A 70,402-nucleotide genomic window follows, 5' to 3' on the forward strand; every position below is an offset into this window, starting at 1 on the left:
AATGCCGTCTTCCATTCATCCCCCTGACGGATACGGACCAGGTTATACGCCCCACGGAGGTCCAGCTTGGTGAAGATTCTAGCCCCCCTCAGACGGTCAAATAATTCCGGAATGAGCGGAAGGGGGTATTTATTCTTCACCGTGATCTGGTTAAGGCCTCTATAGTCTATACAGGGACGGAGTGAGCCGTCCTTCTTTTTGACGAAGAAGAAGCCTGCTCCCGCCGGGGAAGTAGATTTCCGGATGAACCCCCGGGCCAGATTCTCCTCAATATATTCTGACATGGATCGGGTCTCAGCAGTGGACAAAGGGTAAATGCGCCCACGGGGAGGAGTAGCGCCGGGCATCAGGTCGATTGGGCAGTCGTATGGTCTATGAGGGGGTAATGTCTCTGCCTCCTTTTTATTAAAGACGTCCGCATACAACCAATAAGGAGCCGGAAGACCAGGTAGATTGGCTGGAGTAGGAGAAGGACGGACAGGATGGACGGGAACTAAACAAGTCTTATGGCAGTCCTGTCCCCAGCGAAGAACCTCTCCGGTCTGCCAATCAAGCACGGGTGCATGTCTCTGAAGCCAAGGTAGGCCTAGTAAGAGGGCGTGAGAGAGTCCAGGCAGAACATGAAAGAAGATGCTCTCAGAGTGCAGCATTCCCACCTGCAGGGTTATGGATTCGGTGATGAGTTGGATGGGATGTGGTAAGAGGCCCCCATCCACGGCAGCGACAGATAAGGGTACAGCTAGAGGTTTGGTGGGAATGCGGTATTTCTCTACCAGAGACTGAGAAATGAGATTTCCGGCAGCTCTAGAGTCAAGTTGGGCTAGTTCAAAATAACGGTTCTCCCCGCAGATGATAGAGACCGACAGCAACAGAGATGGAGAGGGTTTACTCTTGTCTAGGACGACCTCTCTGAGCGATCCTAGACACAGGCGTTTCCCGACCGCTCCGGGCAGGAACTTATCCGGTGCTCCTTACTGCCACAGTAGAAGCAGCTCCCCTCGGCACGGCGTAACTCTTGACGGGTTTTGACCATCTTGGTCTGGTCGACCTGCATAGGCTTGGGTGAGTGCGCCTGGGGAGTAGCGGGAGAAGTGACAGATTTCTGAAAGGTAGGGGCAACACGTGGAAACCTCCTCTCACGGGTGACCTCCTTGGCGCGTTCCTGGAACCGGATGTCAATCCGGGTGGCAAGAGTTATTAAGTCGTCGAGTGTGGTAGGTATGTCCCGACCGGCGTGTTCATCTTTAATACGGCCGGACAGACCCTCCGAAAAGACAGACACCAGGGCGTCGTTATCCCAGGCCAGCTCCGAAGCAAGGGTACGGAACCGTATGGCATATTGGCCCACGGTGAGATTTCCTTGATGGAGGCGTAGCAGAGATGATGCGGATGAGGTCTTCCGTCCGGGTTCGTCGAAGACTTTCCGGAAAGCCGTGAGAAAGGCTGGCAGGTTGGACACCAGGGGGTCTCCTCTCTCCCATAGAGGATTTAGCCAAGCCAGTGCCTCCCCCGTGAGATGGGACATGATGAAGGCTACTTTGGCCCGGTCGGAGATAAACTGGTGGGACAGGAGTTCAAAGTGCAGGGTGCACTGGTTTATGAAGCCCCGAGCTTGAGCGGGGTCGCCTCCGAAGCGAGGAGGTGCAGAAAGCCGGGGTCCGGGGCAGGATGCCATGGTATTGGTGGGCAGCGGCGCTGCCGGGCTGCGAGTCATGACACTAGCGGTGGTTGCTGGTGGAGCAGAGTGTCCAGGCGAGAGTTGACATTGCGCAGATGACTCAGGATGGACTCCTGTTGGGACCTCTGACGGGACAGTTCATGACATAGGTTCGAGAGTGAGGGAGCTTGGGTGCCACCGGGTTCCATGGCCCGAGCAAACTGTAACGGGTCTGGGAGGTGGAATCTCTGAGCAACTATACAAGGAGGCGGTCCTTGTAAGGAAGCGGGTGGCTCCCAGGGAAGACGGGCAGGTAGTCACGGCAAGTGACAGGGACAGTCTCTGGGTAGAAGGGCAGGTAGTCACGGCAAGTGACAGGGACAGTCTCTGGGTAGAAGGGCAGGTAGTCACGGCAAGTGACAGGGACAGTCTCTGGGTAGAAGGATGGGTACTCACGGCAAGTGACAGGGACAGTCTCTGGGTAGAAGGACAGCAGGCAGGTGGCTGGTGAGCGCTCCCAGGTGAGCGGGCGAGAGTCTTTGGACAGGCAGGTGGTCACGGCAAGTGACGGCAGAGCCTCCAGGTAGGCTAGCAGGCAGGTAGCAGGTGAGTGCTCCCAGGTGAGCAGGCAAGAGTCTCTGGACAGGCAGGTGGTCACGGCAAGTGATGGCGGAGCCTCCAGGTAGGCTGGCAGGCAGGTAGCAGATGAGCGCTCCCAGGTGAGCGGGCAGGCTGGTCCATAGACAGACTGACAGGTGTCGGAAGGCAGACCGTCGGACCGCAGGCTTGCAAGCAGGTAAACGGATATCAGGCAGGAATCAAGCAGGAATCTGACAGGTGACTGGCAGGTAACTGGTAACGGGACCAGAGGGCTGAAGCAGAGTGAAGGCTTTGCAACAACATTGCTCGGGCACCTCCATTTTGGAGGAGGTGCCTCATATATGGTGAGGTCCTCCGGCCATTGGCTGGGGACTCCTTAGGACGGCGCGCGCGGCCCCTTTAAGAGAGGGGGAGCGCGCGCGCGCGCGCCCTAAGCACAGTGGCCGGGAAGCAGCGCGCGCTGCCAGGAGAGCGAGAGGAGCACGTGGAGAGGTAAGGGGAACAGCGTCCCTGCCTAGCAGGAGGCAGGGACGCCGACGCTACACAACCATAGTGTCCTGCCCTATCACTCTCCATTCTGTAGTTTGCAGATCACTTTAGGCTTACAACCTTAAGAAAGGCAGAATGTCAGAGTCCCAACACTGCTGGTACAATGAAATCACCACGTAGTTCTGTTTAATGTGCCAGCAAAGTCTCTAGGATCCGGGGGTTAGATGAATATATATATTTGTGTTTATCAGACTGTACATGCAAGGGTTTGTGGGGCCATTATATTGTGTTGTGGACCATTGTGGGGCCATCATACTTTGTGGGGAGGGCTGTGGGGTCATAATACTGTAGGGAGGGTGTGGGGGCATCATTCTGTGTGGGAGATTGTGGAGGGGCTATCTGGGCCATCAGACTGTGTGGTGGGGAGCTTTGGGTGCATCATATCATGTCTAGGTGACTGTAGATGCATCATAATGTGTGGGTGGCTGTGCGGGCATAATACTGAGTGGGGGGCTTTGGGGTAAGCCTAATGTATGTGGGGCTATGGGTCCATCATGCTGTGTGTGTATGTATATTTTATTTTTTATTTAATTTCTTTTTATATTCTGACACACTATTACTAATTTTTAGAGTGGACTTGGGGTATTATTTGTTTATATGGGATTATTCAGGGGACATTATTACTATATGTGACTGAGGAGTTTTATTACTGTAGGTGTCCTGGGCAGTGGGCACAAGGGACATTTTTACGGCATGTGGGAGGACTCAGGAGGAATTATTATTTTTGTTGCAGCACTCGGGGTATTATTATTATTTGTTAAAGGGATTTCAGGACATTATTACATTTTATGGGCTCTTAGGGGACAATAATAAATGTTAAGTGGGCACTTGAGCATTATTATGTAATGCAGGTGCCGGAATGCAACGCACAGAGACACAAGGCGAGAACAGTCAGAAATGTTTGTAAACAGTTTTATACAACAGGTATACTGAAACAAGGGATTAGCAACAAGGGTAATGAACAGTGGTTTGAAATATCAGAAAAATACGAAATTTCTCAAAATAAGGCGCAGTCTCTTAAAATAAGGCGCAGTCTCTTAAAGTAAGGCGCAGTCTCTTAAAGTAAGGCGCAGTCTCTTAAAATAAGGCGCAGTCTCTTAAAGTAAGGTGATGCCCTCAAGCATGAGAAGCACCACACAAGTTCTTTAACCGTGAATTTGGCCCTAGCGGGGGTCACCGGTTATTCCCGCTAGGCCGTGAGTCTCTTTCCGGATGAATTCAATTAAATCACGTTGTGCTACTTTAGCCCCAACCGTCCCCCTCCCAACCTGAGTACTTAAACCCAATTGTCCCCGGTACCGTGGGTGAGCAGTGGAAGTGACGGCCCTGCTCACGTATGCAGCTCCTCTCTGCTTGGCTGTTGGGGGCAGTCTCTCGAGCCTTGGATAGGGGGGTCCAGGCCTCGTCTGTCGGCGGCCGACGTCGGGTTCCGCGAACTCACTCAGCACAGCGATCAGGTTCCTAGTATCCTCAGCAGGCACAGCACTCGAGTCACAACTGTGAGGGATCCGGAGCTCTTTTACCGGTGCCCGGCTGGAGCACCTCTCAGGCCTCTGGATTTGGCCTGTCACACGGGGTTTCTCAGGACGCAGGGAGCACGTCTGCTCCTCTCTGCTGCTTGGCACCAAAGACCCCTCAGGTTTGGCGCGCTGGCCTCTTATCTCTCTGAACTCCTTCCTGGAAGTCACCTGATCGGGTCCAGCCTCTGAATCTCCCCTGCCTGCAACTTCCTTTGTGTATTTTGGTTCCGCTTGACTGTCTCTGGCCAGTAGATGGCAGTCTCGCTCCATCCTTGAAACGTCATGTTGAAATTCTGTTACAAGCTTTTTAGCTCGTTCTACATTCCTCCCTCCTTTTTGCTCGCCAGTCCTCGGGCGAGTGGACTCCTCGCAGAATTGATGTCTCCTTCCAGGCAGTGCAAGCTCAGACAGGAGTTGGGCACACTCCTGCGTTTTCTGTTGGATTCGAGACCAGATAAACTCTTCCTGAGCATACCGGTTAGGAGGAATTCCGGCATTAGCCCGCTCAGTTCTGCGGGGCTCTTCTTGCGGAGGAGACTCCGGGAGATCCGAGGAATCAACTACTGGGGATTGCAAATCATTTCCTGACTCATTCTGACTCCCACTCGGGAGTGGCACCAACGGTTCTGACGGGCCCAACTGCATTGTGGCCCACCCTTCTTCATCCCCCAAGGTTCCTGTATGTGGCACTTCAGCCAACACGTCTGAGGGCCCAGCCCTGTTACAGACTTCTGCTTCAGAGGAGCAAGGTCGCAACATATTACGGTGCAACACCCTGGATGTCGCGGTGTCATCCCCTTCGGGCCTAACCTCGTAGACGGGGTTGTCTGGGTGAACCTTCTTCACCACCCGATATGGTATTGCCTCCCAACGATGGTCCAGCTTACTCCCAAATCGTTTAGCCCTCACCAGCACTCGGTCTCCTGGCTGAAGCGATCCACCTGTGGTCGGGGGCCGAACTGCATGCTCTACTTCCTGAAACTTCTGAGCAACCAGTCTTCTCACGGTATGGAGTCGACGCTGGTGTTCTCGAATCCAGGTACTTGGGCTACTGCCCGGACCGGGGTCTTCTGAGTCTAGCTCCAGTTCGGTGATTTCTCGGCCACTTCTTCCAAACAGCAACATGTAGGGGGTGTAGCCGGTGGTTGCATGAACTCGATTATTATACACCCACACCAGCTCGGACACGAATTCGGGCCACTTCATCTTTTTGTCCGCATCCAGTGTTCGCAACATTTGCAACAGGGTTCGGTTAAAGCGCTCGCAAGCCCCGTTCCCTTGCGGGTGGTAGGGCGTTGTCCGGGAACGGTCGATCCCATAGATGCGGTATAGCTCATCCATCACTCGTCCTTGGAAGCAGGCCCCCTGGTCAGAATGTATTCGCTTCGGGCACCCATAAATCCGGATGAAATCTTGACAGATGGCCTTGGCTGCGGCTTCTGCCGTCTGATCTTTAGTGGGCGTCACTACTGCAAACTTGGTGAAGTGATCAGTCATGACTAAACAGTGTCCATAACCGTTGTATGAAGTTCCTACCATCAAGTAGTCAATCATCAAGACTTCCAAGGGGGCAGAAGTTCGGATGGTCTGAATGGGAGCTCTTTGCTCCGGGGGCTTGTTCAACTCACACTGGCGACATGTTCGGCAGACCCCCTCGACTTCTTGTCGCAGTTGAGGCCAATACACCAGCCGTTGCAACCACCGGAAGGTCTTTTCTACTCCGAAGTGAGCACCTCTTCTATGAGCTTCTTGGGCTAGCTGTGTTACTAGTGCTCCTGGAACTACCACTTGCCAGGTAACATCAAACTCTCGAGGCAGCTGGATTCTTCGGCATAGCAAGCCATCCTTTAGGAGGAGCCTCTCCCACTGGCCTAGGATTTGTAGGGTAGTTGGAAGTGAAGCGGCTCTGGTTTCCTGGTCGGGTCTCTGATTAAGGGCGACCCATTCTCTCAACTTTGCTAGCTCCGGGTCGGATTGCTGCAGATGTATCCATTCGTCTCTTGAACGTCCCAGAATCTGAGTGGGCCTCGGCTCCCCTCTGGTCTCTTGGGCGTCGACCACAGCAGCGGCGAACTGGCTGAAATCCGGGATCTCGTCGCCTTCGAGCTCCTCATCTCTGTCCTTCTTCGGCCCCGCCTGAGTGACCCGGGACAGGGCATCTGCATGTGTGTTCAGGGCCTTGGACCGATAGGCGATTTTATACTGGAATTTGGACATCCTTGCGACCCACCGCTGTTCTAACGTGCCCAGTTTGGCATTCTCCAAGTGGGCCAAAGGGTTGTTATCTGTCCGCACTTGCACTTCTGACCCTGACAGGTACTCAGCAAACTTCTTGGTCATGGCCCACACCAGTGCTAGTAGCTCCAGCTTAAACGAACTGTAGTTGTCCGGATTCTTCTCCGTATCTCAGAGTGACCTGCTGGCATATGCGATCACTCGCTCTTTCCCTCCTTGTACTTGAGCCAGCACTGCTCCCAGCCCATGCAAGCTTCCATCAGTGTACAACATGAACGGCTGCGAAAAGTCAGCGTAGGCCAGAATCGGGGCATCTGTTAGCGCCATTTTCAATGCTCGGAATGCCTCTTCTTGTCGTGGGCCCCACTGAATGGGCTGCCGCTTGGCTCCCCCGGCTGTTCCTCTCAGCAATTCATTGAGCGGGTTCGCAATCTTAGCGAAGTCTTTAATGAATCTGCGGGAGTATCCAGCGAGCCCCAGGAATGCCCTTAGTTCCCTTAGATTGGCGGGCGTGGGCCACTTCTGCACGGCAGCTACTTTCTCCGCAGTGGGGTGCACCCCTGCACTGGACACAGTGTGCCCCAGATATTCAATTTCTCGTTTGAAGAGACGACACTTAAGAGGCTTAATTTTCAGGCCGTGCCTTTGTAGCCGTTCTAACACTTGTTCCAATCGGCGGAGATGATCCTCAAACGTTGCGGAATAGATAATTATATCGTCCAGATATATTAAAGTGGCTTCAAAGTTGAGGTCCCCCAAGCATCTCTCCATCAGCCGTTGGAAGGTTCCTGGCGCATTTGTTAGTCCGAACGGCATTCGATTGAACTCAAACAGGCCCATAGGGAGAACAAAAGCTGTCTTCGGAAGATCCTTCTCAGCTACTGGGACCTGCCAATAGCCACTGGCCAGGTCGAGGGAAGAGAAGAATTTGGCGCTCCCTAGTGCAGATAGAGACTCTTCGATTCGGGGGAGTAGATAGGAGTCCCGTACTGTACAGGCATTCAGCTTCCGATAGTCTACGCAGAATCTCAGGGTACCGTCCTTCTTTCGGACCAGCACGATCGGAGCCGCCCAGGGGCTCTGGCTTTCACGGATCACACCGTTCCGCAACATGTGGGCCAATAGCTCTTTCACCTCCTGGTACATTTGAGGCGGGATCTGCCGATATCTCTCTCGGATGGGAGCAGTATTTCCGGTGGGTATTTCGTGCTGAATGTCCCGAGTGCACCCGAAATCATCTTCATGCTGTGCAAACACTCCCTGATATCGCTGTAGAAGTTGTCCGATCTGCCTCACTTGTCCAGCAGAAAACTCAGTCAGGTTAGCTTCCATTTCTTCCAGGAGGTGGCGTCCAGCCAACGGTTCTCTTCCATGTTCCTGGCTATTGAGGGACACCTCTAGGGTCCATGGTTTTCCTTCCACAGGTGCCAGCCCTATAGCGTCAGCTCTAGTAAGGGCCTCCGGCATTACGCACACTCGCGCCACCTCTTGTCGGGGCAACAACTGTAAACTGGTGCCACTTAAATTGATGCAGCGCACGGGTACTCGACCGTGCCGCACGGTGGCCAGAGTTCGAGCAATCAGGAGTCCAGAGGGCGCTTCTTCTCCCTCCATTGGTTCAACTTGAATGTCCACGCCCTCTAAGGACACATGTGCCAGCACCGGCAAAGTGAGTACAGTCTGTCCCACCGGCAGTGTTATTGTGGCTTCGGGCGGTATCGATACCTTACCAAGGTACTGGGAGGTAGTGGGCAACTTTTGAATCTGACTGACCCGCACGAGGTGCTGGAACACTCTCTTGTTAGCTGGGTCTCGAGTGGCGCGGGTCCAGTTGTTTTTGCTACAGCCCTCAGCCAGGAACTGTCCGACTTCTTTCAGCACATTCATGCCCAGGGTTACAATGGGCCCATCGCCTCCGGGCCCGGTGGTCAGTACAATCCCTTTTCGACCGAGGTCCTTTCCACATGCCCGCACAGACATCCATACTACTCCCGCTACTGGGATAGGTAGTTGATTAGCCGCCACCAGTTTGACAGTGGGTTCCCGGCAGGAACGAGCGACTTCAGGAAAGTGACTTTGGAAGTACGTCTCAGGCATAGTGGTCACTTGAGACCCGGTGTCCATCAAACAACGGATCCGCTGCCCATTGAATTCAGCCCAGATAATGGGCCTCTCGGAGACAATGTCTTCAGAGCTCCCTCTTCTACTCTCTGAAGCTCGAGACCCCACGGTATGCTCCACAACCGTGGAGCATTTTAGTTTAACGGCTGTCCCCTCCTCCTCCTTTCTCGGTTGGGACAGTCTTTGGAGATATGCCCCCTACCTCCGCAGGTCCAGCACTCCGGTCCTCGTTCTGCCGATAGGTCGGGTACATGTCGTGCTGGGGCCGGATAGGAACGTCTTTCTCGTTCTGGTCTCCGTCCGCGTTGAGCAGTACGGTCCGTCGGCAAGGGGGCAGTAGGAGTCTTCCTAATAGAATTCAGCTCACCCCGAATGTCTCGAATTTCCTGACGTATTTCCCGTACCCAATCAGGCTCTTGGTTGGTGAATCCAGGAGCAATTGCCTCATGACTTCTAACTGTGGCTTTGAGAACAGGAACTTCTCTCTCCAGGACTCTAGCTTCAGCCCCTACCTCCAGGAAGCCCATATCAGGGCTCAGTCGCAGCCGCTCCTTCAGGATCTGCCTCAGGGAAGGGTCTTTCAAGCCAGCAATCAGTTGGTCACGCAACACCTCATCCAATGGTCCCAGTGCTCGGTTCCCATCTCGAGTTTTCTTAGTGATATGGGTCGTCACTTCCTGTAATGCATTAACATACTGATTTACTGTCTCATTTTCCCCTTGGACCCGCTGAAACAACCGTAAGCGCAAGTGTCCCAAATCTGTAGTGTCACCGTGCATGTCCTCTAGAATTTTTATCACTTTATCCACGGTGTCACGGTCCCCAGGTGGGCGGTACATCACAGTCTGTCGGGCCTCTCCTTCAAGGGTTAGGAGGGCCAACTCCGCCTGGGCTAGAGGGTCAAGGGGATACATACGTAGCATACTTCTCAGTCTTTCTGCCCAGTCCCAAAGTGACATGCCATCCCCTGCCCTGTAAACTTGGTAAGATGGCTGAGCATAGCCCCCAGGGGTATATGGCTCCGGCCAGACCCAGCCATAGACTGATCCGCCATCTCTGTGTCTGAATGTTGCATCCTGCCGACTACGCCAAATGTAATGCAGGTGCCGGAATGCAACGCACAGAGACACAAGGCGAGAACAGTCAGAAATGTTTGTAAACAGTTTTATACAACAGGTATACTGAAACAAGGGATTAGCAACAAGGGTAATGAACAGTGGTTTGAAATATCAGAAAAATACGAAATTTCTCAAAATAAGGTGCAGTCTCTTAAAATAAGGCGCAGTCTCTTAAAGTAAGGCGCAGTCTCTTAAAGTAAGGCGCAGTCTCTTAAAATAAGGCGCAGTCTCTTAAAGTAAGGTGATGCCCTCAAGCATGAGAAGCACCACACAAGTTCTTTAACCGTGAATTTGGCCCTAGCGGGGGTCACCGGTTATTCCCGCTAGGCCGTGAGTCTCTTTCCGGATGAATTCAATTAAATCACGTTGTGCTACTTTAGCCCCAACCGTCCCCCTCCCAACCTGAGTACTTAAACCCAATTGTCCCCGGTACCGTGGGTGAGCAGTGGAAGTGACGGCCCTGCTCACGTATGCAGCTCCTCTCTGCTTGGCTGTTGGGGGCAGTCTCTCGAGCCTTGGATAGGGGGGTCCAGGCCTCGTCTGTCGGCGGCCGACGTCGGGTTCCGCGAACTCACTCAGCACAGCGATCAGGTTCCTAGTATCCTCAGCAGGCACAGCACTCGAGTCACAACTGTGAGGGATCTGGAGCTCTTTTACCGGTGCCCGGCTGGAGCACCTCTCAGGCCTCTGGATTTGGCCTGTCACACGGGGTTTCTCAGGACGCAGGGAGCACGTCTGCTCCTCTCTGCTGCTTGGCGCCAAAGACCCCTCAGGTTTGGCGCGCTGGCCTCTTATCTCTCTGAACTCCTTCCTGGAAGTCACCTGATCGGGTCCAGCCTCTGAATCTCCCCTGCCTGCAACTTCCTTTGTGTATTTTGGTTCCGCTTGACTGTCTCTGGCCAGTAGATGGCAGTCTCGCTCCATCCTTGAAACGTCATGTTGAAGTTCTGTTACAAGCTTTTTAGCTCGTTCTACAATTACATTATAGGGAATTGTAAATGTCAAAGGGGCACACAGGAAATATTATTTCTTTCCAGCGGACACAATGTGAGTACTTTTATGATTCTGGCAGAAATTGTGAGGTCTACACCGTGAGTTTCAATATGGCTTGATGGCCCATATTATTCTATGGGCTAATGGTCACATATTTGTCATATAAGACAGGAAACAGGGTTGACCACATGTAATGTCAACAGCTCAAGGCAGTTCAAAGGGTGACATTAAAATCACCCTGATAGCCTATCCAAACACATTGCTTAGATCTTGTCTATAAAATTATTATAGTAATTCATTCCTTGAATTAGTTTATATTTCTACGTCATTACTTTCTTCAGCATTATAACATATCAGAAATCAGATTTTCAAAGAATTATGCTAAAAACAGAAAGATATGAAAACCAAAAATAGCAAACAGCCGAATGACAGCAATTGAGCAAAAATTCCCGTTAGGATTATAAATCCTGCTGAGATAAGTAGAACTGTTTCAATAGCCAAAGGCTGTGAAATTCTGATAAAGGAGCAATTAGATGGAAAAGAGAAGGCCTGTATCATTTCATCACATTCAAAGAGGTTTTCCATTCTAAGAAAAAAGTCTGCAGTCAATGTCAAGAGTTACACATGACTGCAGACTTTTTTCTCTTAGACTGGATAAACCCTTCAAATCACACAAACATATGCAGTTTGTATAATCTTCACATCACTATATAAAAGAAATTATCATTTTGTGCAAAAGGGGTTTTCCATGCATACAGATTATTAAAGCATTGTAAAACCTATAAAAAATGAAGAAACTTCATCATTTATTATTAAAATTTTGCATTTTTCCTTTGCTATCACATGTGCTGATGTGATCTCCATCTTCCTAACGATGATAGTGAACAAGCCATAACCCTAATGGGCTAATTACGGTCTGAAAACTTTGTCAAAGTTATTTGAGCACACAAATCTCCAATGGTGTCCAAACTTTTGAATCGGCCCATTTTCCTTTTTGTAATTTTTCAAATGTAAAAAATGATTGACAAGATATATTTTTTTTGCCTAAAATACAAAGAAAATGTGTCATCTTTAACTTTAGGCCTTTTAGAGATCATTTCATCTTCAACTTGCTTAACTGCTTACAATAACAGAAATTTTGACCAGCGGTGCCCCAACTTTTAAATGCGAAACTATATCCCATTTAGAAAACGTACCATTTAACTATTTATGACGACTCTTTGTTTCCTATCATTTAGCCAATTCCTTACCCATCTGCATATAGTTCCCCCCAGTCTCTGCTCCTGGAGCTTCAGTATAAGGCTGTTATTTGGTACAGTATCAGATGCCAAAGTCCAGATAAATTACATCAGCTGCATCCACCATCCAGATCTGCACTTACCTCCTCATAGAACACGACTTATCCTTCATGAATCCGGGCTGATTATCATTTATTATATTATTCTGTGATATAACTCCACAGGTCACCTCTTATGATGCCCTCATATATGTCACACACCACTGATGTCAGACTTACCGGATGGTAGTTACCTGGATCCACCATCTTACCTTTCTTGAATATCGGTACCAGGTCAGCCTCCTCCAATTCTGCAACTAACAAATAAAGTAGCACTCTGCTAAGTATGCAAACATGAAATATATGAAATGTGAATAGTGTGGTAATCTCATGTGGTGTATGGCAGGGTGCTGTACTCCTGGCAGTGTACAATGTGCCTCTCTGTGGCCAGTTTTCTGTCAGGAGATGAGTCCTCTCTTCTCAAATTACACACCCACATGAAACTCCACAATATAATGTTTTTCCACTAAATGCCTCCAGGTAGAGAGTGATGATGGTGGTAGTAGTCTGTGCACCCGAGCCCCAGTCATAAAGAATTCTCTCTTTACTGAGGATAATGGGGCAAATTCTTATTCAGAAATGGTAGGGAACTGAGGTACTGGATGACCCTCACGGCTGCAGACGGGCAGATCCTGGTAACCTCTGCTTTCATCTAGTCTGAATATTTCTTCCTCAGCGCTGTGCTCTGTTTCTGCCCTGAGGTAATTCTTCCTAATATGAAGACTATCAGTTCCCTTTATTGTGTCTGTCCCTTTGTAAGCGCAACAGTCAGAGAGACGGTAGGTAACTCCTTCACCTACAAAATGGCTTCCTCTTCTCAAAATGTCTGGCCACCAACTGCCACTTCAATCCTTAGCTACCTCACAGGATTTAGCTCCTCCCACTCTCATGTGACTGTTAGAGCTGCAGTCATCAGCTGACTGCCCAGAGGCGTTTTTCCAGAAGCTTCTGCATATTAAACAGAGCTGGGTCACATGATCAAGCCTGTGAGATGAAGATTAACCCTTTCTGTGCTGCCTGTCAGCAGGTCTCACAATGTATGCACAATGCACAGTTCACACAAAAATTCACAGCATTTATATGAAAACGCACTATATATCTGGTATCCTATAGAAATGGCTACTTTGTGGGATACCGCAATAGCATTACTGCTCTAGAAAATAGAAATAAATCAGAAATCTTAGCGCATAAATTTGCCAATTCATGTGAACCTGACAGCCACGGTAAGGCTGTTTTCTGTTTTGGAAATGACGGTCAGTCTTTTTCTGTTATATGTATATATATATAGGCTTTCTGACTGAGCAATCCGCCTCTAAGCCACAGGGGGTTTTAATTACAGCAGGTTCTTACCTTCCCATACACGTGCAGACTTTACTCTGAGAGGATTCACATTGTTAGGTCCTGGTATCGAGAAATGCCTTACCGCGGCTGCAAGGTTCACATGAATTGGCCAATTTATGCGCTAAGATTTCTCATTTATTTCTATTTTCTAGAGCAGTAATGCTATTCACATTTCATATTTTTCATGTTATCATACAGAGTGCTACCTTATTTGTTATATATATATATATATTATAGATCGCTAGTCTTAGTAGGCACTTGTACACAGCAGTTTCCTGTTTTGGAAGTGACGGTAAGTCTTTTGATATTCCTCCAATCCTGTGCCACTACCCTTGTTACAAGGGAGTCTAAGAAAATGTCAATTGTAATTGTCAATTACTGAGATCAATTCCCTCAGTATCCATGGATGAATACCATCTGGGCCAGGGGATTTGTCAATGTTTAATTTGCTCAGACGCCGGTGTACTTCTTCTTGTGTTATACTAGTTTTATCAGATGGTGATGATTTTTGCCTTGCTGAATAATCCCTGGATCAGTCAGTTCATTGGTGAACACGAATGAGACGTGCCTGTTTAATATCTCAGCCTTTTCTTTGTCCTCTATGATTATCTTGATATTATCTTTTAAGGGGCCGATACCTTCTGTTTTTTTCTTTTTATTCATATTATATAACTCATTGGTCATTGCAACACACTGAGCCTTTATAGTGCCAGTGTCAGCACCTGTAAAATTACTGACTGCAGGAGAGTTTCAAGGTGAATTGGGATGAATGTTAGGAAGGAGAAAATGTATGTGCAGCAATTTATCCATCTTGAGAATATATGGAAGTCTCAGGATGATGCTTTGCAGGTGGAGTGGGCAGGCACTGAAAGAAGGAATGTGTGAACTGTGGAACAATTACAGGTTTGCCTTCTGGTATGGAAATATAGCCTAGAGGCACAGAGAGAGAGGGAGAGAGAAAGCTGGCAGAAAAATCAGGATGTAACGAATAACAAACCATAAAGATGAGGGCTGAAGTGGATCTAAAAAAATTGAAATAAAAGATAACAGGCAGGAAGAGAGAAAGGTTGGGGACTCATCATAGGGACAGACAGATTGTTTGTTTTTATGTTTGTAGTGCCTTAGAAAGTTCTTTAAGTACGGTATCATTTGCAAACCTCCCCCTGCAATTTAGAGCTAACTAAAGATTTCTATTGTTAGTTTAAGATCGAAGGATCAAAATCACATAATAAATGAAGAATTAGAGCAGGGATTGGCAGGCCTTAGTATTTAATAAATTAAAGGGCAGTACTTAGAAATGATTAGAGTTTTGATTTTCAAATAGTTTTCACCACAGTGATATATTATTTATAATGTACTAAATAGCACAAACCTCATGCACAGCTCATAAAAATTATGATGCAAAAAAAGACTCGAAGCAGGTCACCATGGATTTGAAACTTTGCAATATGTATAAAAATGTGTCCTGTAGTACATGCAAAATATTGACGAAGTGAGCATAATTCAGGGTTGAGGGGGATGCATGTAAATGTTGCATCTGGTAGGGAAGGCAGAACCTAAATCTTTCTAACTGTTGAAAGTACTGAGTTTGCTCCTGATTTAAGACTCATTAAGATGTCTGTGAAACATATCTGAGTACATATTGTGATGAAGTCCATAAGGACCATGTTTCACGGATATCTGAATGAGGCTTTAGTCACATCTAATCTAGAGCAAAATGCATCTGCCACACGTGGATGTTGTGGCATAAGCTTTTGATCAGAATTGCTGCAAAATTTACCCCGTAGGGTTTATTCATCAAGCAGTTTTCTTCATTTTTCTGGATGTAAAACTGCTTGAGATGTTACAAATGTCACAAAGGTCACTATTTTGTTGTTATGCGCAGTACAGTGCCAAGATTTTTCGGCGGTTGGTTTATTGTCTGATGTGTGTCAGACTTTACTATACCATTGTTTTATTTGTGCAATATTTGCCTTGAGAATATTTGCTGTATGTGTGCAGAATTTTTGGCCAATTATCATGCAACTAAATGAAAAGCGTACATTTTCCATCTCAATTGTTTATTTTCATCTGTTCAATAGGGTTTAGGTCTGGCAAGAAAGAGCCATGTCATTATTCTTTAGATTTTAAAGCCTTTAGAGTATGTGCTCATGATCAGGAGCCGCTGGGGCCCCGACGCTGCAGAACAGCCGCACCGCTTCCGCCTTCATTATGTAAATGAGCGCCCGCAATTTTTTTTTCACACGCGGACTTTCCTCATTGATGCAAGTCTATGGGGAAAGTCCACATGCGGACCCGCAAGAGAAATTGACATGCTGCTGTCCTGAAAGACGGCTGCATGTCAGTGTCCGCGGGTGATCGTGCAGAGATGCATAGTGGACATGGGATCTCTAGAAATCCCATCCACCATGCTGTTACATCTGGACGCTGCTAGTTTGATGCTGCATAAATAATCAGCTTCAAACCCGCAGCATTTCCTGATCATGGGTGTGGCGCCCCTGCGGGTTCAGTTGCCACAGAGGTACTGCATCTCACCCTCAGGTAAGGACGTAAGGTAAGGTAAGAAGTACTACCCGGGACCCACACACCCACATCCAACACTACACCACTCCAGACCAGCAGGAGGGGCAAGATACACTTATCCACTGATGAGCCCTGTCCCTGGTTGGAAGAGGGGGAACCAAAAAAGGGGGAACCATGTAGTGGGTGTGGGTGGAGTAAGTAAATCAGGGGAACACCGACAGTAGGAGTAGGAGCATTTTCCCGCTGGGCCGCGATGTGGCCATGCATAGTGGGCCGAGGCGCCCGCTCATCCGGCCGTCAGCTTGCTCATCCGGCCACCGGCCCGTTTCTCCGGCTGCTGTCCCCTTTAAATCTGAAGGCACAGCCGGGATTAGGGGCGCCTTTGTAATGTTGGTGGCTGCAGCTGTTGCTCCAGCGGCCTAACGAATCAGGGAGCGGAGATCTCTGCTCCTACCTGCGTACCAGGCCCAGTGAGTGCTGTGTGCTGTTCTATCTGATGTAAAAAACATGTTTGATTTTAAATATTTAATGATTCCCTAAGCTTTCCCTGGTGCAGAACTGGCTGGGGCTGGGGGCTGACTCCTGGGACTGGGGGCTGACTTCTGGGGCTGGGGGCTGACTCCTGGGGCTGGGGGCTGACTCCTGGGGCTGAGGGCTGATTGCTGACTTCTGGAGCTGGGGGCTTACTGCTGACTTCTGGGGCTGGAGGCTTACTGCTGACTTCTGAGGATGGGGGCTGACATCTGGGGCTGGGGGCTGACTCCTGGGGCTGAGGGCTGATTGCTGACTTCTGGGGCTGGGGGCTTACAGCTGGCTTCTGGGGCTGGGGGCTTACTGCTGACTTCTGTGGCTGGGGGCTGACTGCTGACTTCTGGGGCTGGGGGCTGACTCCTGGGGCTGAGGGCTGATTGCTGACTTCTGGGGCTGGGGGCTTACTGCTGACTTCTGGGGCTGGAGGCTTACTGCTGACTTCTGAGGATGGGGGCTGACATCTGGGGCTGGGGGCTGACTCCTGGGGCTGAGGGCTGATTGCTGACTTCTGGGGCTGGGGGCTTACAGCTGACTTCTGGGGCTGGAGGCTTACTGCTGACTTCTGAGGATGGGGGCTGACTTCTGTGGCTGGGGGCTGACTCCTGGGGCTGAGGGCTGATTGCTGACTTCTGGGGCTGGGGGCTTACAGCTGACTTCTGGGGCTGGAGGCTTACTGCTGACTTCTGAGGATGGGGGCTGACTTCTGGGGCTGGGTGCTGACTCCTGGGGCTGAGGGCAGAAGGCTGATTGCTGAATTCTGGGTCAGGGGGCTTACTGCTGACTTCTGGGGCTGGGGGCTGACTGCTGACTTCTGGGGCTGGGGGCTGACCACTGACTTCTGCGGCTGGAGGCTGACTTCTGGGGCTGGGGGCTGAATGCTGACTTCAGAGGCTGGGGGCTGACTTCTGGGGCTGGGTGCTGACTCCTGGGGCTGAGGGCTGACTGCTGACTTCTGGGGCTGGCTTACTGCTGACTTCTGGGGCCTGGGGCCTTACTGCTGACTTCTGGGGCTGGGGGCTTACTACTGACTTCTGGGGCTGGGGACTGACTTCTGGGGCTGGGGGCTGACTGCTGACTTCTGGGGATGGGGGCTGACCACTGACTTCTGGGGCTGGAGGCTTACTTCTGGGGCTTGAGGCTGACTTCTGGGGCTGGGAGCTTACTGCTGACTTCTGAGGCAGGGGGTTGACTTCTGGGGCTGGGTGCTGACTCCTGGGGCTGACGGCTGAAGGCTGATTGCTGAATTCTGGGTCTGGGGGCTTACTGCTGACTTCTGGGGCTGGGGGCTGACTGCTCACTTCTGGGACTGGGGGCTTACAGCTGACTTCTGCCGCTGGGGGCTGACTTCTGGGGCTTGGGGCTGACTTCTGGGGCTGGGGGCTGACTGCTAACTTACATAGTTACATACATAGTTACATAGTTTATAAGGCCAAAAAAAGACAAGCGTCCATCCAGTTCAGCCTATTTCTTGTGCACTGCAGCTATTCCGCAGCGTTGATCCAGGGGAAGGCAAAAAAAAAACCATATGGTATAGGCCAATTTACATCACTGAGGAAAAATTCACTTCCCGACTCCAATCTGGCAGTCAGATTAAATCCCTGGATTAATTAACTATCACTAAGCATAAGATGTAATTTTATTGTTCTCAAGAAAGGCATCCAGGCCTCTCTTGAACTCATTAAGTGAGTTGGACATCACCACTTCCTCTCCCAGAGAGTTTCAGAGTCTCACGGCTCTGACCGTAAAGAATCCCCTTCTATGCTGGTGCAGGAACCTCCTTTCCTCCAGACGCATAGTGTGCCCCCTCGTCTTTGTCACCATCCTTGGTATAAACAGGTCATGGGAGAGATCTCTGTACTGCCCCCTGATGTATTTATACGTGTTTATGAGGTCTCCCCTAAGCCTTCTCTTTTCCAACGTAAATAGGCCTAATTTTGACAACCTCTCTGGGTATTCTAGTCCCTCCATTCCCTTTATTACCTTAGTCGCCCTCCTTTGTACCCTCTCTAGCTCCAATATGTCTTTCCTGAGCACCGGAGCCCAGAACTGTGCACAATGTTCTAAGTGCGGCCTTACCAGCGCTTTATACAGAGGAAGAACAATGTTCTCATCATATGCCCCTATTCCTCTTCTGATGCATGCCATGACTCTATTTGCCTTCGCAGCTGCTGCCTGACACTGGGCACTCCAATTTAATTTGCTGTTAACCAAGACGCCAAGGTCCTTCTCTATGTCAGATTTCCCCAACGGTTTCCCATTTAATATGTATGGGTGACTGCTGTTTTTCTTTCCCATGTGCATGACCTTACATTTATCGTCATTGAACCCCATTTGCCATTTTTTGGCCCAACTCCCCAATTTATCTAAATGCTCCTGTAGCTGTGCCCTATCCTCATCTGTATTAACTACTTTACAAAGTTTAGTATCATCTGCAAATATTGCTATTTTACTATGCAACCCTTCCACTAGATCATTAATAAATATATTAAATAATATAGGGCCCAAAGACAGACCCTTGAGGCACCCCACTAGTAACCCTGACACACCCTGAGCTTACTCCATTGATAACCACCCTCTGCTTTCTATCACTCAGCCAGCTATTTACCCACTTGCACACATTATCCCCCAGACCAAGAATTCTCATTTTATATACCAACCTTTTGTGTGGCACGGTATCAAACGCTTTGGAGAAGTCAAGGTATGCAACATCCACTGACTCTCCCCGGTCCAGCTGTGAGCTCACCTCCTCGTAGAAGGCTATCAGGTTTGTTTGGCAGGAGCGGTCCCTCATGAATCCATGTTGATATGGAGTTAGACAGTTATTATCATTAAGATATTCTACAATAGCATCTCTAAGAAATCCTTCAAACAATTTACCCACAACAGACGTTAAGCTTACTGGTCTATAGTTCCCAGGGTCACTTTTAGACCCCTTTTTGAATATTGGTGCCACATTTGCTTGGCGCCAGTCTAGTGGGACAGTCCCTGTCCATAAAGAGTGCTTGAATATAAGATAAAACGGTCTGTCTATCACATTACTTGATTCTTTTAGTACCCGGGGGTGTATGCCATCTGGGCCTGGTGACTTGTCTATTTTGATATTATTTAGGCGTTTCTGAACTTCCTCCTGGGTTAGGTGGGTGATATTTAGCGGAGGGTTTACTTTATCACTCTGCATTTCCTCCGATAAATTGTTTTCTTTTGTGAAAACAGTGGAGAAGAAGCTATTGAGTAGGTTTGCTTTACCCTCATCGCCCTCTATGATTTTACCCAGGTTATTTTTCAATGGGCCAACTCCATCAGTTTTAATCCTTTTACTGTTTATATAGTTAAAGAACAGTTTGGGATTTGTTTTACTTTCCTTGGCAATTAGTCTCTCTGTCTCCTCTTTTGCTATTCTTATTTGTTTCTTACAGATTTTGTTTTTTTCCTATAAGATATTAGCGCTTCCTCGCTGCCTTTTTCTTTAAGTTTACCGAAAGCCCTTTTTTTGTTTTTCATTGCCCTCTTGACTTCCTTATTTAGCCACATTGGCTTCCTCCTATTCCTAGCCCTTTTATTCCCATAAGGTATGTACCTTCTACAGTGACTATGTAGGACTGTTTTGAAAATTTCCCATTTTCTATCCGTGTTCCTATTACTGAAGATACTATCCCAGTCTATAAGGTGAAGGGCATCTCTTAGCTGATCAAACTTTGCCCTCCTGAAGTTCAGTGTTTTTGTGACTCCCTTGCTGGGCACCCTACTGAAGCACATGTGGAATTGTATAATGTTGTGGTCACTATTTCCCAGGTGCCCCCCGACCTGCACCTCAGTTATTCTGTCTGGCCTGTTAGTTAATATTAAGTCTAAAAGGGCCGTCCCTCTAGTTGGTTCCTGCACAAGTTGTGACAAATAATTGTCTTTGATAATTGACAGAAACCTGTTTCCTTTCTGAGATCTACAGCTTTCGGTTTCCCAGTCTATATCGGGGTAGTTGAAGTCCCCCATAATAATCACCTCGTTATTTTTTGCTACTTCGTCTATTTGTCTCATTAATAGACTTTCCGTGGCTTCTGCTATATTTGGTGGTTTATAACAGACTCCTATGATAATTTTATTATTGTTTTTTGCCCCATGTATCTCCACCCATAAGGACTCGACCTCCTCATTTCCCTCCCATACATCCTCCCGTATTGTAGGCTTTAGACACGTCTTTACATATAGACAGACTTCACCCCCTTTACGATTTCTACGATCCCTTCTAAACAGACTGTAACCCTGTAAGTTAACTGCCCAGTCGTAGCTTTCATCTAACCATGTCTCGGTTATTCCCACTATGTCATAGTTACCTGTAGATATTTCTGCTTCCAGTTCATCCATCTTGTTTGTCAGGCTTCTGGCATTTGCTGGCACGCAGTTTACACAATTTTGTTTTGTTCCAATCTTCTCCCTGTGGATTGTATTAGAAATTTTCTTACCTCCCTTCCAAGTATCTTGTCTTGGACCTTCTTTGTCGCACTTCATATCTTTTATTAGTATGTTCTCTGGTTTCATGTTCGTGTCCTGCGTTTTTCTTCCCAACTTCTGGGGCTGGGGGCTTACAGCTGAGTTCTGGGGCTGGGGGCTGACTTCTGGGGCTGGGGACTGACTTCTGGGTCTGGGGGCAGACTGCTGACCTCTGGGGCTGGGGGCTTACTGCTGATTTCTGGGGCTGGGGGCTTACTGCTGACTTCTGGGGCTGGGGGCTGACTGTTAACTTCTGGGGCTGGGGACTGACTTCTGGGGCTGGGGGCTGACTGCTGACCTCTGGGGCTGGGACTAACTTCTGGGGCTGGGGGCTTACTGCTGACTTCTGGGTCTGGGGGCTTACTGCTGACTTCTGGGGCTGGGGACTGACTTCTGGGGCTGGGGGCTGACTGCTGACGTCTGGGGCTGGGGGCTTACTGCTGACTTCTGGGGCTGGGGGCTTACTGCTAACTTCTGGGGCTGGGGGCTCACTGCTAACTTCTGGGGCTGGGGACTGACTTCTGGGGCTGGGGGCTGACTGCTGACCTCTGGGGCTGGGGAATGACTTCTGGGGCTGGGGGCTTACTGCTGACTTCTGGGGCTGGGGGCTTACTGCTGACTTCTGGGGCTGGGGGCTGACTGCTAACTTCTGAGGCTGGGGACTGACTTCTGGGGCTGGGAGCTGACTGCTGACCTCTGGGACTGGGGGCTTACTGCTGACTTCTGGGGCTGGGAGCTGACTTCTGGGGCTCGGGGCTGACTGCTAACTTCTGGGGCTGGGGACTGACTTCTGGGGCTGGGAGCTGACTGCTGACCTCTGGGACTGGGGGCTTACTGCTGACTTCTGGGGCTGGGAGCTTACTGCTGACTTCTGGGGCTGGGGGCTGACTGCTAAGTTCTGGGACTGGGGGCTTACAGCTGGCGTCTGGGGCTGGGGGCTTACTGCTGACTTCTGGGGCTGGGGGCTGACAGCTGACTTCTGGGGCTGGGGGCTGACATCTGGGGCTAAGGGCTGACTCCTGGGGCTGAGGGCTGATTGCTGACTTCTGGGGCTGGGGGCTTACAGCTGACTTCTGGGGCTGGAAGCTTACTGCTGACTTCTGATGATGGGGGCTGACTTCTGGGGCTGGGTGCTGACTCCTGTGGCTGAGGGCTGATTTCTGAATTCTGGGTCTGGGGGCTTACTGCTGACTTCTGGGGCTGGAGGCTGACTGCTGACTTCTGGGGCTGGGGGCAGACCACTGACTTCTGGGGCTGGGGGCTTACTTCTGGGGCTTGAGGCTGACTTCTGGGGCTGGGGGCTTACTGCTGACTTCTGAGGCTGGGGGCTGACTTCTGGGGCTGGGTGCTGATTCCTGGGGCTGAGGGTTGACGGCTGATTGCTAAATTCTGGGGCTGGGGGCTTACTGCTGACTTCTGGGGCTGGGGGTTGACTGCAGACTTCTGGGACTGGGGGCTTACAGCTGACTTCTGCCGCTGGGGGCTGACTTCTAGGGCTTGGGGCTGACTTCTGGGGCTGGGGGCTGACTGCTAACTTCTGGGGCTGGGGGCTTACAGCTGAGTTCTGGGGCTGGGGGCTGACTTCTGGGGCTTGGGGCTGACTTCTGGGGCTGGGGACTGACTTCTGGGGCTGGAGGCTGACTGCTGACCTCTGGGGCTGGGGGCTCAATGCTGACTTCTGGGGCTGGGGGCTGACTTCTTGGGCTTGGAGCTGACTTCTGGGGCTGGGAGCAGACTCCTGGGGCTGAGGGCTGATTGCTGACTACGGGGGCTGGGGGATGACTGCTGACTTCTGGGACTGGGGGCTTACTGCTGACTTCTGGGGCTGGGGGCTTACTTCTGACTTCTGGGGTTGGGGGCTGACTTCTGGTCCTGGGGGCTGAATTCTGGGGCTTGGGGCTGACTTCTGGGGCTGGGGGCTTACAGCTGAGTTCTGGGGCTGGGGGCTGATTTCTGGGGCTTGGGGCTGACTTCTGGGGCTGGGGACTGACTTCTGGGGCTGGGGACTGACTTCTGGGGCTGGGGGCTGACTGCTAACTTCGGGGGCTGGGGGCTGACTGCTGACCTCTGGAGCTGGGGGCTTACTGCTGACTTCTGGGGCTGGGGGCTTACTACTGACTTCTGGGGCTGGGGGCTTACAGCTGACTTCTGGGGCTGGAGGCTTACTGCTGACTTCTAAGGCTGGGGGCTGACTTCTGGGGCTGGGTGCTGACTCGTGGGGCTGAGGGCTGATTGCTGAATTCTGGGGCTGGGGGCTTACAGCTGACTTCTGGGGCTAGGGGATGACTGCTGACTTCTGGGGTTGGGGGCTTACTGCTGACTTCTGGGACTGGGGGCTGACTTCTGACTTCTGGGGTTGGGGGCTGACTGCTGACTTCTGGGACTGTGGGCTTACAGCTGACTTCTGGGGCTTGGTGCTGACTTCTGGGGCTGGGGGCTGACTGCTAACTTCGGGTGCTGGGGGCTTACAGCTGAGTTCTGGGGCTGGGGGCTGACTGCTGGGGCTTGGGACTGACTTCTGGGGCTGGGGACTGACTTCTAGGGCTGGGGGCTTACTGCTGACTTCTGGGGCTGGGGGCTGACTTCTGGGGCTGGGGGCAGACTCCTGGGGTAGAGGGCTGATTGCTGACTTCTGGGGCTGGGGGCTTACAGCTGACTTCTGGGGCTGGAAGCTTACTGCTAATTTCTGAGGATGGGGGCTGACTTCTGGGGCTGGGTGCTGACTTCTGTGGCTGAGGGCTGATTGCTGAATTCTGGTTCTGGGGGCTTACTGCTGACTTCTGGGGCTGGGGGCTGACTGCTGACTTCTGGGGCTGGGGGCAGACCACTGACTTCTGGGGCTGGGGGCTTACTTCTGGGGCTTGAGGCTGACTTCTGGGGCTGGGGGCTTACTGCTGACTTCTGAGGCTGGGGGCTGACTTCTGGGGCTGGGTGCTGACTCCTGGGGCTGAGGGTTGACAGCTGGTTGCTGAATTCTGGGGCTGGGGGCTTACTGCTGACTTCTGGGGCTGGGGGCTGACTGCAGACTTCTGGGAATGGGAGCTTACAGCTGACTTCTGCCACTGGGGGCTGACTTCTGGGGCTTGGGGCTGACTTCTGGGGCTGGGGGCTGACTGCTAACTTCTGGGGCTGGGGGCTTACAGCTGAGTTCTGGGGCTGGGGGCTGACTTCTGGGGCTTGGGGCTGACTTCTGGGGCTGGGGACTGACTTCTGGGGCTGGGGGCTGACTGCTGACCTCTGGGGCTGGGGGCTCAATGCTGACTTCTGGGGCTGGGGGCTGACTTCTGGGGCTAGGGGCTGACTTCTGGGGCTGGGAGCTGACTCCTGGGGCTGAGGGCTGATTGCTGACTTCTGGGGCTGGGGGATGACTGCTGACTTCTGGGGCTGGGGGCTTACTGCTGACTTCTGGGGCTGGGGGTTACTTCTGACTTCTGGGGTTGGGGGCTGACTGCTGACTTCTGGGGCTGGGGGCTGACTTCTGGGGCTTGGGGCTGACTGCTAACTTCGGGGGTGGGGGGCTTACAGCTGAGTTCTGGGGCTGGGGGCTGACTTCTGGGGCTTGGGGCTGACTTCTGGGGCTGGGGACTGACTTCTGGCGCTGGGGGCTGACTGCTAACTTCGAGGGCTGGGGGCTGACTGCTGACCTCTGGGGCTGGGGGCTGACTGCTGACTTCTGGGGCTGGGGGCTTACTGCTGACTTCTGGGGCTGGGGGCTTACTGCTGACTTCTGGGGCTGGCTTACTGCTGACTTCTGGGGCCTGGGGGCTTACTGCTGCCTTCTGGGGCTGGGGGTTTACTACTGACTTCTGGGGCTGGGGACTTACTGCTGAGTGCTGGGGCTGGAGGCTTACTGCTGACTTCTGAGGATGGGGGCTGACTTCTGGGGCTGGGTGCTGACCCCTGGGGCTGAGGGCTGATTGCTGAATTCTGGGTCTGGGGGCTTACTGCTGACTTCTGGGGCTGGGGGCTGACTGCTGACTTCTGGGGCTGGGGGCTGACCACTGACTTCTGGGGCTGGGGGCTTACTTCTGGGGCTTGAGGCTGACTTCTGGGGCTGGGGGCTTACTGCTGACTTCTGAGGCTGGGGGCTGACTGCAGACTTCTGGGACTGGGGGCTTACAGCTGACTTCTGCCGCTGGGGGCTGACTTCTGGGGCTTGGGGCTGACTTCTGGGGCTGGGGGCTGACTGCTAACTTCTGGGGCTGGGGGCTTACAGTGAGTTCTGGGGCTGGGGGCTGACTTCTGGGGCTGGGGCTGACTTCTGGGGCTGGGGACTGACTTCTGGGGCTGGAGGCTGACTGCTGACCTCTGGGGCTGGGGGCTCAATGCTGACTTCTGGGGCTGGGGGCTGACTTCTTGGGCTTGGAGCTGACTTCTGGGGCTGGGAGCAGACTGCTGGGGCTGAGGGCTGATTGCTGACTTCTGGGGCTGGGGGATGACTGCTGACTTCTGGGGCTGGGGGCTTACTGCTGACTTCTGGGGCTGGGGGCTTACTTCTGACTTCTGGGGTTGGGGGCTGACTGCTGACTTCTGGGGCTGGGGGCTGACTGCTAACTACGGGGGCTGGGGGCTGACTGCTGACCTCTGGGGCTGGGGGCTGACTGCTGACTGCTGGGGCTGGGGGCTTACTGCTGACTTCTGGGGCTGGGGTCTTACTACTGACTTCTGGGGCTGGGGGCTGACTGCTGACTTCTGGGGCTGGGGGCTTACTGCTGACTTCTGGGGCTGGGGGCTGACTTCTGGGGCTTGGGACTGACATCTCGGGCTGGGGGCTGACTGCTAACTTCGGGGGCTGAGGCGTACAGCTGAGTTCTGGGGCTGGGGGCTGACTTCTGGGGATTGGGGCTGACTTCTGGGGCTGGGGACTGACTTCAAGGGCTGGGGGCTGACTGCTGACTTCTGGGGCTGGGGGCTGACTGCTGACTTCTGGGGCTGGGGGCTTACAGCTGACTTCTGGGGCTGGAGGCTTACTGCTGACTTCTGAGGCTGGGGGCTGACTTCTGGGGCTGGGTGCTGACTCCTGGGGCTCAGGGCTGATTGCTTAATTCTGGGGCTGGGGGCTTACAGCTGACTTCTGGGGCTAGGGGATTACTGCTGACTTCTGGGGCTGGGGGCTTACTGCTGACTTCTGGGACTGGGGGCTGACTTCTGACTTCTGGGGTTGGGGGCTGACTGCTGACTTCAGGGACTGCGGGCTTACAGCTGACTTCTGGGGCTGGGGGCTGACTTGTGGGGATTGGGGCTGACTTCTGGGGCTGGGCGCTGACTGCTAACTTCGGGTGCTGGGGGCTTACAGCTGAGTTCTGGGGCTGGGGGCTGACTTCTGGGGCTTGGGGCTGACTTCTGGGGCTGGGGACTGACTTCTAGGGCTGGGGGCTGACTGCTGACTTCTGGGGCTGGGGGCTGACTGCTGACTTCTGGGGCTGGGGGCTTACTGCTGACTTCTGGGGCTGTGGGCTGACTTCTGGGGCTTGGGGCTGACATCTCGGGCTGGGGGCTGACTGCTAACTTCGGGGGTTGAGGGGTACAGCTGAGTTCTGGGGCTTGGGGCTGACTTCTGGGGCTTGGGGCTGACTTCTGGGGCTGGGGACTGACTTCTAGGGCTGGGGGCTGACTGCTGACTTCTGGGGCTGGGGGCTGACTGCTGACTTCTGGGACTGGGGGCTTACTTCTGACTTCTGGGGCTGGGGGCTAACTGCTGACTTCTGGGGCTGGATTACTGCTGACTTCTGGGGCCGGGAGGCTTACTGCTGACTTCTGTGGCTGGGGGCTTACTACTTACTTCTGGGGCTGGGGGTTTACAGCTGACTTCTGGGGCTGGAGGCTTACTGCTGACTTCTGAGGCTGGGGGCTGACTTCTGGGGCTGGGTCCTAACTCCTGGGGCTGAGGGCTGATTGCTGAATTCTGGAACTGGGGGCTTACAGCTGACTTCTGGGGCTGGAGGCTTACTGCTGACTTCTGAGGCTGGGGGCTGACTTCTGGGGCTGGGTGCTGACTCCTGGGGCTGAGGGCTGATTGCTGAATTCTGGAAATGGGGGCTTACAGCTGACTTCTGGGGCTGGAGGCTTACTGCTGACTTCTGAGGATGGGGGCTGACTTCTGGGGATGGGTGCTGACTCCTGGGGCTCAGGGCTGATTGCTGAGTTCTGGGTCTGGGGGCTTATTGCTGACTTCTGTGGCTGGGGGCTGACTGCTGACTTCTGGGGCTGGGGTCTGGGTGCTGACTCCTACAGCTCAGGGCTGATTGCTGAATTCTGGGGCTGGGGGCTTACAGCTGACTTCTGGGGCTGGAGGCTTACTGCTGACTTCAGAGGAAGGGGGCTGACTTCTGGGGCTGGGTGCTGACTCCGGGGGCTGAGGGCTGATTGCTGAATTCTGGGTCTGGGGGCTCACTGCTGACTTCTGGGGCTGGGGGCTGACTGCTGACTTCTGGGGCTGGGGGCTGACCACTGACTTCTGGGGCTGGGGGTTTACTTCTGGGGCTTGAGGCTGACTTCTGGGGCTGGGGGCTTACTGCTGACTTCTGAGGCTGGGGGCTGACTGCAGACTTCTGGGACTGGGAGCTTACAGCTGACTTCTGACGCTGGGGGCTGACTTCTGTGGCTTGGGGCTGACTTCTGGGGCTGGGGGCTGACTGCTAACTTCTGGGGCTGGGGTCTTACAGTGAGTTCTGGGGCTGGGGGCTGACTTCTGGGGCTGGGGACTGACTTCTGGGGCTGAAGGCTGACTGCTGACCTCTGGGGCTGGGGGCTCAATGCTGACTTCTGGGGCTGGGGGCTGACTTCTTGGGCGTGGAGCTGACTTCTGGTGCTGGGAGCAGACTCCTGGGGCTGAGGGCTGATTGCTGACTTCTGGGGCTGGGGGATGAGTGCTGACTTCTGGGGCTGGGGGCTTACTGCTGACTTCTGGGGCTGGGGGCTTAATTCTGACTTCTGGAGTTGGGGGCTGACTGCTGACTTCTGGGGCTGGGGGCTGACTTCTAGGGCTTGGGGCTGACTTCTGGGGCTGGGGGCTGACTGCTAACTTCGGGGGCTGGGGGCTTACAGCTGAATTCTGGGGCTGGGGGCTGACTTCTGGGGTTTGGGGCTGACTTCTGGGGCTGGGGACTGACTTCTGGGGCTGGGGGCTGACTGCTAACTTCGGGGGCTGGGGGCTGACAGCTGACCTCTGGGGCTGGGGGCTGAATGCTGACTGCTGGGGCTGGGGGCTTACTGCTGACTTCTGGAGCTGGGGGCTTACTACTAACTTCTGGGGCTGGGGGCTTACAGCTGACTTCTGGGGCTGGAGGCTTACTGCTGACTTCTGAGGATGGGGGCTGACTTCTGGGGCTGGGTGCTGACTCCTGGGGCTGAGGGCTGATTGCTGAATTCTGGGGCTGGGGGCTTACAGCTGACTTCTGGGGCTAGGGGATGACTGCTGACCTCTGGGGCTGAGGGCTTACTGCTGACTTCTGGGACTGGGGGCTGACTTCTGGGGTTGGGGGCTGACTGCTGACTTCTGGGACTGGGGGCTTTCAGCTGACTTCTGGGGCTGGGGGCTGACTTCTGGGGATTGGGGCTGACTTCTGGGGCTGGGGGCTGACTGCTAACTTCGGGTGCTGGGGGCTGACTTCTGGGGCCGGGGACTGACTTCTAAGGCTGGGGGCTGACTGCTGACTTCTGGGGCTGGGAGCTGACTGCTGACTTCTGGGGCTGGGGGCTGACTGCTGACTTCTGGGGCTGGGGGCTTACTGCTGACTTCTGGGGCTGGGGGCTGACTTCTGGGGCTTGGTGGTGACATCTCGGGCTGGGGGCTGACTGCTAACTTCGGGGGCTGAGGCGTACAGCTGAGTTCTGGGGCTGGGGGCTGACTTCTGGGGCTTGGGGCTGACTTCTGGGGCTGGGGACTGACTTCTAGGGCTGGGGCGGACTGCTGACTTCTGGGGCTGGGGGCTGACTGCTGACTTTTGGGACTGGGGGCTTACTTCTGACTTCTGGGGTTGGGGCCTTACTGCTGACTTCTGGGGCTGGCTTACTGCTGACTTCTGCGGCCGGGGGGCTTACTGCTGACTTCTAGGGCTGGGGGCTTACTACTTACTTCTGGGGCTGGGGGCTTACAGCTGACTTCTGGGGCTGGGGGCTTACTGCTGACTTCTGAGGCTGGGGGCTGACTTCTGGGGCTGGCTGCTGACTCCTGGGGCTGAGGGCTGATTGCTGAATTCTGGGGCTGGGGGCTTACAGGTGACTTCTGGGGCTGGAGGCTTACTGCTGACTTCTGAGGATGGGGGTTGACTTCTGGGGCTGGGTGCTGACTCCTGGGGCTGAGGGCTGATTGCTGAATTCTGGATCTGGGGGCTTACTGCTGACTTCTGGGGCTGGGGGCTGACTGCTGACCTCTGGGGCTAGGGGCTGAATGCTGACTTCTGGGGCTGGGGGCTGACTTCTGGGGCTTGGGGCTGACTTCTGGGGCTGGGAGCTGACTCCCTGGTCTGAGGGCTAATTGTTGACTTCTGGGGCTAGGGGATGACGGCTGACTTCTGGGGCTGGGGGCTTACTGCTGACTTCTGGGACTGGGGACTTTTTTGTGACTTCTGGGGTTAGGGGCTGACTGCTGACTTCTGGGACTGTGGGCTGACAGCTGACTTCTGTGGCTGGGGGCTGACTTCTGGGGCTTGGTGCTGACTTCTGGGGCTGGGGGCTGACTGCTAACTTCGGGTGCTGGGGGCTTACAGCTGAGTTCTGGGGCTGGGGGCTGACTTCTGGGGCTTGGGGCTGACTTCTGGGGCTGGGGACTGACTTCTAGGGCTGGGGGCTGACTGCTGACTTCTGGGGCTGGGGGCTGACTGCTGACTTCTGGGGCTGGGGTCTTACTGCTGACTTCTGGGGCTGGGGTCTTGCTGCTGACTTCTGGGGCTGGCTTACTGCTGACTTCTGGAGCCTGGGGGCTTACTGCTGACTTCTGGGCCTTGGGGCTTACTACTGACTTCTGGGGCTGGGGACTGACTTCTGGGGCTGGGGGCAGACTGCTGACTTCTGGGGCTGGGGGCTTACTTCTGGGGCTTGAGGCTGACTTCTGGGGCTGGGGGCTTACTGCTGACTTCTGGGGCTGGGTGCTGACTCCTGTGGCTGAGGGCTGATTGCTGAATTCTGGGTCTGGGGGCTTACTGCTGACTTCTGGGGCTGGGGGCTGACTGCTGACTTCTGGGGCTGGGGGCAGACCACTGACTTCTGGGGCTGGGGGCTTACTTCTGGGGCTTGAGGCTGACTTCTGGGGCTGGGGGCTAACTGCTGACTTCTGGGGCTGGCTTACTGCTGACTTCTGGGGCCGGGGGGCTTACTGCTGACTTCTGTGGCTGGGGGCTTACTACTTACTTCTGGGGCTGGGGGTATACAGCTGACTTCTGGGGCTGGAGGCTTACTGCTGACTTCTGAGGCTGGGGGCTGACTTCTGGGGCTGGGTGCTAACTCCTGGGGCTGAGGGCTGATTGCTGAATTCTGGAACTGGGGGCTTACAGCTGACTTCTGGGGCTGGAGGCTTACTGCTGACTTCTGAGGCTGGGGGCTGACTTCTGGGGCTGGGTGCCGACTCCTGGGGCTGAGGGCTGATTGCTGAATTCTGGAACTGGGGGCTTACAGCTGACTTCTGGGGCTGGAGGCTTACTGCTGACTTCTGAGGATGGGGGCTGACTTCTGGGGATGGGTGCTGACTCCTGGGGCTGAGGGCTGATTGCTGAGTTCTGGATCTGGGGGCTTACTGCTGACTTCTGTGGCTGGGGGCTGACTGCTGACTTCTGGGGCTGGGGTCTGGGTGCTGACTCCTAGGGCTGAGGGCTGATTGCTGAATTCTGGGGCTGGGGGCTTACAGCTGACTTCTGGGGCTGGAGGCTTACTGCTGACTTCAGAGGAAGGGGGCTGACTTCTGGGGCTGGGTGCTGACTCCGGGGGCTGAGGGCTGATTGCTGAATTCTGGGTCTGGGGGCTCACTGCTGACTTCTGGGGCTGGGGGCTGACTGCTGACTTCTGGGGCTGGGGGCTGACCACTGACTTCTGGGGCTGGGGGCTTACTTCTGGGGCTTGAGGCTGACTTCTGGGGCTGGGGGCTTACTGCTGACTTCTGAGGCTGGGGGCTGACTGCAGACTTCTGGGACTGGGAGCTTACAGCTGACTTCTGACGCTGGGGGCTGACTTCTGTGGCTTGGGGCTGACTTCTGGGGCTGGGGGCTGACTGCTAACTTCTGGGGCTGGGGTCTTACAGTGAGTTCTGGGGCTGGGGGCTGACTTCTGGGGCTGGGGACTGACTTCTGGGGCTGGAGGCTGACTGCTGACCTCTGGGGCTGGGGGCTCAATGCTGACTTCTGGGGCTGGGGGCTGACTTCTTGGGCGTGGAGCTGACTTCTGGTGCTGGGAGCAGACTCCTGGGGCTGAGGGCTGATTGCTGACTTCTGGGGCTGGGGGATGAGTGCTGACTTCTGGGGCTGGGGGCTTACTGCTGACTTCTGGGGCTGCGGGCTTAATTCTGACTTCTGGAGTTGGGGGCTGACTGCTGACTTCTGGGGCTGGGGGCTGACTTCTAGGGCTTGGGGCTGACTTCTGGGGCTGGGGGCTGACTGCTAACTTCGGGGGCTGGGGGCTTACAGCTGAATTCTGGGGCTGGGGGCTGACTTCTGGGGTTTGGGGCTGACTTCTGGGGCTGGGGACTGACTTCTGGGGCTGGGGGCTGACTGCTAACTTCGGGGGCTGGGGGCTGACAGCTGACCTCTGGGGCTGGGGGCTGAATGCTGACTGCTGGGGCTGGGGGCTTACTGCTGACTTCTGGAGCTGGGGGCTTACTACTAACTTCTGGGGCTGGGGGCTTACAGCTGACTTCTGGGGCTGGAGGCTTACTGCTGACTTCTGAGGCTGGGTGCTGACTTCTGGGGCTGGGTGCTGACTCCTGGGGCTGAGGGCTGATTGCTGAATTCTGGGGCTGGGGGCTTACAGCTGACTTCTGGGGCTAGGGGATGACTGCTGACTTCTGGGGCTGAGGGCTTACTGCTGACTTCTGGGACTGGGGGCTGACTTCTGACTTCTGGGGTTGGGGGCTGACTGCTGACTTCTGGGACTGGGGGCTTTCAGCTGACTTCTGGGGCTGGGGGCTGACTTCTGGGGATTGGGGCTGACTTCTGGGGCTGGGGGCTGACTGCTAACTTCGGGTGCTGGGGGCTGACTTCTGGGGCCGGGGACTGACTTCTAGGGCTGGGGGCTGACTGCTGACTTCTGGGGCTGGGAGCTGACTGCTGACTTCTGGGGCTGGGGGCTGACTGCTGACTTCTGGGGCTGGGGGCTTACTGCTGACTTCTGGGGCTGGGGGCTGACTTCTGGGGCTTGGTGGTGACATCTCGGGCTGGGGGCTGACTGCTAACTTCGGGGGCTGAGGCGTACAGCTGAGTTCTGGGGCTGGGGGCTGACTTCTGGGGCTTGGGGCTGACTTCTGGGGCTGGGGACTGACTTCTAGGGCTGGGGCGGACTGCTGACTTCTGGGGCTGGGGGCTGACTGCTGACTTTTGGGACTGGGGGCTTACTTCTGACTTCTGGGGCTGGGGCCTTACTGCTGACTTCTGGGGCTGGCTTACTGCTGACTTCTGCGGCCGGGGGGCTTACTGCTGACTTCTAGGGCTGGGGGCTTACTACTTACTTCTGGGGCTGGGGGCTTACAGCTGACTTCTGGGGCTGGGGGCTTACTGCTGACTTCTGAGGCTCGGGGCTGACTTCTGGGGCTGGCTGCTGACTCCTGGGGCTGAGGGCTGATTGCTGAATTCTGGGGCTGGGGGCTTACAGCTGACTTCTGGGGCTGGAGGCTTACTGCTGACTTCTGAGGATGGGGGTTGACTTCTGGGGCTGGGTGCTGACTCCTGGGGCTGAGGGCTGATTGCTGAATTCTGGATCTGGGGGCTTACTGCTGACTTCTGGGGCTGGGGGCTGACTGCTGACCTCTGGGGCTAGGGGCTGAATGCTGACTTCTGGGGCTGGGGGCTGACTTCTGGGGCTTGGGGCTGACTTCTGGGGCTGGGAGCTGACTCCCTGGTCTGAGGGCTAATTGTTGATTTCTGGGGCTAGGGGATGACGGCTGACTTCTGGGGCTGGGGGCTTACTGCTGACTTCTGGGACTGGGAACTTTTTTGTGACTTCTGGGGTTAGGGGCTGACTGCTGACTTCTGGGACTGTGGGCTGACAGCTGACTTCTGTGGCTGGGGGCTGACTTCTGGGGCTTGGGGCTGACTTCTGGGGCTGGGGGCTGACTGCTAACTTCGGGTGCTGGGGGCTTACAGCCGAGTTCTGGGGCTGGGGGCTGACTTCTGGGGCTTGGGGCTGACTTCTGGGGCTGGGGACTGACTTCTAGGGCTGGGGGCTGACTGCTGACTTCTGGGGCTGGGGGCTGACTGCTGACTTCTGGGGCTGGGGTCTTACTGCTGACTTCTGGGGCTGGGGTCTTGCTGCTGACTTCTGGGGCTGGCTTACTGCTGACTTCTGGAGCCTGGGGGCTTACTGCTGACTTCTGGGCCTTGGGGCTTACTACTGACTTCTGGGGCTGGGGACTGACTTCTGGGGCTGGGGGCAGACTGCTGACTTCTGGGGCTGGGGGCTTACTTCTGGGGCTTGAGGCTGACTTCTGGGGCTGGGGGCTTACTGCTGACTTCTGGGGCTGGGTGCTGACTCCTGTGGCTGATGGCTGATTGCTGAATTCTGGGTCTGGGGGCTTACTGCTGACTTCTGGGGCTGGGGGCTTACTGCTGACTTCTGGGGCTGGGTGCTGACTCCTGTGGCTGAGGGCTGATTGCTGAATTCTGGGTCTGGGGGCAGACTGCTGACTTCTGGGGCTGGGGGCTTACTTCTGGGGCTTGAGGCTGACTTCTGGAGCTGTGGACTTACTGCTGACTTCTGAGGCTGGGGGCTGGGTGCTGATTCCTGGGGCTGAGGGTTGACGGCTGATTGCTGAATTCTGGGGCTGGGGGCTTACTGCTGACTTCTGGGGCTGGGGGCTGACTGCAGACTTCTGGGACTGGGGGCTTACAGCTGACTTCTGCCGCTGGGGGCTGACTTCTGGGGCTTGGGGCTGACTTCTGGGGCTGGGGGCTGAGTGCTAACTTCTGGGGCTGGTGGCTTACAGCTGAGTTCTGGGGCTGGGGGCTGACTTCTGGGGATTGGGGCTGACTTCTGGGGCTGGGGCCTGACTTCTGGGGCTGGAGGCTGACTGCTGACCTCTGGGGCTGGGGGCTCAATGCTGACTTCTGGGGCTGGGGGCTGACTTCTTGGGCTTGGAGCTGACTACTGGGGCTGGGAGCAGACTCCTGGGGCTGAGGGCTGATTGCTGACTACAGGGGCTGGGGCATGACTGCTGACTTCTGGGGCTGGGGGCTTACTGCTGACTTCTGGGGCTGGGGGCTTACTTCTGACTTCTGGTCTTGGGGGCTGACTTCTGGGGCTTGGGGCTGACTTTTGGGGCTGGGGGCTGCCTGCTAACTTTGGGGCTGGGGGCTTACAGCTGAGTTCTGGGGCTGGGGGCTGACTTCTGGGGCTTGGGGCTGACTTCTGGGGCCGGGGACTGACTTCTGGGGCTGGGGGCTGACTGCTAACTTCGGGGGCTGGGGGCTGACTGCTGACCTCTGGAGCTGGGGGCTTACTGCTGACTTCTGGGGCTGGGGGCTTACTACTGACTTCTGGGGCTGAGGGCTGATTGCTGAATTCTGGGGCTGGGGGCTTACAGCTGACTTCTGGGGCTAGGGGATGACTGCTGACTTCTGGGGTTGGGAGCTTACTGCTGACTTCTGGGACTGGGGGCTGACTTCTGACTTCTGGGGTTGGGGGCTGACTGCTGACTTCTGGGACTGGGGGCTTACAGCTGACTTCTGGGGATTGGGGCTGACTTCTGGGGCTGGGGGCTGACTGCTAACTTCGGGTGCTGGGGGCTTACAGCTGAGTTCTGGGGCTGGGGGCTGACTGCTGGGGCTTGGGGCTGACTTCTGGGGCTGGGGACTGACTTCTAGGGCTGGGGGCTTACTGCTGACTTCTGGGGCTGGGGGCTGACTTCTGGGGCTGGGGGCTGACTCCTGGGGTAGAGGGCTGATTGCTGACTTCTGGGGCTGGGGGCTTACAGCTGACTTCTGGGGCTGGAAGCTTACTGCTGATTTCTGAGGATGGGGGCTGACTTCTGTGGCTGAGGGCTTATTGCTGAATTCTGGGTCTGGGGGCTTACTGCTGACTTCTGGGGCTGGGGGCTGACTGCTGACTTCTGGGGCTGGGGGCTGACCACTGACTTCTGGGGCTGGGGGCTTACTTCTGGGGCTTGAGGCTGACTTCTGGGGCTGGGGGCTGACTGCTAACTTCTGGCGCTGGGGGCTTACAGTGAGTTCTGGGGCTGGGGGCTGACTTCTGGGGCTTGGGGCTGACTTCTGGGGCTGGGGACTGACTTCTGGGGCTGGAGGCTGACTGTTGACCTCTGGGGCTGGGGGCTCAATGCTGACTACTGGGGCTGGGGGCTGACTTCTTGGGCTTGGAGCTGACTTCTGGGGCTGGGAGCAGACTCCTGGGGCTGAGGGCTGATTGCTGACTTCTGGGGCTGGGGGATGACTGCTGACTTCTGGGGCTGGGGGCTTACTGCTGACTTATGGGGCTGGGGGCTTACTTCTGACTTCTGGGGTTGGGGGCTGACTGCTGACTTCTGGGGCTGGGGGCTGACTTCTGGGGCTTGGGGCTGACTTCTGGGGCTGGGGGCTGACTGCTAACTTCGGGGGCTGGGGGCTTACAGCTGAGTTCTGGGGCTGGGGGCTGACTTCTGGGGTTTGGGGCTGACTTCTGGGGCTGGGGACTGACTTCTGTGGCTGGGGGCTGACTGCTAACTTCGGGGGCTGGGGGCTGACTGCTGACCTCTGGGGCTGGGGGCTGACTGCTGACTGCTGGGGCTGGGGGCTTACTGCTGACTTCTGGGGCTGGGGTCTTACTACTGACTTCTGGGGCTGGGGGCTTACAGCTGATTTCTGGGGCTGGAGGCTTACTGCTGACTTCTGAGGCTGGGGGCTGACTTCTGGGGCTGGGTGCTGACTCCTGGGGCTCAGGGCTGATTGCTTAATTCTGGGGCTGGGGGCTTACAGCTGACTTCTGTGGCTAGGGGATTACTGCTGACTTCTGGGGCTGGGGGCTTACTGCTGACTTCTGGGACTGGGGGCTTACTGCTGACTTTTGGGACTGGGGGCTGACTTCTGACTTCTGGGGTTGGGGGCTGACTGCTGACTTCTGGGACTGGGGGCTTACAGCTGACTTCTGGGGCTGGGGGCTGACTTGTGGGGATTGGGGCTGACTTCTGGGGCTGGGGGCTGACTGCTAACTTCGGGTGCTGGGGGCTTACAGCTGAGTTCTGGGGCTGGGGGCTGACTTCTGAGGCTTGGGGCTGACTTCTGGGTCTGGGGACTGACTTCTAGGTCTGGGGGCTGACTGCTGACTTCTGGGGCTGGGGGCTGACTGCTGACTTCTGGGGCTGGGGGCTGACTGCTGACTTCTGGGGCTGGGGGCTTACTGCTGACTTCTGGGGCTGGGGGCTGACTTCTGGGGCTTGGGACTGACATCTCGGGCTGGGGGCTGACTTCTGGGGCTGGGGGCTGACTGCTGACTTCTGGGGCTGGGGGCTTACAGCTGACTTCTGGGGCTGGGGGCTTACAGGTGAGTTCTGGGGCTGGAGGCTTACTGCTGACTTCTGAGGCTGGGGGCTGACTTCTGGGGCTGGGTGCTGACTCCTGGGGCTCAGGGCTGATTGCTTAATTCTGGGGCTGGGGGCTTACAGCTGACTTCTGGGGCTAGGGGATTACTGCTGACTTCTGGGGCTGGGGGCTTACTGCTGACTTCTGGGACTGGGGGCTGACTTCTGGGGTTGGGGGCTGACTGCTGACTTCTGGGACTGGGGGCTTACAGCTGACTTCTGGGGCTGGGGGCTGACTTGTGGGGATTGGGGCTGACTTCTGGGGCTGGGGGCTGACTGCTAACTTCGGGTGCTGGGGGCTTACAGCTGAGTTCTGGGGCTGGGGGCTGACTTCTGGGGCTTGGGGCTGACTTCTGGGGCTGGGGACTGACTTCTAGGGCTGGGGGCTGACTGCTGACTTCTGGGGCTGGGGGCTGACTGCTGACTTCTGGGGCTGGGGGCTTACTGCTGACTTCTGAGGCTGGGGGCTGACTTCTGGGGCTTGGGGCTGACATCTCGGGCTGGGGGCTGACTGCTAACTTCGGGGGCTGAGGCGTACAGCTGAGTTCTGGGGCTGGGGGCTGACTTCTGGGGCTTGGGGCTGACTTCTGGGGCTGGGGACTGACTTCTAGGGCTGGGGGCTGACTGCTGACTTCTGGGGCTGGGGGCTGACTGCTGACTTCTGGGACTGGGGGCTTACTTCTGACTTCTGGGGCTGGGGGCTAACTGCTGACTTCTGCGGCTGGCTTACAGCTGACTTCTGGGGCCGGGGGGCTTACTGCTGACTTCTGTGGCTTGGGGCTTACTACTTACTTCTGGGGCTGGGGGCTTACAGCTGACTTCTGGGGCTGGAGGCTTACTGCTGACTTCTGAGGCTGGGGGCTGACTTCTGGGGCTGGGTGCTGACTTCTGGGGCTGAGGGCTGTTTGCTGAATTCTGGGGCTGGGGGCTTACAGCTGACTTCTGGGGCTGGAGGCTTACTGCTGACTTCTGAGGATGGGGGCTGACTTCTGGGGCTGGGTGCTGACTCCTGGGGCTGAGGGCTGATTGCTGCATTCTGGGTCTGGGGGCTTACTGCTGACTTCTGGGGCTGGGGGCTTACTGCTGACTTCTGGGACTTGGGGCTGACTTCTGGGGTTGGGGGCTGAATGCTGACTTCTGGGACTGGGGGCTTACAGCTGACTTCTGGGGCTGGTGGCTGACTTGTGGGGATTGGGGCTGACTTCTGGGGCTGGGGGCTGACTGCTAACTTCGGGTGCTGGGGGCTTACAGCTGAGTTCTGGGGCTGGGGGCTGACTTCTGGGGCTTGGGGCTGACTTCAGGGACTGGGGACTGACTTCTAGGGCTGGGGGCTGACTGCTGACTTCTGGGGCTGGGGGCTGACTGCTGACTTCTGGGGCTGGGGTCTTACTGCTGACTTCTGGGACTGGGGGCTTACAGCTGACTTCTGCCGCTAGGGGCTGACTTCTGGGGCTGGGGGCTGACTGCTAACTTCGAGTGCTGGGGGCTTACAGCTGAGTTCTGTGGCTGAGTTCTGGGGCTGACTTCTGGGGCTTGGGGCTGACTTCTGGGGCTGGGGACTGACATCTAGGGCTAGGGGCTGACTGCTGACTCCTGGGACTGAGGGCTGAGGGCTGATTGCTGAATTCTGGGGCTGGGGGCTTACTGCTGACTTCTGGGGCTGGGGTCTTACTGCTGACTTCTGGGACTGGGGGCTTACAGCTGACTTCTGCCGCTAGGGGCTGACTTCTGGGGCTTGGGGCTGACTTCTGGGGCTGGGGGCTGACTGCTAACTTCTGGGGCTGGGGGCTTACAGCTGAGTACTGGGGCTGGGGGCTGACTTCTGGGGCTGGGGACTGAGTTCTGGGGCTGGGGGCTGACTGCTGACCTCTTGGACTGGGGGCTGAATGCTGACTTCTGGGGCTTGGGGCTGTCTTCTGGGGCTGGGCGCTGACTCCTGGGGCTGATTTTTGACTTGTGGGGCTAGGGGATGACTGCTGACTTCTGGGGCTGGGGGCTTACTGCTGACTTCTGGGACTGGGGGCTGACTTCTGACTTCTGGGGTTGGGGGCTTACTGCTGACTTCTGGGTCTGGGGGCTTACAGCTGACTTCTGGGGCTGGGGGCTGACTTCTGGGGATTGGGGCTGACTTCTGGGGCTGGGGGCTGACTGCTAACTTCGGGTGCTGGGGGCTGACTTCTGGGGCTGGGGACTGACTTCTAGGGCTGGGGGCTGACTGCTGACTTCTGGGGCTGGGGGCTGACTGCTGACTTCTGGGGCTGGGGGCTGACTGCTGACTTCTGGGGCTGGGGGCTTACTGCTGACTTCTGGGGCTTGGGGCTGACATCTCGGGCTGGGGGCTGACTGCTAACTTCGGGGGCTGAGGCGTACAGCTGAGTTCTGGGGCTGGGGGCTGACTTCTGGGGCTTGGGGCTGACTTCTGGGGCTGGGGACTGACTTCTAGGGCTGGGGACTGACTTCTAGGGCTGGGGCTGACTGCTGACTTCTGGGGCTGGGGCTGACTGCTGACTTCTGGGACTGGGGCTTACTTCTGACTTCTGGGGCTGGGGCCTTACTGCTGACTTCTGGGGCTGGCTTACTGCTGACTTCTGGGGCCGGGGGGCTTACTGCTGACTTCTAGGGCTGGGGGCTTACTACTTACTTCTGGGGCTGGGGGCTTACAGCTGACTTCTGGGGCTGGAGGCTTACTGCTGACTTCTGAGGCTGGGGGCTGATTTCTGGGGCTGAGGGCTCATTGCTGAATTCTGGGGCTGGGGGCTTACAGCTGACTTCTGGGGCTGGAGGCTTACTGCTGACTTCTGGGGCTGGGTGCTGACACCTGGGGCTGAGGGCTGATTGCTGAATTCTGGGTCTGGGGGCTTACTGCTGACTTCTGGGGCTGGGGGCTGACCACTGACTTCTGGGGCTGGGGGCTTACTTCTGGGGCTTGAGGCTGACTTCTGGGGCTGGGGTCTTACTGCTGATTTCTGAGGCTGGGGGCTGACTTCTGGGGCTGGGTGCTGACTCGTGGGGCTGAGGGCTGATTGCTGATTGCTGAATTCTGGGGCTGGGGGGCTTACTGCTGACTTTTGGGGCTGGGGGCTGACTGCTGACTTCTGGGAGTGGGGACTTACAGCTGACTTCTGTCGCTGAAGGCTGACTTCTGGGGCTTGGGGCTGACATCTGGGGCTGGGGGCTGACTGCTAACTTCTGGGGCTGGGGGCTTACAGCTGAGTACTGGGGTTGGGGGCTGACTTCTGGGGCTGGGGGTTCACTGCTGACCTCTGGGGCTAGGGGCTGAATGCTGACTTCTGGGGCTGGGGGCTGACTTCTGGGGCTTGGGGCGGACTTCTGGGGCTGGGAGCTGACTCCCTGGGCTGAGGACTAATTGTTGACTTCTGGGGCTAGGGGATGACGGCTGACTTCTGGGGCTGGGGGCTGACTGCTGACTCCTGGGGCTGAGGGCTGAGGGCTGATTGCTGAATTCTATGGTTGGGGGCTTACTGCTGACTTCTGGGGCTGGGGTCTTACTGCTGACTTCTGGGACTGGGGGCTTACAGCTGACTTCTGCCGCTAGGGGCTGACTTCTGGGGCTTGGGGCTGACTTCTGGGGCTGGGGGCTGACTGCTAACTTCTGGGGCTGGGGGCTTACAGCTGAGTACTGGGGCTGGGGGCTGACTTCTGGGGCTATGGACTGAGTTCTGGGGCTGGGGGCTGACTGCTGACCTCTTGGGCTGGGGGCTGAATGCTGACTTCTGGGGCTTGGGGTGTCTTCTGGGGCTGGGCGCTGACTCCTGGGGCTGATTTTTGACTTGTGGGGCTAGGGGATGACTGCTGACTTCTGGGGCTGGGGGCTTACTGCTGACTTCTGGGGCTGGGGGCTTACTTCTGACTTCTGGGGTTGGGGGCTGACTGCACACTTCTGGGACAGGGGGCTTACAGCTGACTTCTGGGGCCGGGGGGCTTACTGCTGACTTCTGTGGCTTGGGGCTTACTACTTACTTCTGGGGCTGGGGGCTTTCAGCTGACTTCTGGGGCTGGAGGCTTACTGCTGACTTCTGAGGCTGGGGGCTGACTTCTGGGGCTGGGTGCTGACTTCTGGGGCTGAGGGCTGTTTGCTGAATTCTGGGGCTGGGGGCTTACAGCTGACTTCTGGGGCTGGAGGCTTACTGCTGACTTCTGAGGATGGGGGCTGACTTCTGGGGCTGGGTGCTGACTCCTGGGGCTGAGGGCTGATTGCTGAATTCTGGGTCTGGGGGCTTACTGCTGACTTCTGGGGCTGGGGGCTTACTGCTGACTTCTGGGACTGGGGGCTGACTTCTGGGGTTGGGGGCTGAATGCTGACTTCTGGGACTGGGGGCTTACAGCTGACTTCTGGGGCTGGTGGCTGACTTGTGGGGATTGGGGCTGACTTCTGGGGCTGGGGGCTGACTGCTAACTTCGGGTGCTGGGGGCTTACAGCTGAGTTCTGGGGCTGGGGGCTGACTTCTGGGGCTTGGGGCTGACTTCTGGGGCTGGGGACTGACTTCTAGGGCTGGGGGCTGACTGCTGACTTCTGGGGCTGGGGGCTGACTGCTGACTTCTGGGGCTGGGGTCTTACTGCTGACTTCTGGGACTGGGGGCTTACAGCTGACTTCTGCCGCTAGGGGCTGACTTCTGGGGCTGGGGGCTGACTGCTAACTTCGAGTGCTGGGGGCTTACAGCTGAGTTCTGGGGCTGAGTTCTGGGGCTGACTTCTGGGGCTTGGGGCTGACTTCTGGGGCTGGGGACTGACATCTAGGGCTAGGGGCTGACTGCTGACTCCTGGGGCTGAGGGCTGAGGGCTGATTGCTGAATTCTGGGGCTGGGGGCTTACTGCTGACTTCTGGGGCTGGGGTCTTACTGCTGACTTCTGGGACTGGGGGCTTACAGCTGACTTCTGCCGCTAGGGGCTGACTTCTGGGGCTTGGGGCTGACTTCTGGGGCTGGGGGCTGACTGCTAACTTCTGGGGCTGGGGGCTTGCAGCTGAGTACTGGGGCTGGGGGCTGACTTCTGGGGCTGGGGACTGAGTTCTGGGGCTGGGGGCTGACTGCTGACCTCTTGGACTGGGGGCTGAATGCTGACTTCTGGGGCTTGGGGCTGTCTTCTGGGGCTGGGCGCTGACTCCTGGGGCTGATTTTTGACTTGTGGGGCTAGGGGATGACTGCTGACTTCTGGGGCTGGGGGCTTACTGCTGACTTCTGGGACTGGGGGCTGACTTCTGACTTCTGGGGTTGGGGGCTTACTGCTGACTTCTGGGTCTGGGGGCTTACAGCTGACTTCTGGGGCTGGGGGCTGACTTCTGGGGATTGGGGCTGACTTCTGGGGCTGGGGGCTGACTGCTAACTTCGGGTGCTGGGGGCTGACTTCTGGGGCTGGGGACTGACTTCTAGGGCTGGGGGCTGACTGCTGACTTCTGGGGCTGGGGGCTGACTGCTGACTTCTGGGGCTGGGGGCTGACTGCTGACTTCTGGGGCTGGGGGCTTACTGCTGACTTCTGGGGCTTGGGGCTGACATCTCGGGCTGGGGGCTGACTGCTAACTTCGGGGGCTGAGGCGTACAGCTGAGTTCTGGGGCTGGGGGCTGACTTCTGGGGCTTGGGGCTGACTTCTGGGGCTGGGGACTGACTTCTAGGGCTGGGGACTGACTTCTAGGGCTGGGGCTGACTGCTGACTTCTGGGGCTGGGGCTGACTGCTGACTTCTGGGACTGGGGCTTACTTCTGACTTCTGGGGCTGGGGCCTTACTGCTGACTTCTGGGGCTGGCTTACTGCTGACTTCTGGGGCCGGGGGGCTTACTGCTGACTTCTAGGGCTGGGGGCTTACTACTTACTTCTGGGGCTGGGGGCTTACAGCTGACTTCTGGGGCTGGAGGCTTACTGCTGACTTCTGAGGCTGGGGGCTGACTTCTGGGGCTGAAGGCTGATTGCTGAATTCTGGGGCTGGGGGCTTACAGCTGACTTCTGGGGCTGGAGGCTTACTGCTGACTTCTGGGGCTGGGTGCTGACACCTGGGGCTGAGGGCTGATTGCTGAATTCTGGGTCTGGGGGCTTACTGCTGACTTCTGGGGCTGGGGGCTGACCACTGACTTCTGGGGCTGGGGGCTTACTTCTGGGGCTTGAGGCTGACTTCTGGGGCTGGGGTCTTACTGCTGATTTCTGAGGCTGGGGGCTGACTTCTGGGGCTGGGTGCTGACTCGTGGGGCTGAGGGCTGATTGCTGATTGCTGAATTCTGGGGCTGGGGGGCTTACTGCTGACTTTTGGGGCTGGGGGCTGACTGCTGACTTCTGGGAGTGGGGACTTACAGCTGACTTCTGTCGCTGAAGGCTGACTTCTGGGGCTTGGGGCTGACATCTGGGGCTGGGGGCTGACTGCTAACTTCTGGGGCTGGGGGCTTACAGCTGAGTACTGGGGTTGGGGGCTGACTTCTGGGGCTGGGGGTTGACTGCTGACCTCTGGGGCTAGGGGCTGAATGCTGACTTCTGGGGCTGGGGGCTGACTTCTGGGGCTTGGGGCGGACTTCTGGGGCTGGGAGCTGACTCCCTGGGCTGAGGACTAATTTTTGACTTCTGGGGCTAGGGGATGACGGCTGACTTCTGGGGCTGGGGGCTGACTGCTGACTCCTGGGGCTGAGGGCTGAGGGCTGATTGCTGAATTCTATGGTTGGGGGCTTACTGCTGACTTCTGGGGCTGGGGTCTTACTGCTGACTTCTGGGACTGGGGGCTTACAGCTGACTTCTGCCGCTAGGGGCTGACTTCTGGGGCTTGGGGCTGACTTCTGGGGCTGGGGGCTGACTGCTAACTTCTGGGGCTGGGGGCTTACAGCTGAGTACTGGGGCTGGGGGCTGACTTCTGGGGCTATGGACTGAGTTCTGGGGCTGGGGGCTGACTGCTGACCTCTTGGGCTGGGGGCTGAATGCTGACTTCTGGGGCTTGGGGCTGTCTTCTGGGGCTGGGCGCTGACTCCTGGGGCTGATTTTTGACTTGTGGGGCTAGGGGATGACTGCTGACTTCTGGGGCTGGGGGCTTACTGCTGACTTCTGGGGCTGGGGGCTTACTTCTGACTTCTGGGGTTGGGGGCTGACTGCACACTTCTGGGACAGGGGGCTTACAGCTGACTTCTGGGGCGGGGGGTTGACTTCTGGGGCTTGGGGCTGACTTCTGGGGCTGGGGGTTGACTGCTAACTTCGGGGGCTGGGGGCTTACAGCTGAGTTCTGGGGCTGGGGGCCGACTTCAGGGGCTTGGGGCTGACTTCTGGGGCTGGGGGCTGACTGCTAACTTCGGGTGCTGGGGGCTTACAGCTGAGTTCTGGGGCTGGGGGCTGACTTCTGGGGCTTGGGGCTGACTTCTGGGGCTGGGGACTGACATCTAGGGCTGGGGGCTGACTGCTGACTTCTGGGGCTGGGGGCTGACTGCTGACTTCTGGGGCTGGGGTCTTACTGCTGACTTCTGGGACTGGGGGCTTACAGCTGACTTCTGCCGCTAGGGTCTGACTTCTGGGGCTTGGGGCTGACTTCTGGGGCTGGGGGCTGACTGCTGACTTCGGGTGCTGGGGGCTTACAGCTGAGTTCTGGGGCTGACTTCTGGGGCTTGGGGCTGACTTCTGGGGCTGGGGACTGACATCTAGGGCTGGGGGCTGACTGCTGACTCCTGGGGCTGAGGGCTGAGGGCTGATTGCTGAATTCTGGGGCTGGGGGCTTACTGCTGACTTCTGGGGTGGGGTCTTACTGCTGACTTCTGGGACTGGGGGCTTACAGCTGACTTCTGCCGCTAGGGGCTGACTTCTGGGGCTTGGGGCTGACTTCTGGGGCTGGGGGCTGACTGCTAACTTCTGGGGCTGGGGGCTTACAGCTGAGTACTGGGGCTGGGGGCTGACTTCTGGGGCTGTGGACTGAGTTCTGGGGCTGGGGGCTGACTGCTGACCTCTTGGGCTGGGGGCTGAATGCTGACTTCTGGGGCTTGGGGCTGTCTTCTGGGGCTGGGCGCTGACTCCTGGGGCTGATTTTTGACTTGTGGGGCTAGGGGATGACTGCTGACTTCTGGGGCTGGGGGCTTACTGCTGACTTCTGGGGCTGGGGGCTGACCACTGACTTCTGGGGCTGTGGGCTTACTTCTGGGGCTTGAGGCTGACTTCTGGGGCTGGGGTCTTACTGCTGATTTCTGAGGCTGTGGGCTGACTTCTGGGGCTGGGTGCTGACTCCTGGGGCTGAGGGCTGATTGCTGATTGCTGAATTCTGGGGCTGGGGGGCTTACTGCTGACTTTTGGGGCTGGGGGCTGACTGCTGACTTCTGGGAGTGGGGACTTACAGCTGACTTCTGCCGCTGAAGGCTGACTTCTGGGGCTTGGGGCTGACATCTGGGGCTGGGGGCTGACTGCTAACTTCTGGGGCTGGGGGCTTACAGCTGAGTACTGGGGTTGGGGGCTGACTTCTGGGTCTGGGGGTTGACTGCTGACCTCTGGGGCTAGGGGCTGTATGCTGACTTCTGGGGCTGGGGGCTGACTTCTGGGGCTTGGGGCGGACTTCTGGGGCTGGGAGCTGACTCCCTGGGCTGAGGACTAATTGTTGAATTCTGGGGCTAGGGGATGACGGCTGACTTCTGGGGCTGGGGGCTTACTGCTGACTTCTGGGACTGGGGGCTTATTTCTGACTTCTGGGGTTAGGGGCTGACTGCTGACTTCTGGGACTGGGGGCTGACAGCTGACTTCTGTGGCTGGGGGCTGACTTCTGGGGCTTGGGGCTGACTTCTGGGGCTGGGGGCTGACTGCTAACTTCGGGTGCTGGGGGCTTACAGCTGAGTTCTGGGGCTGGGGGCTGACTTCTGGGGCTTGGGGCTGACTTCTGGGGCTGGGGGCTGACTTCTGGGGCTTGGGGCTGACTTCTGGGGCTTGGGGCTGACTTCTGGGGCTGGGGGCTGACTGCTGACTTCTGGGGCTGGGGTCTTACTGCTGACTTCTGGGGCTGGGGTCTTGCTGCTGACTTCTGGGGCTGGCTTACTGCTGACTTCTGGGGCCTGGGGGCTTACTGCTGACTTCTGGGCCTTGGGGCTTACTACTGACTTCTGGGGTTGGGACTGACTTCTGGGGCTGGGGGCAGACTGCTGACTTCTGGGGCTGGGGGCTTACTTCTGGGGCTTGAGGCTGACTTCTGGGGCTGGGGGCTTACTGCTGACCTCTGAGGCTGGGGGCTGACTTCTGGGGCTGGGTGCTGACTCCTGGGGCTGAGGGCTGAGGGCTGATTGCTGAATTCTGGGGCTGGGGGCTTACTGCTGACTTCTGGGGCTGGGGGATGACTGCTGACTTCTGGGACTGGGGGCTTACAGCTGACTTCTGCCGCTAGGGGCTGATTTCTGGGGCTTGGGGCTGACTTCTGGAGCTGGGGGCTGACTGCTAACTTCTGGGGCTGGGGGCTTACAGCTGAGTACTGATGCTGGGGGCTGACTTCTGGGGCTGGGGACTGAGTTCTGGGGCTGGGGGCTGACTGCTGACCTCTTGGGCTGGGGGCTGAATGCTGACTTCTGGGGCTTGGGGCTGTCTTCTGGGGCTGGGCGCTGACTCCTGGGGCTTTTTGACTTGTGGGGCTAGGGGATGACTGCTGACTTCTGGGGCTGGGGGCTTACTGCTGACTTCTGGGGCTGGGGGCTTACAGCTGAGTACTGGGGTTGGGGGCTGACTTCTGGGGCTGGGGGCTGACTGGTGACCTATGGGGCTAGGGGCTGAATGCTGACTTCTGGGGCTGGGGGCTGACTTCTGGGGCTGGGGACTGACTTCTGGGGCTTGGGGCTGACTTTTGGGGCTGGGAGCTGACTCCCTGGGCTGAGGGCTAATTGTTGACTTCTGGGGCTAGGGGATGACGGCTGACTTCTGGGGCTGGGGGCTTACTGCTGACTTCTGGGACTGGGGGCTTATTTCTGACTTCTGGGGTTAGGGGCTGACTGCTGACTTCTGGGACTGGGGGCTGACAGCTGACTTCTGTGGCTGGGGGCTGACTTCTGGGGCTTGGGGCTGACTTCTGGGGCTGGGTGCTGACTGCTAACTTCGGGTGCTGGGGGCTGACTTCTGGGGCTGGGGACTGACTTCTAGGGCTGGGGGCAGACTGCTGACTTCTGGGGCTGGGGGCTGACTGCTGACTTCTGGGGCTGGGGTCTTGCTGCTGACTTCTGGGGCTGGCTTACTTCTGACTTCTGGGGTTGGGGGCTGACTGCACACTTCTGGGACAGGGGGCTTACAGCTGACTTCTGGGGCGGGGGGTTGACTTCTGGGGCTTGGGGCTGACTTCTGGGGCTGGGGGTTGACTGCTAACTTCGGGGGCTGGGGGCTTACAGCTGAGTTCTGGGGCTGGGGGCCGACTTCAGGGGCTTGGGGCTGACTTCTGGGGCTGGGGGCTGACTGCTAACTTCGGGTGCTGGGGGCTTACAGCTGAGTTCTGGGGCTGGGGGCTGACTTCTGGGGCTTGGGGCTGACTTCTGGGGCTGGGGACTGACATCTAGGGCTGGGGGCTGACTGCTGACTTCTGGGGCTGGGGGCTGACTGCTGACTTCTGGGGCTGGGGTCTTACTGCTGACTTCTGGGACTGGGGGCTTACAGCTGACTTCTGCCGCTAGGGTCTGACTTCTGGGGCTTGGGGCTGACTTCTGGGGCTGGGGGCTGACTGCTGACTTCGGGTGCTGGGGGCTTACAGCTGAGTTCTGGGGCTGACTTCCGGGGCTTGGGGCTGACTTCTGGGGCTGGGGACTGACATCTAGGGCTGGGGGCTGACTGCTGACTCCTGGGGCTGAGGGCTGAGGGCTGATTGCTGAATTCTGGGGCTGGGGGCTTACTGCTGACTTCTGGGGTGGGGTCTTACTGCTGACTTCTGGGACTGGGGGCTTACAGCTGACTTCTGCCGCTAGGGGCTGACTTCTGGGGCTTGGGGCTGACTTCTGGGGCTGGGGGCTGACTGCTAACTTCTGGGGCTGGGGGCTTACAGCTGAGTACTGGGGATGGGGGCTGACTTCTGGGGCTGTGGACTGAGTTCTGGGGCTGGGGGCTGACTGCTGACCTCTTGGGCTGGGGGCTGAATGCTGACTTCTGGGGCTTGGGGCTGTCTTCTGGGGCTGGGCGCTGACTCCTGGGGCTGATTTTTGACTTGTGGGGCTAGGGGATGACTGCTGACTTCTGGGGCTGGGGGCTTACTGCTGACTTCTGGGGCTGGGGGCTGACCACTGACTTCTGGGGCTGGGGGCTTACTTCTGGGGCTTGAGGCTGACTTCTGGGGCTGGGGTCTTACTGCTGATTTCTGAGGCTGTGGGCTGACTTCTGGGGCTGGGTGCTGACTCCTGGGGCTGAGGGCTGATTGCTGATTGCTGAATTCTGGGGCTGGGGGGCTTACTGCTGACTTTTGGGGCTGGGGGCTGACTGCTGACTTCTGGGAGTGGGGACTTACAGCTGACTTCTGCCGCTGAAGGCTGACTTCTGGGGCTTGGGGCTGACATCTGGGGCTGGGGGCTGACTGCTAACTTCTGGGGCTGGGGGCTTACAGCTGAGTACTGGGGTTGGGGGCTGACTTCTGGGTCTGGGGGTTGACTGCTGACCTCTGGGGCTAGGGGCTGTATGCTGACTTCTGGGGCTGGGGGCTGACTTCTGGGGCTTGGGGCGGACTTCTGGGGCTGGGAGCTGACTCCCTGGGCTGAGGACTAATTGTTGAATTCTGGGGCTAGGGGATGACGGCTGACTTCTGGGGCTGGGGGCTTACTGCTGACTTCTGGGACTGGGGGCTTATTTCTGACTTCTGGGGTTAGGGGCTGACTGCTGACTTCTGGGACTGGGGGCTGACAGCTGACTTCTGTGGCTGGGGGCTGACTTCTGGGGCTTGGGGCTGACTTCTGGGGCTGGGGGCTGACTGCTAACTTCGGGTGCTGGGGGCTTACAGCTGAGTTCTGGGGCTGGGGGCTGACTTCTGGGGCTTGGGGCTGACTTCTGGGGCTGGGGGCTGACTTCTGGGGCTTGGGGCTGACTTCTGGGGCTTGGGGCTGACTTCTGGGGCTGGGGGCTGACTGCTGACTTCTGGGGCTGGGGTCTTACTGCTGACTTCTGGGGCTGGGGTCTTGCTGCTGACTTCTGGGGCTGGCTTACTGCTGACTTCTGGGGCCTGGGGGCTTACTGCTGACTTCTGGGCCTTGGGGCTTACTACTGACTTCTGGGGTTGGGACTGACTTCTGGGGCTGGGGGCAGACTGCTGACTTCTGGGGCTGGGGGCTTACTTCTGGGGCTTGAGGCTGACTTCTGGGGCTGGGGGCTTACTGCTGACCTCTGAGGCTGGGGGCTGACTTCTGGGGCTGGGTGCTGACTCCTGGGGCTGAGGGCTGAGGGCTGATTGCTGAATTCTGGGGCTGGGGGCTTACTGCTGACTTCTGGGGCTGGGGGATGACTGCTGACTTCTGGGACTGGGGGCTTACAGCTGACTTCTGCCGCTAGGGGCTGACTTCTGGGGCTTGGGGCTGACTTCTGGAGCTGGGGGCTGACTGCTAACTTCTGGGGCTGGGGGCTTACAGCTGAGTACTGATGCTGGGGGCTGACTTCTGGGGCTGGGGACTGAGTTCTGGGGCTGGGGGCTGACTGCTGACCTCTTGGGCTGGGGGCTGAATGCTGACTTCTGGGGCTTGGGGCTGTCTTCTGGGGCTGGGCGCTGACTCCTGGGGCTTTTTGACTTGTGGGGCTAGGGGATGACTGCTGACTTCTGGGGCTGGGGGCTTACTGCTGACTTCTGGGGCTGGGGGCTTACAGCTGAGTACTGGGGTTGGGGGCTGACTTCTGGGGCTGGGGGCTGACTGGTGACCTCTGGGGCTAGGGGCTGAATGCTGACTTCTGGGGCTGGGGGCTGACTTCTGGGGCTGGGGACTGACTTCTGGGGCTTGGGGCTGACTTTTGGGGCTGGGAGCTGACTCCCTGGGCTGAGGGCTAATTGTTGACTTCTGGGGCTAGGGGATGACGGCTGACTTCTGGGGCTGGGGGCTTACTGCTGACTTCTGGGACTGGGGGCTTATTTCTGACTTCTGGGGTTAGGGGCTGACTGCTGACTTCTGGGACTGGGGGCTGACAGCTGACTTCTGTGGCTGGGGGCTGACTTCTGGGGCTTGGGGCTGACTTCTGGGGCTGGGTGCTGACTGCTAACTTCGGGTGCTGGGGGCTGACTTCTGGGGCTGGGGACTGACTTCTAGGGCTGGGGGCAGACTGCTGACTTCTGGGGCTGGGGGCTGACTGCTGACTTCTGGGGCTGGGGTCTTGCTGCTGACTTCTGGGGCTGGCTTACTGCTGACTTCTGGGGCCTGGGGGCTTACTGCTGACTTCTGGGCCTTGGGGCTTACTACTGACTTCTGGGGCTGGGGGCAGACTGCTGACTTCTGGGGCTGGGGGCTTACTTCTGGGGCTTGAGGCTGACTTCTGGGGCTGGGGGCTTACTGCTGACTTCTGAGGCTGGGGGCTGACTTCTGGGGCTGGGTGCTGACTCCTGGGGCTGAGGGCTGATTGCTGAATTCTGGGGCTGGGGGCTTACTGCTGACTTCTGGGGCTGGGGGCTGACTGCTGACTTCTGGGACTGGGGGCTTACAGCTGACTTCTGCCGCTAGGGGCTGACTTCTGGGGCTTGGGGCTGACTTCTGGGGCTGGGGGCTGACTGCTAACTTCTGGGGCTGGGGGCTTACAGCTGAGTAGTGATGCTGGGGGCTGAGTTCTGGGGCTGGGGACTGAGTTCTGGGGCTGGGGGCTGACTGCTGACCTCTTGGGCTGGGGGCTGAATGCTGACTTCTGGGGCTTGGGGCTGTCTTCTGGGGCTGGGCGCTGACTCCTGGGGCTGATTTTTGACTTGTGGGGCTAGGGGATGACTGCTGACTTCTGGGGCTGGGGGCTTGCTGCTGACTTCTGGGGCTGGGGGCTTACTTCTGACTTCTGGGGTTGGGGGCTGACTGCACACTTCTGGGACAGGGGGCTTACAGCTGACTTCTGGGGCTGGGGGTTGACTTCTGGGGCTTGGGGCTGACTTCTGGGGCTGGGGGTTGACTGCTAACTTTGGGGGCTGGGGGCTTACAGCTGAGTTCTGGGGCTGGGGGCCAACTTCTGGGGCTTGGGGCTGACTTCTGGGGCTGGGGGCTGACTGCTAACTTCGGGTGCTGGGGGCTTACAGCTTAGTTCTTGGGCTGGGGGCTGACTTCTGGGGCTTGGGGCTGACTTCTGGGGCTGGGGACTGACATCTAGGGCTGGGGGCTGACTGCTGACTTCTGGGGCTGGGGGCTGACTGCTGACTTCTGGGGCTGGGGTCTTACTGCTGACTTCTGGGGCTGGGGTCTTGCTGTTGACTTCTGGGGCTGGCTTACTGCTGACTTCTGGGGCTGGGGTCTTACTGCTGACTTCTGGGGCTGGGGTCTTGCTGTTGACTTCTGGGGCTGGCATACTGCTGACTTCTGGGGCTTGGGGCTTACTACTGACTTCTGGGGCTGGGGACTGACTTCTGGGGCTGGGGGCAGACTTCTGGGGCTGGGGGCAGACTGCTGACTTCTGGGGCTGGGGGCTTACTTCTGGGGCTTGAGGCTGACTTCTGGGGCTGGGAGCTTACTGCTGACTTCTGAGGCTGAGGGCTGACTTCTGGGGCTGGGGGCTGACTGCTAACTTCGGGTGCTGGGGGCTTACAGCTGAGTTCTGGGGCTGGGGGCTGACTTCTGGGGCTTGGGGCTGACTTCTGGGGCTGGGGACTGACATCTAGGGCTGGGGGCTGACTGCTGACTCCTGGGGCTGAGGGCTGATTGCTGAATTCTATGGCTGGGGGCTTACTGCTGACTTCTGGGGCTGGGGTCTTACTGCTGACTTCTGGGACTGGGGGCTTACAGCTGACTTCTGCCGCTAGGGGCTGACTTCTGGGGCTTGGGGCTGACTTCTGGGGCTGGGGGCTGACTGCTAACTTCTGGGGCTGGGTGCTTACAGCTGAGTACTGGGGCTGGGGGCTGACTTCTGGGGCTGTGGACTGAGTTCTGGGGCTGGGGGCTGACTGCTGACCTCTTGGGCTGGGGCTTGAATGCTGACTTCTGGGGCTTGGGGCTGTCTTCTGGGGCTGGGCGCTGACTCCTGGGGCTGATTTTTGACTTGTGGGGCTAGGGGATGACTGCTGACTTCTGGGGCTGAGGGCTTACTGCTGACTTCTGGGCCTTGGGGCTTACTACTGACTTCTGGGGCTGGGGGCAGACTGCTGACTTCTGGGGCTGGGGGCTTACTTCTGGGGCTTGAGGCTGACTTCTGGGGCTGGGGGCTTACTGCTGACTTCTGAGGCTGGGGGCTGACTTCTGGGGCTGGGTGCTGACTCCTGGGGCTGAGGGCTGATTGCTGAATTCTGGGGCTGGGGGCTTACTGCTGACTTCTGGGGCTGGGGGCTGACTGCTGACTTCTGGGACTGGGGGCTTACAGCTGACTTCTGCCGCTAGGGGCTGACTTCTGGGGCTTGGGGCTGACTTCTGGGGCTGGGGGCTGACTGCTAACTTCTGGGGCTGGGGGCTTACAGCTGAGTAGTGATGCTGGGGGCTGAGTTCTGGGGCTGGGGACTGAGTTCTGGGGCTGGGGGCTGACTGCTGACCTCTTGGGCTGGGGGCTGAATGCTGACTTCTGGGGCTTGGGGCTGTCTTCTGGGGCTGGGCGCTGACTCCTGGGGCTGATTTTTGACTTGTGGGGCTAGGGGATGACTGCTGACTTCTGGGGCTGGGGGCTTGCTGCTGACTTCTGGGGCTGGGGGCTTACTTCTGACTTCTGGGGTTGGGGGCTGACTGCACACTTCTGGGACAGGGGGCTTACAGCTGACTTCTGGGGCTGGGGGTTGACTTCTGGGGCTTGGGGCTGACTTCTGGGGCTGGGGGTTGACTGCTAACTTTGGGGGCTGGGGGCTTACAGCTGAGTTCTGGGGCTGGGGGCCAACTTCTGGGGCTTGGGGCTGACTTCTGGGGCTGGGGGCTGACTGCTAACTTCGGGTGCTGGGGGCTTACAGCTTAGTTCTTGGGCTGGGGGCTGACTTCTGGGGCTTGGGGCTGACTTCTGGGGCTGGGGACTGACATCTAGGGCTGGGGCTGACTGCTGACTTCTGGGGCTGGGGGCTGACTGCTGACTTCTGGGGCTGGGGTCTTACTGCTGACTTCTGGGGCTGGGGTCTTGCTGTTGACTTCTGGGGCTGGCTTACTGCTGACTTCTGGGGCTGGGGTCTTACTGCTGACTTCTGGGGCTGGGGTTTTGCTGTTGACTTCTGGGGCTGGCATACTGCTGATTTCTGGGGCTTGGGGCTTACTACTGACTTCTGGGGCTGGGGACTGACTTCTGGGGCTGGGGGCAGACTTCTGGGGCTGGGGGCAGACTGCTGACTTCTGGGGCTGGGGGCTTACTTCTGGGGCTTGAGGCTGACTTCTGTGGCTGGGAGCTTACTGCTGACTTCTGAGGCTGAGGGCTGACTTCTGGGGCTGGGGGCTGACTGCTAACTTCGGGTGCTGGGGGCTTACAGCTGAGTTCTGGGGCTGGGGGCTGACTTCTGGGGCTTGGGGCTGACTTCTGGGGCTGGGGACTGACATCTAGGGCTGGGGGCTGACTGCTGACTCCTGGGGCTGAGGGCTGAGGGCTGATTGCTGAATTCTATGGCTGGGGGCTTACTGCTGACTTCTGGGGCTGGGGTCTTACTGCTGACTTCTGGGACTGGGGGATTACAGCTGACTTCTGACGCTAGGGGCTGACTTCTGGGACTTGGGGCTGACTTCTGGGGCTGGGGGCTGACTGCTAACTTCTGGGGCTGGGGGCTTACAGCTGAGTACTGGGGCTGGGGGCTGACTTCTGGGGCTGTGGACTGAGTTCTGGGGCCGGGGGCTGACTGCTGACCTCTTGGGCTGGGGCTTGAATGCTGACTTCTGGGGCTTGGGGCTGTCTTCTGGGGCTGGGCGCTGACTCCTGGGGCTGATTTTTGACTTGTGGGGCTAGGGGATGACTGCTGACTTCTGGGGCTGGGGGCTTACTGCTGACTTCTGGGGCTGGGGGCTTACTTCTGACTTCTGGGGTTGGGGGCTGACTGCACACTTCTGGGACAGGGGGCTTACAGCTGACTTCTGGGGCTGGGGGTTGACTTCTGGGGCTTGGGGCTGACTTCTGGGGCTGGGGGTTGACTGCTAACTTTGGGGGCTAGGGGCTTACAGCTGAGTTCTGGGGCTGGGGGCCGACTTCTGGGGCTTGGGGCTGACTTCTGGGGCTGGGGGCTGACTGCTAACTTCGGGTGCTGGGGGCTTACAGCTGAGTTCTGGGGCTGGGGGCTGACTTCTGGGGCTTGGGGCTGACTTCTGGGGCTGGGGACTGACATCTAGGGCTGGGGGCTGACTGCTGACTTCTGGGGCTGGGGGCTGACTGCTGACTTCTGGGGCTGGGGTCTTACTGCTGACTTCTGGGACTGGGGGCTTACAGCTGACTTCTGCCGCTAGGGGCTGACTTCTGGGGCTTGGGGCTGACTTCTGGGGCTGGGGGCTGACTGCTAACTTCGGGTGCTGGGGGCTTACAGCTGAGTTCTGGGGCTGACTTCTGGGGCTTGGGGCTGACTTCTGGGGCTGGGGACTGACATCTAGGTCTGGGGGCTGACTGCTGACTCCTGGGGCTGAGGGCTGAGGGCTGATTGCTGAATTCTGGGGCTGGGGGCTTACTGCTGACTTCTGGGGCTGGGGTCTTACTGCTGACTTCTGGGACTGGGGGCTTACAGCTGACTTCTGCCGCTAGGGGCTGACTTCTGGGGCTTGGGGCTGACTTCTGGGGCTGGGGTCTGACTGCTAACTTCTGGGGCTGGGGGCTTACAGCTGAGTACTGGGGCTGGGGGCTGACTTCTGGGGCTGGGGACTGAGTTCTGGGGCTGGGGGCTGACTGCTGACCTCTTGGGCTGGGGGCTGAATGCTGACTTCTGGGGCTTGGGGCTGTCTTCTGGGGCTGGGCGCTGACTCCTGGGGCTGATTTTTGACTTGTGGGGCTAGGGGATGACTGCTGACTTCTGGGGCTGGGGGCTTACTGCTGACTTCTGGGACTGGGGGCTGACTTCTGACTTCTGGGGTTGGGGGCTTACTGCTGACTTCTGGGTCTGGGGGCTTACAGCTGACTTCTGGGGCTGGGGGCTGACTTCTGGGGATTGGGGCTGACTTCTGGGGCTGGGGGCTGACTGCTAACTTCGGGTGCTGGGGGCTGACTTCTGGGGCCGGGGACTGACTTCTAGGGCTGGGGGCTGACTGCTGACTTCTGGGGCTGGGGGCTGACTGCTGACTTCTGGGGCTGGGGGCTGACTGCTGACTTCTGGGGCTGGGGGCTTACTGCTGACTTCTGGGGCTGGGGGCTGACTTCTGGGGCTTGGGGCTGACATCTCGGGCTGGGGGCTGACTGCTAACTTCGAGGGCTGAGGCGTACAGCTGAGTTCTGGGGCTGGGGGCTGACTTCTGGGGCTTGGGGCTGACTTCTGGGGCTGGGGACTGACTTCTAGGGCTGGGGACTGACTTCTAGGGCTGGGGCTGACTGCTGACTTCTGGGGCTGGGGCTGACTGCTGACTTCTGGGACTGGGGGCTTACTTCTGACTTCTGGGGCTGGGGCCTTACTGCTGACTTCTGGGGCTGGCTTACTGCTGACTTCTGGGGCCGGGGGGCTTACTGCTGACTTCTAGGGCTGGGGGCTTACTACTTACTTCTGGGGCTGGGGGCTTACAGCTGACTTCTGGGGCTGGAGGCTTACTGCTGACTTCTGAGGCTGGGGGCTGACTTCTGGGGCTGGCTGCTGACTCCTGGGGCTGAGGGCTGATTGCTGAATTCTGGGGCTGGGGGCTTGCAGCTTACTTCTGGGGCTGGAGGCTTACTGCTGACTTCTGGGGCTGGGTGCTGACACCTGGGGCTGAGGGCTGATTGCTGAATTCTGGGTCTGGGGGCTTACTGCTGACTTCTGGGGCTGGGGGCTGACCACTGACTTCTGGGGCTGGGGGCTTACTTCTGGGGCTTGAGGCTGACTTCTGGGGCTGGGGTCTTACTGCTGATTTCTGAGGCTGGGGGAAGACTTCTGGGGCTGGGTGCTGACTCGTGGGGCTGAGGGCTGATTGCTGATTGCTGAATTCTGGGGCTGGGGGGCTTACTGCTGACTTTTGGGGCTGGGGGCTGACTGCTGACTTCTGGGAGTGGGGACTTACAGCTGACTTCTGTCGCTGAAGGCTGATTCTGGGGCTTGGGGCTGACATCTGGGGCTGGGGGCTGACTGCTAACTTCTGGGGCTGGGGGCTTACAGCTGAGTACTAGGGTTGGGGGCTGACTTCTGGGGCTGGGGGTTGACTGCTGACCTCTGGGGCTAGGGGCTGAATGCTGACTTCTGGGGCTGGGGGCTGACTTCTGGGGCTTGGGGCGGACTTCTGGGGCTGGGAGCTGACTCCCTGGGCTGAGGACTAATTGTTGACTTCTGGGGCTGGGGATGACGGCTGACTTCTGGGGCTGGGGGCTGACTGCTGACTCCTGGGGCTGAGGGCTGATTGCTGAATTCTATGGCTGGGGGCTTACTGCTGACTTCTGGGGCTGGGGTCTTACTGCTGACTTCTGGGACTGGGGGCTTACAGCTGACTTCTGCCGCTAGGGGCTGACTTCTGGGGCTTGGGGCTGACTTCTGGGGCTGGGGGCTGACTGCTAACTTCTGGGGCTGGGGGCTTACAGCTGAGTACTGGGGCTGGGGGCTGACTTCTGGGGCTGTGGACTGAGTTCTGGGGCTGGGGGCTGACTGCTGACCTCTTGGGCTGGGGGCTGAATGCTGACTTCTGGGGCTTGGGGCTGTCTTCTGGGGCTGGGCGCTGACTCCTGGGGCTGATTTTTGACTTGTGGGGCTAGGGGATGACTGCTGACTTCTGGGGCTGGGGGCTTACTGCTGACTTCTGGGGCTGGGGGCTTACTTCTGACTTCTGGGGTTGGGGGCTGACTGCACACTTCTGGGACAGGGGGCTTACAGCTGACTTCTGGGGCTGGGGGTTGACTTCTGGGGCTTGGGGCTGACTTCTGGGGCTGGGGGTTGACTGCTAACTTCGGGGGCTGGGGGCTTACAGCTGAGTTCTGGGGCTGGGGGCCGACTTCTGGGGCTTGGGGCTGACTTCTGGGGCTGGGGGCTGACTGCTAACTTCGGGTGCTGGGGGCTTACAGCTGAGTTCTGGGGCTGGGGGCTGACTTCTGGGGCTTGGGGCTGACTTCTGGGGCTGGGGACTGACATCTAGGGCTGGGGGCTGACTGCTGACTTCTGGGGCTGGGGGCTGACTGCTGACTTCTGGGGCTGGGGTCTTACTGCTGACTTCTGGGACTGGGGGCTTACAGCTGACTTCTGCCGCTAGGGGCTGACTTCTGGGGCTTGGGGCTGACTTCTGGGGCTGGGGGCTGACTGCTAACTTCGGGTGCTGGGGGCTTACAGCTGAGTTCTGGGGCTGACTTCTGGGGCTTGGGGCTGACTTCTGGGGCTGGGGACTGACATCTAGGGCTGGGGGCTGACTGCTGACTCCTGGGGCTGAGGGCTGATTGCTGAATTCTGGGGCTGGGGGCTTACTGCTGACTTCTGGGGCTGGGGTCTTACTGCTGACTTCTGGGACTGGGGGCTTACAGCTGACTTCTGCCGCTAGGGGCTGACTTCTGGGGCTTGGGGCTGACTTCTGGGGCTGGGGGCTGACTGCTAACTTCTGGGGCTGGGGGCTTACGGCTGAGTACTGGGGCTGGGGGCTGACTTCTGGGGCTGGGGACTGAGTTCTGGGGCTGGGGGCTGACTGCTGACCTCTTGGGCTGGGGGCTGAATGCTGACTTCTGGGGCTTGGGGCTGTCTTCTGGGGCTGGGCGCTGACTCCTGGGGCTGATTTTTGACTTGTGGGGCTCGGGGATGACTGCTGACTTCTGGGGCTGGGGGCTTACTGCTGACTTCTGGGACTGGGGGCTGACTTCTGACTTCTGGGGTTGGGGGCTTACTGCTGACTTCTGGGTCTGGGGGCTTACAGCTGACTTCTGGGGCTGGGGGCTGACTTCTGGGGATTGGGGCTGACTTCTGGGGCTGGGGGCTCACTGCTAACTTCGGGTGCTGGGGGCTGACTTCTGGGGCCGGGGACTGACTTCTAGGGCTGGGGGCTGACTGCTGACTTCTGGGGCTGGGGGCTGACTGCTGACTTCTGGGGCTGGGGGCTGACTGCTGACTTCTGGGGCTGGGGGCTTACTGCTGACTTCTGGGGCTGGGGGCTGACTTCTGGGGCTTGGGGCTGACATCTCGGGCTGGGGGCTGACTGCTAACTTCGGGGGCTGAGGCGTACAGCTGAGTTCTGGGGCTGGGGGCTGACTTCTGGGGCTTGGGGCTGACTTCTGGGGCTGGGGACTGACTTCTAGGGCTGGGGACTGACTTCTAGGGCTGGGGCTGACTGCTGACTTCTGGGGCTGGGGCTGACTGCTGACTTCTGGGACTGGGGGCTTACTTCTGACTTCTGGGGCTGGGGCCTTACTGCTGACTTCTGGGGCTGGCTTACTGCTGACTTCTGGGGCCGGGGGGCTTACTGCTGACTTCTAGGGCTTGGGGCTTACTACTTACTTCTGGGGCTGGGGGCTTACAGCTGACTTCTGGGGCTGGAGGCTTACTGCTGACTTCTGAGGCTGGGGGCTGACTTCTGGGGCTGGCTGCTGACTCCTGGGGCTGAGGGCTGATTGCTGAATTCTGGGGCTGGGGGCTTACAGCTGACTTCTGGGGCTGGAGGCTTACTGCTGACTTCTGGGGCTGGGTGCTGACACCTGGGGCTGAGGGCTGATTGCTGAATTCTGGGTCTGGGGGCTTATTGCTGACTTCTGGGGCTGGGGGCTGACCACTGACTTCTGGGGCTGGGGGCTTACTTCTGGGGCTTGAGGCTGACTTCTGGGGCTGGGGTCTTACTGCTGATTTCTGAGGCTGGGGGCTGACTTCTGGGGCTGGGTGCTGACTCGTGGGGCTGAGGGCTGATTGCTGAATTCTGGGGCTGGGGGGCTTACTGCTGACTTTTGGGGCTGGGGACTGACTGCTGACTTCTGGGAGTGGGGACTTACAGCTGACTTCTGTCGCTGAAGGCTGACTTCTGGGGCTTGGGGCTGACATCTGGGGCTGGGGGCTGACTGCTAACTTCTGGGGCTGGGGGCTTACAGCTGAGTACTGGGGTTGGGGGCTGACTTCTGGGGCTGGGGGTTGACTGCTGACCTCTGGGGCTAGGGGCTGAATGCTGACTTCTGGGGCTGGGGGCTGACTTCTGGGGCTTGGGGCGGACTTCTGGGGCTGGGAGCTGACTCCCTGGGCTGAGGACTAATTGTTGACTTCTGGGGCTAGGGGATGACGGCTGACTTCTGGGGCTGGGGGCTTACTGCTGACTTCTGGGACTGGGGGCTTATTTCTGACTTCTGGGGCTGGGGTCTTACTGCTGACTTCTGGGACTGGGGGCTTACAGCAGACTTCTGCCGCTAGGGGCTGACTTCTGGGGCTTGGGGCTGACTTCTGGGGCTGGGGGCTGACTGCTAACTTCTGGGGCTGGGGGCTTACAGCTGACTTCTGGGGCTGGGGGTTGACTTCTGGGGCTTGGGGCTGACTTCTGGGGCTGGGGGTTGACTGCTAACTTTGGGGGCTGGGGGCTTACAGCTGAGTTCTGGGGCTGGGGGCCGACTTCTGGGGCTTGGGGCTGACTTCTGGGGCTGGGGGCTGACTGCTAACTTCGGGTGCTGGGGGCTTACAGGTGAGTTCTGGGGCTGGGGGCTGACTTCTGGGGCTTGGGGCTGACTTCTGGGGCTGGGGACTGACATCTAGGGCTGGGGGCTGACTGCTGACTTCTGGGGCTGGGGGCTGACTGCTGACTTCTGGGGCTGGGGTCTTACTGCTGACTTCTGGGACTGGGGGCTTACAGCTGACTTCTGCCGCTAGGGGCTGACTTCTGGGGCTTGGGGCTGACTTCTGGGGCTGGGGGCAGACTGCTAACTTCGGGTGCTGGGGGCTTACAGCTGAGTTCTGGGGCTGACTTCTGGGGCTTGGGGCTGACTTCTGGGGCTGGGGACTGACATCTAGGGCTGGGGGCTGACTGCTGACTCCTGGGGCTGAGGTCTGATTGCTGAATTCTGGGGCTGGGGGCTTACTGCTGACTTCTGGGGCTGGGGTCTTACTGCTGACTTCTGGAACTGGGGGCTTACAGCTGACTTCTGCCGCTAGGGGCTGACTTCTGGGGCTTGGGGCTGACTTCTGGGGCTGGGGTCTGACTGCTAACTTCTGGGGCTGGGGGCTTACAGCTGAGTACTGGGGCTGGGGGCTGACTTCTGGGGCTGGGGACTGAGTTCTGGGGCTGGGGGCTGACTGCTGACCTCTTGGGCTGGGGGCTGAATGCTGACTTCTGGGGCTTGGGGCTGTCTTCTGGGGCTGTGCGCTGACTCCTGGGGCTGATTTTTGACTTGTGGGGCTAGGGGATGACTGCTGACTTCTGGGGCTGGGGGCTTACTGCTGACTTCTGGGGCTGGGGGCTTACTTCTGACTTCTGGGGTTGGGGGCTGACTGGACACTTCTGGGACAGGGGGCTTACAGCTGACTTCTGGTGCTGGGGGTTGACTTCTGGGGCTTGGGGCTGACTTCTGGGGCTGGGGGTTGACTGCTAACTTCGGGGGCTGGGGGCTTACAGCTGAGTTCTGGGGCTGGGGGCCGACTTCTGGGGCTTGGGGCTGACTTCTGGGGCTGGGGGCTGACTGCTAACTTCGGGTGCTGGGGGCTTACAGCTGAGTTCTGGGGCTGGGGGCTGACTTCTGGGGCTTGGGGCTGACTTCTGGGGCTGGGGACTGACATCTAGGGCTGGGGGCTGACTGCTGACTCCTGGGGCTGAGGGCTGATTGCTGAATTCTGGGGCTGGGGGCTTACTGCTGACTTCTGGGGCTGGGGTCTTAATGCTGACTTCTGGGACTGGGGGCTTACAGCTGACTTCTGCCGCTAGGGGCTGACTTCTTGGGCTTGGGGCTGACTTCTGGGGCTGGGGGCTGACTGCTAACTTCTGGGGCTGGGGGATTACAGCTGAGTACTGGGGCTGGGGGCTGACTTCTGGGGCTGGGGACTGAGTTCTGGGGCTGGGGGCTGACTGCTGACCTCTTGGGCTGGGGGCTGAATGCTGACTTCTGGGGCTTGGGGCTGTCTTCTGGGGCTGGGCGCTGACTCCTGGGGCTGATTTTTGACTTGTGGGGCTAGGGGATGACTGCTGACTTCTGGGGCTGGGGGCTTACTGCTGACTTCTGGGGCTGGGGGCTTACTTCTGACTTCTGGGGTTGGGGGCTGACTGCACACTTCTGGGACAGGGGGCTTACAGCTGACTTCTGGGGCTGGGGGTTGACTTCTGGGGCTTGGTGCTGACTTCTGGGGCTGGGGGTTGACTGCTTACTTCTGGGACTGGGGGCTTACAGCTGAGTTCTGGGGCTGGGGGCCGACTTCTGGGGCTTGGGGCTGACTTCTGGGGCTGGGGGCTGACTGCTAACTTCGGGTGCTGGGGGCTTACAGCTGAGTTCTGGGGCTGGGGGCTGACTTCTGGGGCTTGGGGCTGACTTCTGGGGCTGGGGACTGACATCTAGGGCTGGGGGCTGACTGCTGACCTCTGGGGCTGGGGGCTGAATGCTGACTTCTGGGACTGGGGGCTGACTTCTGGGGCTTGGGGCTGACTTCTGGTGCTGGGAGCTGACTCCTGGGGCTGAGGGCTGATTGCTGACTCCTGGGGCTGGTGGCTTACTGCTGACTTCTGGGGCTGGGGTTTTCCTGCTGACTTCTGGGGCTGGGGGCTGACTGCTAACTTCTGGGGCTGGGGGCTGACTGCTAACTTCTGGGGCTGGGGGCTGACTGCTAACTTCTGGGACTGGAGGCTTACAGCTGACTTCTGGGGCTGGGGGCTGACTTCTGGGGCTGAGGGCTGACTCCTGGGGATGAGGGCTGATTGTTGACTTCTGGGGCTGGGGGCTTACTGCTGATATCTGGGGCTGGGGGCTTACTGCTGACTTCTGGGACTGGGGGCTGAATGCTGACTTCTGGGACTGGGGGCTTACAGCTGACTTCTGCCTCTGGGGGCTGACTTCTGGGGCTTGGGGCTGACTTCTGGGGCTGTGTGCTGACTGCTAACTTCTGGGGCTGGGGGCTTACAGCTGACTTCTGGGGCTGGGGGCTGACTTCTGGGGCTTGGGGCTGACTTCTGGGTCTGGGGACTGACTTATGGGGCTGACTGCTGACCTCTGGGGATGGGGGCTGAATAGTGACTTCTGGGGCTGGGGGCTTACTGCTGACTTCTGGGGCTGGCTTACTGCAGACTTCTAGGGCCTGGGGGCTTACTGCTGACTTCTGGGGCTCGGGGCTTACTACTGACTTCTGGGGCTGGGGACTGACTTCTGGGGCTGGGGGCTTACTGCTGACTTTTGAGGCTGGGGGCTGACTTCTGGGGCTGGGTGCTGACTCCTGGGGCTGAGGGCTGATTGCTGAATTCTGGGGCTGGGGGCTTACTACTGAATTCTGGGGCTGGGGTCTGACTGCTGACTTCTGGGACTGGGGGCTTACAGCTGACTTCTGCCGCTGGGGGCTGACTTCTGGGGCTGGGGGCTGACAGCTAACTTCTGGGGCTGGGGGCTTACAGCTGAGTACTGGGGCTGGGGGCTGACTTCTGGGGCTGGGGACTGGTTTCTGGGGCTGGGGGCTGACTGCTGACCTCTGGGGCTGGGGGTGAATGCTGACTTCTGGGGCAGGGGGCTGACTTCTGGGGCTTTGGGCTGACTTCTGGGGCTGGGAGCTGACTTCTGGGGCTGAGGGCTGATTGCTGACTTCTGGGGCTAGGGGATGACTGCTGACTTCTGGGGCCGGGGGATTACTGCTGACTTCTGTGGCTGGGGGCATACTTCTGACTTCTGGGGTTGGGGGCTGACTGCACACTTCTGGGACTGGGGGCTTACAGCTGACTTCTGGGGCTGGGGGCTGACTTCTGGGTCTTGGGGCTGACTTCTGGGGCTGGGGGTTGACTGCTAACTTCGGGGGCTGGGGGTTTACAGCTGAGTTCTGGGGCTGGGGGCCAACTTCTGGGGCTTGGGGCTGACTTCTAGGGCTTGGGGCTGACTTCTGGGGCTGGGGACTGACTTTTGGGGCTAGGGGCTGACTGCTGACTTCTGAGGCTGGGGGCTGACTGCTGACCTCTGGGGCTGGGGGCTGGCTGCTGACTTCTGGGGCTGGGGGCTTGCTGCTGACTTCTGGGGCTGGGGTCTTACTGCTGACTTCTGGGGCTGGCTTACTGCTGACTTCTGGGGCCTGGGGGCTTACTGCTGACTTCTGGGGCTCGGGGCTTACTAGTGACTTCTGAGGCTGGGGACTGACTTCTGGGGCTGGGGGCTGACTGCTGACTTCTGGGGCTTTGGGCTGACCCCTGACTTCTGGGGCTGGGGGCTTACTTCTTGGGCTTGAGGCTGACTTCTGGGTAAGGGGGCTTACTTCTGACTTCTGAGGCTGGGGGCTGACTTCTGGGGCTGGGTGCTGACTCCTGGGGCTGAGGGCTGAGAGCTGATTGCTGAATTCTGGGGCTAGGGGCTTACTGCTGACTTCTGGGGCTGGGGGCTGAATGCTGACTTCTTGGACTGGGGGCTTACAGCTGACTTCTGCCTCTGGGGGCTGACTTCTGGGGCTTGGGACTGACTTCTGGGGCTGTGTACTGATTGCTAACTTCTGGGGCTGGGGTCTTCCAGCTGAGTTCTGGTGCTGGGGGCTGACTACTGGGGCTTGGGGCTGACTTCTGGGGCTTGGGACTGACTTCTGGGGCTGGGTGCTGAATCTTGGGGCTGAGGGCTGAATGCTGGATTCTGGGGCTGGGGGCTGAATGCTGACTTTTGGGGCTGGGGGCTTATTGCTGACTTCTGAGGCTGGGGGCTGACCTCTGGGGCTGGGTGCTGAATCTTGGGGCTGAGGGCTGATTGCTGGATTCTGGGGCTGGGGCCTTACTGCTGACTTCTGGGGCTGGGGGCTGAATGCTTACTTCTGGGACTGGGGACATACAGCTGACTTCTGCCTCTGGGGGCTGACTTCTGGGGCTTGGTGCTGACTTCTGGGGCTGTGGACTGATTGCTAACTTCTGGGGCTGGGGGCTTACAGCTGAGTTCTGGGGCTGAGGGCTGACTTCTGGGGCTTGGGGCTGACTTCTGGGGCTTGGGACTGACTTCTAGGGCTGGGGGCTGACTGCTGACCTCTGGGGCTGGGGGCTGAATGCTGACTTCTGGGGCTGGGGGCTGACTTCTGGGGCTTGGGGCTGACTTCTGGGGCTGGGAGCTGACTCCTGGGGCTGAGGGCTGATTGCTGACTCATGGGGCTGCTGGCTGATTGCTGACTTCTGGGGCTGGGGTCTTACTGCTGACTTCTGTGGCTGGGGGCTGACTGCTAACTTCTGGGGCTGGGGGCTGACTGCTAACTTTTGGGACTGGAGGCTTACTGCTGACTTCTGGGGCTGGGGGCTTATTGCTGACTTCTGGGGCTGGGGCTGACTGCTAGCTTCTGGGACTGGAGGCTTACAGCTGACTTCTGGGGCTAGGGGCTGACTTCTGGGGCTTGTGGCTGACTTCTGGGGCTGTGTGCTGACTGCTAACTTCTGGGGCTGGGGGCTTACAGCTGAGTTCTGGGGCTGGGGGCTGACTTATGGGGCTGGGGGCTGACTGCTGACCTCTGTGGATGGGGGCTGAATAGTGACTTCTGGGGCTGGGGGCTTACTGCTGACTTCTGAGGCTGGGGGCTGACTTCTGAGGCTGGGGGCTGATATCTGGGGCTGGGTGCTGACTCCTGGGGCTGAGGGCTGATTGCTGAATTCTGGGGCTAGGGGCTTACTGCTGACTTCTGAGGCTGGGGGCTGAATGCTTACTTCTGGGACTGGGGGCTTACAGCTGACTTCTGCCTCTGGGGGCTGACTTCTGGGGCTTGGGGCTGACTGATAACTTCTGGGGCTGGGGGCTTACTGCTAACTTCTGGGGCTGGGGACTGAATGCTTACTTCTGGGACTGGGGGCTTAGAGCTGACTTCTGCCTCTGGGGTCTGACTTCTGGGGCTTGGGGCTGACTTCTGGGGCTGTGGGCTGACTGCTAACTTCTGGGGCTGGGGGCTTACAGCTGAGTTCTGGGGCTGGGGGCTGACTTCTGGGGCTGGGGACTAACTTCTAGGGCTGGGGGCTGACTGCTGATCTCTGGGGCTGGGGGCTGAATGCTGACTTCTGGGGCTGGGGTCTGACTTCTGGGGCTTGGGGTGGACTTCTGGGGCTGGGAGCTGACTCCTGGGGCTGAGGGCTGATTGCTGACTCCTGGGGCTGAGGGCTGATTGCTGACTTCTGGGGCTGGGGGCTTACTGCTGACTTCTGGGGCTGGGGTCTTACTGCTAACTTCTGGGGCTGGGGGCTGACTGCTAACTTCTGAGACTGGAGGCTTACAGCTGACTTCTGGGGCTGGGGGCTTACTGCTGACTTCTGGGGCTGGGGCTGACTGCTACGTTCTGGGACTGGAGGCTTACAGCTGACTTCTGGGGCAGGGGGCTGACTTCTGGAGCTGAGGGCTGACTCCTGGGGCTGATTGTTGACTTCTGGGCCTGGGGGCTTACTGCTGACGTCTGGGGCTGGGGGCTTACTGCTGAGTTCTGGGGCTGTGTGCTGACTGCTAACTTCTGGGGCTGGGGGCTTAAAGCTGACTTCTGTGGCTGGGGGCTTACTTCTGGGGCTTGGGGCTGACTTCTGGGGCTGGGGGCTGACTTCTGGGGCTGAGGTCTGATTGCTGACTTCTGGGGCTGGGGGCTTAAAGCTGACTTCTGGGTCTGGGCTCTTACAGCTGAGTTCTGGGGCTGTGTGCTGACTGCTAACTTCTGGGGCTGGGGGCTTACAGCTGACTTCTGGGGCTGGGGGCTTACTTCTGGGGCTTGGAGCTGACTTCTGGGGCTGGGGGCTGACTGCTAACTTCAGGGGCTGGGGGCTTACAGCTGAGTTCTGGGACTGGGGGCTTACAGCTGATTTCTGCCTCTGGAGGCTGACTTCTGGGGCTTGGGGTTACTTCTGGGGCTGTGGGCTGACTGCTAACTTCTGGGGCTGGGGGCTTACAGCTGAGTTCTGGGGCTGGGGGCTGACTTCTGGGGCTTGGGGCTGACTTCTGGGGCTGGGGACTGACTTCTGGGGCTGGGGGCTGACTGCTGACCTCTGGGGCTGGGGGCTAACTGCTGACTTCCTGGCCTGGGGGCTTACTGCTGACTTCTGGGGCTGGGGTCTTCCTGCTGACTTCTGGTGCCTGGGGTCTTACTGCTGACTTCTGGGGCTCGGGGCTTACTATTGACTTCTGGGGCTGGGGACTGACTTCTGGGGCTGGGGGCTGACTGCTGACTTCTGGGGCTGGGGGCTGACCACTAACTTCTGGGGCTGGGGGCTTACTTCTGGGGCTTGAGGCTGACTTCTGGGGCTGGGGGCTAACTTCTGACTTCAGAGGCTGGGAGCTGACTTCTGGGGCTGGGTGCTGACTCCTGGGGCTGAGGGCTGATTGCTGAATTCTGGGGCTGGGGGCTTACTGCTGACTTCTGGGGCTGGGCGCTGAATGCTGACTTCTGGGACTTGGGGCTTACAGCTGACTTCTGCCTCTGGGGGCTGACTTCTGGGGCTTGGGGCTGACTTCTGGGGCTGTCTGCTGACTGCTAACTTCTGGGGCTGGGGGCTTACAGCTGAGTTCTGGGGCTGGAGGCTGACTTCTGGGGCTTGGGGCTGACTTCTGGGGCTGGGAGCTGACTCCTGGGGCTGAGGGCTGATTGCTGACTCCTGGGGCTGAGGGCTGATTGCTGACTTCTGGGGCTGGGGGCTTACTGCTGACTTCTGGGGCTGGGGTCTTATTGCTGACTTCTGAGGCTGGGGGCTGACTGCTAACTTCTGGGGCTGGGGGCTGACTGCTAACTTCTGGGACTGGAGGCTTAAAGCTGACTTCTGGGGCTGGGGGCTTACTGCTGACTTCTGGGGCTGGGGCTGACTGCTAACTTCTGGGACTGGAGGCTTACAGCTGACTTCTGGGGCTGGTGGTTGACTTCTGGGGCTGGGGGCTTACTGCTGACGTCTGGGGCTGGGGACTTACTGCTGACTTCTGGGGCTGGGGGCTGACTTCTGGGGCTGAGGTCTGATTGCTGACTTCTGGGGCTTGTTGCTTACAGCTGACTTCTGGGTCTGGGGGCTTACATCTGGGTTCTGGGGCTGGGGGCTGACTTCTGGGGCTGGGGGCTGACTTCTGGGGCTGGGGGCTTACTGCTGACTTCTGAGGCTGGGGGCTGACTTCTGGGGCTGGGTGCTGACTCCTGGGGCTGAGGGCTGATCGCTGAATTCTGGGGCTGGGGGCTTACTGCTGACTTCTGGGGCTGGGGGCTGAATGCTTACTTCTGGGACTGGGGGCTTACAGCTGACTTCTGCCTCTGGGGGCTGATTTCTGGGGCTTGGGGCTGACTTCTGGGGCTGTGGGCTGACTGCTAACTTCTGGGGCTGGGGGCTTACTGCTGAGTTCTGGGGCTGGGGGCTGACTTCTGGGGCTTGGAGCTGACTTCTGGGGCTGGGGACTGACTTCTGGGGCTGACTTCTGGGGCTGGGGGCTGACTGCTGACCTCTGGGGCTGGGGGCTGAATGCTGACTTCTGGGGCTGGGGGCTGATTTCTGGGGCTTGGGGCTGACTTCTGGGGCTGGGAGCTGACTCCTGGGGCTGAGGGCTGATTGCTGACTCCTGGGGCTGAGGGCTGATTGCTGACTTCTGGGGCTGGGGGCTTACTGCTGACTTCTGGGGCTGGGGTCTTATTGCTGACTTCTGAGGCTGGGGGCTGACTGCTAACTTCTGGGGCTGGGGGCTGACTGCTAACTTCTGGGACTGGAGGCTTAAAGCTGACTTCTGGGGCTGGGGGCTTACTGCTGACTTCTGGGGCTGGGGCTGACTGCTAACTTCTGGGACTGGAGGCTTACAGCTGACTTCTGGGGCTGGTGGTTGACTTCTGGGGCTGGGGGCTTACTGCTGACGTCTGGGGCTGGGGACTTACTGCTGACTTCTGGGGCTGGGGTCTGATTGCTGACTTCAGGGGCTGGGGGCTTGGAGCTGACTTCTGGGGCTGGGGACTGACTTCTGGGGCTGACTTCTGGGGCTGGGGGCTGACTGCTGACCTCTGGGGCTGGGGGCTGAATGCTGACTTCTGGGGCTGGGGGCTGATTTCTGGGGCTTGGGGCTGACTTCTGGGGCTGGGAGCTGACTCCTGGGGCTGAGGGCTGATTGCTGACTCCTGGGGCTGAGGGCTGATTACTGACTTCTGGGGCTGGGGGCTTACTGCTGACTTCTGGGGCTGGGGTCTTATTGCTGACTTCTGAGGCTGGGGGCTGACTGCTAACTTCTGGGGCTGGGGGCTGACTGCTAACTTCTGGGACTGGAGGCTTAAAGCTGACTTCTGGGGCTGGGGGCTTACTGCTGACTTCTGGGGCTGGGGCTGACTGCTAACTTCTGGGACTGGAGGCTTACAGCTGACTTCTGGGGCTGGTGGTTGACTTCTGGGGCTGGGGGCTTACTGCTGACGTCTGGGGCTGGGGACTTACTGCTGACTTCTGGGGCTGGGGGCTGACTTCTGGGGCTGAGGTCTGATTGCTGACTTCTGGGGCTGGGGGCTTACAGCTGACTTCTGGGTCTGGGGGCTTACATCTGGGTTCTGGGGCTGGGGGCTGACTTCTGGGGCTGGGGGCTTACTGCTGACTTCTGAGGCTGGGGGCTGACTTCTGTGGCTGGGTGCTGACTGCTGGGGGCTGAATGCTTACTTCTGGGACTGGGGGCTTACAGCTGACTTCTGCCTCTGGGGGCTGACTTCTGGGGCTTGGGGATGACTTCTGGGGCTGTGGGCTGAGTGCTAACTTCTGGGGCTGTGGGCTTACTGCTGAGTTCTGGGGCTGGGGGCTGACTTCTGGGGCTTGGAGCTGACTTCTGGGGCTGGGGACTGACTTCTGGGGCTGACTTCTGGGGCTGGGGGCTGACTGCTGACCTCTGGGGCTGGGGGCTGAATGCTGACTTCTGGGGCTGGGGGCTGATTTCTGGGGCTTGGGGCTGACTTCTGGGGCTGGGAGCTGACTCCTGGGGCTGAGGGCTGATTGCTGACTCCTGGGGCTGAGGGCTGATTGCTGACTTCTGGGGCTGGGGGCTTATTGCTGACTTCTGAGGCTGGGGGCTGACTGCTAACTTCTGGGGCTGGGGGCTGACTTCTGGGGCTGGGGTCTTATTGCTGACTTCTGGGGCTGGGGGCTGACTGCTAACTTCTGGGGCTGGGGGCTGACTGCTAACTTCTGGGACTGGAGGCTTAAAGCTGACTTCTGGGGCTGGGGGCTTACAGCTGACTTCTGGGGCTGGGGCTGACTGCTAACTTCTGGGACTGGAGGCTTACAGCTGACTTCTGGGGCTGGTGGTTGACTTCTGGGGCTGGGGGCTTACTGCTGACGTCTGGGGCTGGGGACTTACTGCTGACTTCTGGGGCTGGGGGCTGACTTCTGGGGCTGAGGTCTGATTGCTGACTTCTGGGGCTGGGGGCTTACAGCTGACTTCTGGGTCTGGGGGCTTACATCTGGGTTCTGGGGCTGGGGGCTGACTTCTGCGGCTGGGGGCTGACTTCTGGGGCTGGGGGCTTACTGCTGACTTCTGAGGCTGGGGGCTGACTTCTGGGGCTGAGTGCTGACTCCTGGGGCTGAGGGCTGATCGCTGAATTCTGGGGCTGGGGGCTTACTGCTGACTTCTGGGGCTGGGGGCTGAATGCTTACTTCTGGGACTGGGGGCTTACAGCTGACTTCTGCCTCTGGGGGCTGATTTCTGGGGCTTGGGGATGACTTCTGGGGCTGTGGGCTGACTGCTAACTTCTGGGGCTGTGGGCTTACTGCTAAGTTCTGGGGCTGGGGGCTGACTTCTGGGGCTTGGAGCTGACTTCTGGGGCTAGGGACTGACTTCTGGGGCTGACTTCTGGGGCTGAGGGCTGACTGCTGACCTCTGGGGCTGGGAGCTGAATGCTGACTTCTGGGGCTGAGGGCTGATTTCTGGGGCTTGGGGCTGACTTCTGGGGCTGGGAGCTGACTCCTGGGGCTGAGGGCTGATTGCTGACTCCTGGGGCTGAGGGCTGACTGCTGACTTCTGGGGCTGGGGGCTTACTGCTGACTTCTGGGGCTGGGGTCTTATTGCTGACTTCTGAGGCTGGGGGCTGACTGCTAACTTCTGGGGCTGGGGGCTGACTGCTAACTTCTGGGACTGGAGGCTTACAGCTGACTTCTGGGGCTGGGGGCTTACTGCTGACTTCTGGGGCTGGGGCTGACTGCTAACTTCTGGGACTGGAGGCTTACAGCTGACTTCTGGGGCTGGTGGTTGACTTCTGGGGATTGGGGCTTACTGCTGACGTCTGGGGCTGGGGACTTACTGCTGACTTCTGGGGCTGGGGGCTGACTTCTGGGGCTGAGGTCTGATTGCTGACTTCTGGGGCTGGGGGCTTACAGCTGACTTCTGGGTCTGGGGGCTTACAGCTGGGCTCTGGGGCTAGGGGCTGACTTCTGGGGCTGGGGGCTGAATTCTGGGGCTGGGGGCTGAATTGTGGGGCTTGAGGCTGACTTCTGGGGTTGGGAGCTGACTCCTGGGGCTGAGTGCTGAT

This window comes from Phyllobates terribilis, unplaced genomic scaffold, assembly GCF_046119375.1.
Source record: "Phyllobates terribilis strain yellow unplaced genomic scaffold, ASM4611937v1 Scaffold_7__3_contigs__length_470593459, whole genome shotgun sequence".
Taxonomy (NCBI): Eukaryota; Metazoa; Chordata; class Amphibia; order Anura; family Dendrobatidae; genus Phyllobates; species Phyllobates terribilis.